The sequence below is a fragment of the Triticum urartu genome, chromosome 1A (genome assembly GCF_056163025.1).
Source record: "Triticum urartu cultivar PI428250 chromosome 1A, HENAU_Tu73, whole genome shotgun sequence".
In the NCBI taxonomy this organism is placed as follows: domain Eukaryota; kingdom Viridiplantae; phylum Streptophyta; class Magnoliopsida; order Poales; family Poaceae; genus Triticum; species Triticum urartu.
This window is the reverse complement of record NC_141873.1, coordinates 517,403,362-517,475,450: the sequence shown is the minus strand read 5'-3', so window position 1 is coordinate 517,475,450 and position 72,089 is coordinate 517,403,362. Positions and strand designations below refer to the sequence as shown.

The following is a 72,089-nucleotide window of genomic DNA, read 5'->3' as shown; positions in this document are numbered from 1 at the left end:
TGATGATGATGAACTTGCAGAAATCATCAGAGACAGGCAAGTCAGGGCCGCTAGAGCCAAAGGATCAGAGGTGCCATTGCTTTTGGATCCCAAGCTGATCCTCGACTACATTGATGATTGGCACAAGGACCCTAAAACTCCCTTGCCTGACTTCAAGCTGACTCCTGGCCAGAGTCACATGCTGACCCACTTCATTCAAGAAGAAAAGTGCAAATTTGAGAAGGCCAGGCAGATCAAGAAAGCGCGGTACAAGAAAGAGCGCTATCTGAAGAAAAACATTGTCTCTATGACAATTGAAGAACTTGACACTATTCAGACTAAGATTAAGAAACTCAGTGATGACTTTGACGCATATCGCACTGATTGGCTTGGAGCCAAGGTTCGTTTTGTGAAACTTGCGGATAACTTCACTTCCAATGTTGCAGCCCCAACGCAACAGGAAATTCCTCAGGCTGAAGCATCTGCTCAGCCTACTGAAGAAAATGCCAGCACCACTAATGACAATCAGGCTGCTGAAGAAAATGTGAGTTCCAGGGCTGATGACTGCATTCCAGCCGCTGAAGAAAGTGCCAGGGCACCCACTAGTGGTGTGCCTGAAGAAACTGAAGAACTCAGGGCAACTACATCAGTTGTGCCTGAAGAAAATCAACCAAATTCCTCAACTGCTCATGCACCAACTTCAACTCCAATCCTTCCATCTGCATTAGATGTGACGAAGACCACGGCTGCAGAGCGTGCTGTGGTGAAGAAAAGGAAAGCATCAGCTGCTTCAGATTCTTCAGCTCCGAAGAAAATGAAGCCTATGACAAGCTCATTTGCAAATCCGATCGATGTTGTTCCCATCTCAACCAGGCCATCAAAGGACCTTGTTCCTTTTGATGAAGAATATGTGATCCCCAGCTGATCTGATGAAGAAACTCCTTCTGCTGCTTCGTCTGAACCATTGGATGAAGAAATTGAAGTGGATGCGATCCCTTCAACACCTATCATCTCCTCGCTTATGCCTCAGTTAACAGCTGAAGAGGCTGGCGTTGAAGAAATGGAAGATGAAGATGTGGACATTGGCTGCTCCACACCCGTAATCAGTGATGAATTCTGGGAAAGTCAGCATCCAAACTCTCCAATGTTCACACCGCTGCAGCAAATACCTCAGTCGCTTGCACCAACTATTCAAATGGGCTCTGAAGAAACTCATCCCACTGCATCTGTCCATGAGGAAATTCCAGCCACTAGCACTGAAGAAACTTCTGCTGCTGAACAACCAACGACGCAGACTGCCACTGAGGAGGAACCAGAAATTCCTCAGCCTGAAGAACCTGCGATTGAGATTCCTGAGGTCGTGATGCAACTCACTGACACTCCTCTGCTGAAGCCAAAGGATCCATTCTCACGCACGCAAAAGTTCAAGGCTGATGATTTCTTCGGTGAGCACGTATTCTTCGAAGATTACAACCCATATGACTCTGCTCGCATTAGGAAGAGGCATTTCTGGACTGCTAGTCAAGCCAATTTCTATTCCTCAGTGTTGTTCAACAAGGAGAAGATCTTCTACCATGAGCATATTCCTCACGTGGATATGGAATCTCTGCCATGCTTCGCACCAGTCCTCAGTGTTCTTCACGACGCTGGACTGCTAAACTTTTGCTCTAACATCTGTGATTGGAATGAAGAACTGATTCTTCAATTCTATGCAACGCTGCACATCACCAGAGATGCTGAAGATGTGAATTCGCGGGTGCTGAATTGGATGTCTGAAAACACTCACTACACTGCACCAGCCTCTGAATTGCTTCATGCTCTACCACTCAGTCCTCCCCTTGAAGAAGCTCGCTGCATCTATAGTGAACCTGAGCTCACACATCATTACATGCAGGTGCTGATGAAACCTTTGAAACCAGGTCAGGCACCAAGAACCAAATTCCTCATGAAGGAATTGATGTATGTGACCAGAACTGTCTGTCGTATTCTTACGAGAACAATCAGTCCCATCAAAGGCCACGACTCATCTGATGAGGAAATTGTTGGCATCATGAAGAATCTGGTATTCAACATCGTTCATGGCATTCCTGTCAATTATCACGATTTCTTCATGAGGACTATGGCCAATGTTGCACTTTCTCCGTTTGAGCTGAAGCCTTATGCACCTTGGATCATGAGATTCCTCAGGACAAGGTCTTCACTCAACTACAAAGCGGATTTCCAGAATCACCTTAGCTACTTGCCCCCATTGAAGTCCTCAAGCAGACATATTCCTCAGTTGATGGAAAGGGCAAGGCACCAGCTGTAATAGATGAAGGCATTCATCCATTGGATGGTCAGTTTCGCAAAGCTGCATCTTATTCCACCAATGATGACTCTGCCACACATGACTCTGCCAATGCACCCAAGTCCACTCCTCAAGCCACTGCTCCGCGCGTGATGACTGACCGTGAACTTCTGCTTAGTCTTCACCAGAAGGTGGATCGAAATCACAAATGGGTTAAGCGTCAGTTTGGTTCACTTCTTCACAACATGACTACCACACACAATGCAGTGAAGAAAAACCACTACTACCTCCATCAAGTCTTCGGTCGCACCTGGGCAATCCTGTCACATCTGTATGGTGAAGAGGATCTGAAGAACATGGGTCTCAATGAAGATTTTGACTGGTCTGCACCTCCACCGAAGAAATTCAAGCAGTTCAAGGTTCCTTCTCTGGTGGCCAGCTCATATTCTTCATCGCGCGACACTGATGAACATGAAGATTTGGACGACACTGCGGCAGGCCCTACATCAACAAATGACCCCAACAACGCTGGCGCTCCTTCATCAACATGATTATCTTCAGGGGCGTTAGTCCTCATTTTCGATCCTTTTGGTCATTCGATGACAAAGGGGGAGAAATATGAGTTAGTCTTCAAGCGGGTCTACTATATGGGCGTTTTTTGCTAAGTTACAACTCTCGTTCTTCTGAAACTTTATTGGATCGAGTTGTAATCTTAAACCCGATGGTGCTGTGATACTTTTGATGCATTGTGCTCTGATACTTTTGATGCACTATTCTGCATGCTTATTCCTCGTTAATATTATTGCACGCATGCTAAATTTCATCAGGCACCATATTTCATCATGCATTTCAAATTCTTCATATTATATGTTAAATGCGTGTATGAATTACAAGATATAGGGGGAGATCTCCATGATTCAACTCTTCAAGTGTGCATTGCTTCAAAAGCAAATTCCTCACTATGCACATCTTCAGGGGGAGTTCTTCTATATCTTGCAATCAAATTCCTCAATATCGGTATTTACACTTCATATGTTTATCCCCGTTGAAAACTTAACCTATATTGTCATCAATCACCAAAAGGGGGGAGATTGTAAGTGCATCTAGTGCCCATTAGTGATTTTGGTGTATTGAAGACTTATAGGTTAAGGGACTAATGCGTTTGTGAGTGTACACAGGTCTATAAGTCTATGAGGAGTTTGATATTTATAGGAAAAGTCGACCCCTAAAAATGAATATCTTCGACTAAAGATTTTGGTATTTCTGAAGACTTTCATGAAGACTTTGAAAGTGAAGAAAATGGTGTGACCGTGAAGACTTGGTATTCATTCGAGGAATATGAAGCGTGAAGACTTTTGTTTTCGTAGTTTCATTTTCTCTTTCTTGAGTCATAGGAAACACCATATTGTTAAAGGGGGTCGAGGAAATACTAAGGAAAAATTTCGATGTGATGCTCAACTCAAAATCCTACACCTACCAATCCCTTCGAGTGAAGCCAATGGAAATCTCATACAGTTCAGTCAATTTCTTCAGCGACAGAGACGAAGTTCTTCTGGTCTCTGAGGAATTTGTCCTGACTGAGGAGTTAGGAATTCGCCAGTGCGGATTGCCTACACAGTGAGGAACATGATAGCCCTGAGGATTTTGCTACTGAAAATTCCGACTGTTGTTGTGCTATCCGCCAGCTGTCCCAAAATATCTATCCACCTAACGGTCATATAATTGAAGGGCATTTATGTCTTATCATGTCGAGCTGCTCCCTAGGCTATAAATAGCCGCCCCCTACAACCACTAGCTGATTGGCTACTCTGAGAGAAACTGACACTTGTCATTTGAGAGCAACCCATCCTCTGAGGACTTTGAGCGAAAATCATCAAGTGAGGAAAAACCAAAAACCCAAAACCCAAACACCTACAAACCCCAAGTGATTGAGCATCACTGAAGAGATTGATCATGCGTGGATCCGACACTTGTTACCTTTGAAGACTGTGCTTCTTCCAGACGGTTAGGCGTCATCATCTAGAGTATCCAAGAGGAATTGTGGATCGCCGAGCGACCGAGTTTGTGAAGGTTTGGAAGCCGCCTGAAGACTTACCACGAGTGATTGGACAAGGTCTGTGTGACCTTAGTTCAAGGAGAATACGGTGAGGACTGGGTGTCCTGAGCTGCGTGTTCAGGACTGGGTGTTCCGGACTGTGTGTCCTCGAGTTTAAATACTCAGCCGCTCCAACCAGATGTACAACTGAGACAGCAGTTGGAACTGGTCTACCAAATCATTGTCTTCGCCAAGCTTACTGGTTCTATTCCCTCAACTCTTCCATTTCCTAATAACTATGTTGTGTGTTTGTTCATATCTGTGTTTGAAGACTTTGACTGAAGACTTTCTCAATTTCCTCAGTTCAATTTCTTCAGTCTGTTTGTCTTCATCCTGTGTTATCCTGTGATTACGCTTCCTGTACTCTGTGCCTATCTTCATTTCATCATGATGACTATGCTTGTATTCTGTTATGTTTACTTTTGAGTACTTATTCCGCTGCTAGCAGTTCTTCGCTAAGGAATTTCCTCACCGGCAAATTCCTCAGTGAAGAATTTCATAAAAATCGCCTATTAACCCCCTAGTCGATATAACGCAATTTCAATTGGTATCAGAGCAAGGTACTCCCTTGTTCTGTGTGATTCTGGTTTAACCGCCTGGAGTTTTAGTTATGTCGACCACAGGTATGATCAAGGTCTCTGCTGGGTGTCCTACCTTCGATGGGACGGACTACCCCTACTGGAAGAAGAAGATGTGAATTCATCTTGAAGCAATTGATAACGATCTCTGGTATGTTGTGGAAAATGGTGTTCCCTTAGTCACACCTTCTCTGAATGCTGCTGATGTGAAGAGATTCAAGCAACTCGACTCTCAAGCGAAGAATATCATATGTGGCCATCTGAGCAAAGGACAGTATGGCAGAGTGAGTGCTTTGGAGACAGCAAAGCTTATTTGGGACAGGTTGTCCAAAGTGAATGAAGGAGTCTCAACTCAACGTGACTCTCGAGTTGATGTTCTTCGCAATCTCTTCAACCGCTTCAAAAGACTCGAGAATGAAAATGTTCAACAAACCTTCGATCACCTCACTGACATCTCAAATGAGCTTCAAGCACTTGGTGCCACTCACATCACCGACCATGAGGTGGTGAAGAAATTGCTGAGATCGCTTGATTCCTCATTTGACACTCTGGCATTGATGATACAAGAACTTGCTGATTACAAGTCACTTGATCCCGCTGATATTCTCGAGAGGCTAAATACTCATGAGTTCCAACTTGCTGAAAAGAGAGATCTCTATGGTTCAAGCTATGGCAGAACACGTGCACTGAAGGCCAAGGCAGTATCTAAGTCCGAAGATGAAGACTCTTGTAGCAGCCTTAGAGATCCTGAAGAACTCAGCCATGATCTGGCTCTGCTCGTGAAGAAGTTTCAAAAGTTCTCAAGACGTGGTCGCCTTGGAAGATCCTTAAGGAGCAATGATTCCTCACCCAGTGACTACAAGAAGAGGCTCTGTCACAAGTGCAAGAAACCTGGACATTTCATTCAAGATTGTCCTCAGTGGGAAAAGGAATCAAAGAAGAAGAAATACAAGGATTACAGTTCTGATGATGCGAAGAAAAAGAAGAAATCCACAAAATCTTCATCATCAAAATCCTCAAAGTCTTCATATCACAAGAAGAGCAGCTCCAAGAAGGCTAGGGCATTCATTGGCAAGGAAATGGACTCTAAGGCTGAATCTAAAGAAAATGAGGAAGAGGAGACATCTGAGGAGTCCGAATCTGGAGTGGCAAGCCTAGCTCTCGCTACTGCATTCGTCAGCAAGTCTATCTTCAACACTGAAGAAAATGACATCACCAACAAGGCTGATGAAAGCGATGATGACTACGCTCCCACCTATTGCTTCATGGCAAAGGGTGCCAAGGTACTCAAATATACCTCCTCTGAATCAAGTGAGAATGAATCTGATGAAAACCTTAAGCCCAGCTATTCTAAACTTGCTAAGATTGCTATAAAACAACAAAGGGCTTTAGAAAAGGTTCAAAACATGCTAAATAAAAGTGATGATATGTTGGGTCAAGAAATGGATTGCACTGAAACTTTGACTGAAAATCTTCAAAGACTTCAGTCCAAGCTTGACAAACTTCAAAGTCATCATAACACTCTCTTATCGGATCATGAGAAGCTTTCTTATGAATTTCTTCAAAGAAAGCAAGATCTTGAAAAGCTAAGAGTGAGTTATGAAGATCTTCAGAAGGAGCGCGATTCATTACTTGCTCAACAAATCAGCGATTCTCAGGAAGAATTTGTTCCTCCATGCTTGAAGTGCATTGAACGTGAATCTACTAATTCTTCACCTGAATGTTCAAATGCTGCTAATGTTTCAAATTCTTCACATGCCTCTGCTATCACTAATTCCTCATCTGAGGACATTGCTAGTATCACTGACGATGCAGGGCTGAAGGAATTGTACACGACGGACATGTACAAAAGCCTCAAAGGGCATCAGGCTCTTTGTGATGTGCTTAAAAAGCAGATCCTCAACAGGAACCCTAGGAAAGAGGGTATCGCCTTTGAGAGGAAACTCAATGCTGATGGTACATATTGGAAGCCTGAGCAGTACCCAAAAACTACATGGGTTGCTGCAAAGGGACCTCTAGTTGATCCATCTAACTTATCTGGATTTGCATGTGAATCTCCTCATTCTGATGATGAGTCAATTGACTCCAATTATAAACTATTCAAAAATCAGAATGGTGAAGTATTTTCTAGATACGTTGGCACTAACTACAGGAACGTCTCCCCTATGAAGAAAATCTGGGTTCCCAAAAGATGCCTTGAAAATCTTCAGGTGAATGTCATCATGATGCCACCTGTGAAGAATAGGAACCCCAGATCAAGTTCCTCATATGGATCAAAGTCCTCATATGAACATCATCATGCTAATCCGTCTGTTTCGCAGGGAAGATCTAAGGATTCTGGATATGTGCATTATTCTTCAAATCATTATGTCCATAAGTCCTCGAAGAATTTCTCTACTTACTCTAACCCCTCTTATGTGAAACGAAATGGACTGGCTTCTATGCCATCCTTCTCGTATCGAGCTCGCAGAATGATGAACTCTTTGCCACCCCTTCAGATGTGGGTGGTGAAGAAAAAGAACTAATCTCTTCTGCAGGGTCAGGTCTCCAGACGCACGTAATCGTCTAAAGAATTTGCTAGAGACCTTAGCAATGCCTGAAAGGACGCAGGCTAACCATGAAGAAATGAACTTTCATTTCTCACGTCCTCATATTGCGTTATTAGTTCTTTTACTTGATGAAATTGATCTGATGAATTGATGTCATATTCTTCACTGATGAAGTATATGATTTTGTAAGTTGCACTAATTCATCTGCAGGATGATCAACCCAAAGCCACTGAGTGGGTCCTCGATAGTGGATGTACAAACCACATGACTGGTGACAAGAATCTATTGATGGATGCTCCATTATCTCTGTCGCGTCTGAAGCATATCATCTTTGCTGACAAAGGCAAAAGTCAGGTATTGGGTCTAGGTAAGGTTGCGATTACAAAGGATCGACACATGGACAAAGTCATGCTTGTTGAGTCCTTAGGATACAACCTTATGTCTGTCTCAATGCTTTGTGATCTTGATATGGTTGTTGTCTTTGGCAAGTACCGTTGTGTTGTGGTTATGGAAGCTGACAATTCCAAAGTCTTCGAAGGCTTTAGGAGAGGAGACCTGTATATTGTTGATTTCTCTACGGGACCACAACCAGCCGTGTGCTTACTTGCAAAAGCTTCAGAAGGCTGGCTCTAGCATCGACGACTTGGCCATGCAGGCATGAGGAATTTGCACACGCTTGCGAAGAAGAAGCATGTCATTGGCATCGAGAATGTCAAATTCCTCAAGGATCACCTATGCGGAGCCTGTGAAGCTGGGAAGATGACGAAGGCCAAGCATCCAGAGAAGACTATCATGACCACCACTCGCCCGTTTGAATTGCTTCACATGGATCTCTTTGGTCCTAATCATTATTCTGCTATTTCAAATGAAGCATCTCAATATGGCTTTGTTATTGTTGATGATTATTCTCGCTACACATGGGTACACCTTGTTACTTACAAACATGAAGTGCAGGAAGTCTTCAAACGATTTTCCTCGAGGGCTTCAACCAACTTTGGTGTGGAGATCAAGCACATCAGAAGTGACAATGGCACTAAGTTCAAGAATTCTGGTCTCGATGACTATCTTGATGAACTTGGTATTACTCATTAGTTATCTGCTCCTTACACTCCTCAGCAGAATGGCGTCGTGGAGTGCAAGAACAGGACTCTTGCTGAGATGGCTCGCACTATGCTTGATGAACACAAAATGCCTCGTCGTTTCTGGACTGAGGCAATTGATACTGCATGCCACATCATCAACAGAGTATATCTTCACAAATTCTTCAAAAAGACTGCCTATGAACTCCTCACTAATAAGAAACCCAATGTAAGTTATTTCAAAGTCTTCGGTGCTAAATGTTGGATTAGAGATCCTCATCACAACTCAAAATTTGCACCGAAAGCACATGAAGGTTTTATGCTTGGTTACGGAAAGTACTTGCACACCTACAGAGTCTTCAACAACGTTCTTCACAAAGTTGTTGAAACTGTAGATGTGCGGTTCGATGAAACTAATGGCTCGCAAAGAGAGCACCTACCTACTGTGATAGATGAACCATCACCTGAGTGTTGGGGAACGTAGTAATTTCAAAAAAATTCCTACGCACACGCAAGATCATGGTGATGCATAGCAACAAGAGGGGAGAGTGTTGTCTACGTACCCTCGTAGACCGGCAACGGAAGTGTTGACACAACGTAGAGGAAGTAGTCGTATGTCTTCTCGATCCGACCGATCCAAGTACCGAACGTACGGCACCTCCGAGTTCTGCACACGTTCAACTCGGTGACGTCCCTCGAGTTCCGATCCAGCAAAACGTTGAGGGAGAATTTCATCAGCATGGCAGCGTGATGACGGTGATGATGTTCTACCGACGCAGGGCTTCGCCTAAGCACCGCTACGATATGACCGAGGTGGAATATGGTGGAAGGGGGCACCGCACACGGCTAAGGAACGATCACGAGGATCAACTTGTGTGTCATGGGGTGCCCCTTGCCTCAGTATATAAAGGAGGGAGAGGGGGAGGTGCGGCCGGCCCTATGGGTGCGCCTGGAGGAGTCCTACTCCAACCGGGAGTAGGACTCCCCCCTCTTGCCTTGTTGGAAAAGGAAGGAGGAAGGGAGAAAGAGGAAAGGGGGGCACCCCCCCCCTTCCTTGTTCTATTCGGACTAGGGGGGGAGGGGGAGAGCGGCCTGCCCTGGCCGGCCATCCTCTTCTCCCTTATGGCCCATGTAGGCCCAATAACCCCCGGGGGGTTCCGGTAACCCCCCGGTACTCCGGTAAAATCCCGATTTCACCCGGAACGTTTCCGATATCCAAATATAGGCTTCCAATATATCAATCTTTATGTCTCGACCATTTCGAGACTCCTCGTCATGTCTGTGATCACATCCCGGACTCCGAACAACCTTCGGTACATCAAAACACAAAAACCCTAATTATGATCGCCACCAAACTTTAAGCGTGCGGACCCTACGGGTTCGAGAACTATGTATACATGACCGAGACACGTCTCCGGTCAATAACCAATAGCGGAACCTGGATGCTCATATTGGCTCCTACATATTCTACAAAGATCTTTATCGGTCAGACCGCATAACAACGTACGTTATTCCCTTTGTCATCGGTATGTTACTTGCCCGAGATTCGATCGTCGGTATCTCAATACCTAGTTCAATCTCATTACCGGCAAGTCTCTTTACTCGTTCCGTAATACATCATCCTGCAACTAACTTATTAGTTGCAATTCTTGCAAGGCTTCAGTGATGTGCATTACCGAGAGGGCCCAGAGATACCTCTCCGACAATCGGAGTGACAAATCCTAATCTCGAAATACGCCAACCCAACAAGTACCTTCGGAGACACCTGTAGAGCACCTTTATAATCACCCAGTTACGTTGTGACGTTTGGTAGCACACAAAGTGTTCCTCCGGTAAATGGGAGTTGCATAATCTCATAGTCATAGGAACATGTATAAGTTATGAAGAAAGCAATAGCAACAAACTAAACGATCAAGTGCTAAGCTAACGGAATGGGTCAAGTCAATCACATCATTCTCCTAATGATGTGATCCCATTAATCAAATGACAACTCATGTCTATGTTTAGGAAACATAACCATCTTTGATTAACGAGCTAGTCAAGTAGAGGCATACTAGTGACTCTCTGTTTTTGTCTATGTATTCACACATGTATTATGTTTCCGGTTAATACAATTCTAGCATGAATAATAAACATTTATCATGATATAAGGAAATAAATAATAACTTTATTATTGCCTCTAGGGCATATTTCCTTCAGTCTCCCACTTGCACTAGAGTCAATAATCTAGATTACACAGTAATGATTCTAACACCCATGGAGCCTTGGTGCTGATCATGTTTTGCTCGCGGAAGAGGCTTAGTCAGCGGGTCTGCAACATTCAGATCCGTATGTATCTTGCAAATTTCTATGTCTCCCACTTGGACTAAATCCTGAATGGAATTGAAGCGTCTCTTGATGTGTTTGGTTCTCTTGTGAAATCTGGATTCCTTCGCCAAGGCAATTGCACCAGTATTGTCACAAAAGATTTTCATTGGACCCGATGCACTAGGTATGACACCTAGATCGGATATGAACTCCTTCATCCAGACTCCTTCATTTGCTGCTTCCGAAGCAGCTATGTACTCCGCTTCACATGTAGATCCCGCCACGATGCTTTGTTTAGAATTGCACCAACTGACAGCTCCACCGTTCAGTAAAAACACGTATCCGGTTTGCGATTTAGAATCGCCCGGATCAGTGTCAAAGCTTGCATCAACGTAACCATTTACGATGAGCTCTTTGTCACCTCCATATACGAGAAACATATCCTTAGTCCTTTTCAGGTATTTCAGGATGTTCTTGACCCTTATCCAGTGATCCACTCCTGGATTACTTTGGTACCTCCCTGCTAGACTTATAGCAAGGCACACATCAGGTCTGGTACACAACATTGCATACATGATAGAGCCAATGGCTGAAGCATAGGGAACATCTTCCATTTTCTCTCTATCTTCTGCGGTGGTCGGACATTGAGTCTTACTCAACTTCACACCTTGTAACACAGGCAAGAACCCTTTCTTTGCCTGATCCATTTTGAACTTCTTCAAAACCTTGTCAAGGTATGTGCTTTGTGAAAGTCCAATTAAGCGTCTTGATCTATCTCTATAGATCTTAATGCCCAATATGTAAGCAGCTTCACCGAGGTCTTTCATTGAAAAACTCTTATTCAAGTATCCCTTTATGCTATCCAGAAATTCTATATCATTTCCAATCAACAATATGTCATCCACATATAATATCAGAAATGCTACAGAGCTCCCACTCACTTTCTTGTAAATACAGGCTTCTCCAAAAGTCTGTACAAAACCAAATGCTTTATCACACTATCAAAGCGTTTATTCCAACTCTGAGAGGCTTGCACCAGTCCATAAATGGATCGCCGGAGCTTGCACACTTTGTTAGCTCCCTTTGGATCGACAAAACCTTCTGGTTGCATCATATACAACTCTTCTTCCAGAAATCCATTCAGGAATGCAGTTTTGACATCCATTTGCCAAATTTCATAATCATAAAATGCGGCAATTGCTAACATGATTCGGACAGACTTAAGCATCGCTACGGGTGAGAAGGTCTCATCGTAGTCAATCCCTTGAACTTGTCGAAAACCTTTTGCAGCAAGTCGAGCTTTGTAGACAGTAACATTACCGTCAGCGTCAGTCTTCTTCTTGAAGATCCATTTATTCTCAATTGCTTGCCAATCAATGGGAAAGTCAACCAAAGTCCACACTTTGTTCTCATAAATGGATCCCATCTCAGATTTCATGGCTTCTAGCCATTTTGCGGAATCTGGGCTCACCATCGCTTCTTCATAGTTCGTAGGTTCATCATGATCTAGTAGCATGACTTCCAGAACAGGATTACCGTACCACTCTGGTGCGGATCTTACTCTGGTTGATCTACGAGGTTCGGTAGTAACTTGATCTGAAGTTTCATGATCATTATCATTAGCTTCATCACTAATTGGTGTAGGTGTCAAAGAAACCGGTTTCTGTGATGTACTACTTTCCAATAAGGGAGCAGGTACAGTTACCTCATCAAGTTCTACTTTTCTCCCACTCACTTCTTTCGAGAGAAACTCCTTCTCTAGAAAAACTCCGAATTTAGCAACAAAAGTTTTGCCTTCGGATCTGTGATAGAAGGTGTACCCAACAGTCTCCTTTTGGTATCCTATGAAGACACATTTCTCCGATTTGGGTTCGAGCTTATCAGGTTGAAGCTTTTTCACATAAGCATCGCAGCCCCAAACTTTTAGAAATGACAACTTTCGTTTCTTGCCAAACCAAAGTTCATAAGGCGTCGTCTCAATGGATTTCGATGGTGTCCTATTTAATGTGAATGCAGCCGTCTCTAAAGCATAACCCCAAAAAGATAACGGTAAATCAGTAAGAGACATCATAGATCGCACCATATCTAATAAAGTACGATTATAACGTTCGAACACACCATTACGCTGTGGTGTTCCGGGTGGCGTGAGTTGCGAAACTATTCCGCATTGTTTCAAATGTAGACCAAACTCGTAACTCAAATATTCTCCTCCACGATCAGATCGTAGAAACTTTATTTTCTTGTTACGATGATTTTCAACTTCACTCTGAAATTCTTTGAACTTTTCAAATGTTTCAGACTTATGTTTCATTAAGTAGATATACCCATATCTGCTTAAATCATTTGTGAAGGTGAGAAAATAACGATATCCGCCACGAGCCTCAACATTCATTGGACCACATACATCTGTATGTATGATTTCCAACAAATCCGTTGCTCTCTCCATAGTACCGGAGAACGGCGTTTTAGTCATCTTACCCATGAGGCACAGTTCGCAAGTACCAAGTGATTCATAATCAAGTAGTTCCAAAAGTCCATCAGTATGGAGTTTCTTCATGCGCTTTACACCGATATAACCTAAACAGCAGTGCCACAAATAAGTTGCACTATCATTATCAACTCTGCATCTTTTGATTTCAACATTATGAATATGTGTATCACTACTATCGATATTCATCAAAAATAGACCACTCTTCAAGGGTGCATGACCATAAAAGATATTACTCATATAAATAGAACAACCATTATTCTCTGATTTAAATGAATAGCCGTCTCGCATCAAACAAGATCCAGATATAATGTTCATGCTCAACGTTGGCACCAAATAACAATTATTTAGGTCTAATACTAATCCCGAAGGTAGATGTAGAGGTAGCGTGCCGACCGCGATCACATCGACTTTGGAACCATTTCCCACGCGCATCATCACCTCGTCCTTAGCCAATCTTCGCTTAATCCGTAGCCCCTGTTTCGAGTTGCAAATGTTAGCAACAGAACCAGTATCAAATACCCAGGTGCTACTGCGAGCATTAGTAAGGTACACATCAATAACATGTATATCACATATACCTTTGTTCACTTTGCCATCCTTCTTATCCGCCAAATACTTGGGGCAGTTCCGCTTCCAGTGACCAGTCTGCTTGCAGTAGAAGCACTCAGTCTTAGGCTTAGGTCCAGACTTGGGTTTCTTCTCCTGAGCAGCAACTTGTTTGCTGTTCTTCTTGAAGTTCCCTTTATTCTTCCCTTTGCCCTTTTTCTTGAAACTGGTGGTCTTATTGACCATCAACACTTGATGCTCCTTCTTGATTTCTACCTCCGCGGCTTTTAGCATCGCGAAGAGCTCAGGAATAGTTTTATTCATCCCTTGCATATTATAGTTTATCATGAAGCTTTTGTAGCTTGGTGGCGGTGATTGAAGAACTATGTCAATGACACTATCAACAGGAAGATTAACCCCCAGTTGAGTCAAGTGATTATGATACCCAGACATTTTGAGTATATGTTCACTGACAGAACTATTCTCCTCCATCTTGCAGTTATAGAACTTATTGGAGACTTCATATCTCTCAATCTGGGCATTTGCTTGAAATATTAACTTCAACTCCTGGAACATCTCATATGCTCCATGACGTTCAAAACATCGTTGAAGACCCGGTTCTAAGCCGTAAAGCATGGCACACTAAACTATCGAGTAGTCATCAGCTTTGCTCTGCCAGACGTTCATAACATCTGGTGTCGCTCCTGCAGCAGGCTTGGAACTTAGCGGTGCTTCCAGGATGTAATTCTTCTGTGCAGCAATGAGGATAATCCTCAAGTTACGGACCTAGTCCGTGTAATTGCTACCATCATCTTTCAACTTTGCTTTCTCAAGGAGCGCATTAAAATTCATCGGAACAACAGCACGAGCCATCTATCTACAATCAAACATAGACAAGCAAGATACTATCAGGTACTAAGTTCATGATAAATTTAAGTTCAATTAATCATATTACTTAAGAACTCCCACTTAGAAAGATATCCCTCTAATCCTCTAAGTGATCACGTGATCCAAATCAACTAAACCATGTTCGATCATCACGTGAGATGTAGTATCAATGGTGAACATCAATATGTTGATCATATCTACTATATGATTCACGCTCGACCTTTCGGCCTCTATGTTCTGAGGCCATATCTGTTATATGCTAGGCTCGTCAAGTTAAACCTGAGTATTCCGCGTGTGCAACTGTTTTGCACCCGTTGTATTTGAACGTAGAGCCTATCACACCTGATCATCACGTGGTGTCTCAGCACGAAGAACTTTCGCAATGGTGCATACTCAGGGAGAACACTTATACTTTGATAATTTAGTGGGGGATCATCTTATAATGCTACCGTCAATCAAAGCAAGATAAGATGCATAAAAGATAAACATCACATGCAATCAATATAAGTGATATGATATGGCCATCATCATCTTGTGCTTGTGATCTCCATCTCCGAAGCACCTTCATGATCACCATCGTCACCGGTGCGACACCTTGATCACCATCGTAGCATCGTTGTCGTCTCGCCAATCTTATGCTTCCACGGCTATCGCTACCGCTTAGTGATAAAGTAAAGCATTACAGCGCAATTGCATTGCATACAATAAAGCGACAAGCATATGGCTCCTGCCAGTTGCCGATAACTCGATTACAAAACATGCTCATCTCATACAATAAAATTTAGCATCATGTCTTAACCATATCACATCACAACATGCCCTGCAAAAACAAGTTAGACGTCCTCTACTTTGTTGTTGCAAGTTTTACGTGGATGCTACAGGCTCAGCAAGAACCGTTCTTACCTACGCATCAAAACCACAATGATAGTTTGTCAAGTTGGTGCTGTTTTAACCTTCGCAAGGACCGGGCGTAGCCACACTTGGTTCAACTAAAGTTGGAGAAACTGACACCCGCCAGCCACCTGTGTGCAAAGCATGTCGGTAGAACCAGTCTCGCGTAAGCGTACGCGTAATGTCGGTCCGGGCCGCTTCATCCAACAATACCGCTGAACCAAAGTATGACATGCTGGTAAGCAGTATGACTTATATCGCCCACAACTCACTTGTGTTCTACTCGTGCACAACATCAACGCATAAAACCTAGGCTCGGATGCCACTGTTGGGGAACGTAGTAATTTCAAAAAAATTCCTATGCACACGCAAGATCATGGTGATGCATAGCAACAAGAGGGGAGAGTGTTGTCTACGTACCCTCGTAGACCGGCAATGGAAGTGTTGACACAACGTAGAGGAAGTAGTCGTACGTCTTCCCGATCCGACTGATCCAAGTACCGAACGTACGGCACCTCCGAGTTCTGCACACGTTCAACTCGGTGACGTCCCTCGAGTTCTGATCCAGAAAAACATTGAGGGAGAGTTTCGTCAGCACGACAGCGTGATGACGGTGATGATGTTCTACCGACGCAGGGCTTCGCCTAAGCACCGCTACGATATGACCGAGGTAGAATATGGTGGAAGGGGCACCGCACACGGCTAAGGAACGATCACGAGGATCAACTTGTGTGTCATGGGGTGCCCCTTGCCTCAGTATATAAAGGAGGGAGAGGGGGAGGTGCGGCCGGCCCTATGGGTGCGCCTGGAAGAGTCCTACTCCAACCGGGAGTAGGATTCCCCCCTCTTCCCTTGTTGGAAAAGGAAGGATGAAGGGAGAAAGAGGAAAGGGGGGCGCCGCCCCCCCCCCCTCCTTCCTTGTCCTATTCGGACTAGGGGGGAGGGGGCGTGCGGCCTGCCCTGGCCGGCCCTCCTCTTCTCCCTTATGGCCCATGTAGGCCCAATAACCCCCGGGGGGGTTCCGGTAACCCCCTGGTACTCTCGTAATATCCCGATTTCACCCGGAACGTTTCCGATATCCAAATATAGGCTTCCAATATATCAATCTTTATGTCTCGACCATTTCGAGACTCCTCGTCATGTCTGTGATCACATCCCGGACTCCGAACAACCTTCGGTACATCAAAACACAAAAACCCTAATTATGATCGCCACCAAACTTTAAGCGTGCGGACCCTACGGGTTCGAGAACTATGTATACATGACCGAGACACGTCTCCGGTCAATAACCAATAGCGGAACCTGGATGCTCATATTGGCTCCTACATATTCTACAAAGATCTTTATCGGTCAGACCGCATAACAACGTACGTTATTCCCTTTGTCATCGGTATGTTACTTGCCCGAGATTCGATCGTCGGTATCTCAATACCTAGTTCAATCTCATTACCGGCAAGTCTCTTTACTCGTTCCGTAATACATCATCCTGCAACTAACTTATTAGTTGCAATTCTTGCAAGGCTTCAGTGATGTGCATTACCGAGAGGGCCCAGAGATACCTCTCCGACAATCGGAGTGACAAATCCTAATCTCGAAATACGCCAACCCAACAAGTACCTTCGGAGACACCTGTAGAGCACCTTTATAATCACCCAGTTACGTTGTGACGTTTGGAAGCACACAAAGTGTTCCTCTGGTAAATGGGAGTTGCATAATCTCATAGTCATAGGAACATGTATAAGTTATGAAGAAAGCAATAGCAACAAACTAAACGATCAAGTGCTAAGCTAACGGAATGGGCCAAGTCAATCACATCATTCTCCTAATGATGTGATCCCGTTAATCAAATGACAACTCATGTCTATGGTTAGGAAACATAACCATCTTTGATTAACGAGCTAGTCAAGTAGAGGCATACTAGTGACTCTCTGTTTTTGTCTATGTATTCACACATGTATTATGTTTCTGGTTAATACAATTCTAGCATGAATAATAAACATTTATCATGATATAAGGAAATAAATAATAACTTTATTATTGCCTCTAGGGCATATTTCCTTCACTGAGGAAACTATCAAGCTCAAGGCTACTGAGGATTTCATTCCTACTGAAGAACCTGCTGAAGAATTCATTCCAGAACATGAAGAACGTCGAGCTAATGCACTTGAAGAAAATGCTGAAGAAAATGGAGCTGAAGAAAACGCTTATCAAACTCTTCAACGACAACCGGCTCATCCTCGCATTGCAAAAGAAGTGCAAGTTGAAAAGATCGTCAATGACATCAAAGCGCCAGGTCCTCTCACACGCTCAAAAGCTTCACATTTGTCTAACTTTTGTGGGCAGTATGATTTTGTCTCTATTACAGAGCCCACTAAGGTAGATGAAGCATTTCTAGAGCCTGAGTGGATTCAGGCCATGCAAGAGGAATTACATCAGTTCGAGCTCAACAATGTCTGGGAACTGGTCAAACGTCCAGATCCTCGCAGGCACAATATCATCGGCACAAAGTGGATCTACCGCAACAAGCAAGATGAAAATGGCCTTGTGGTGAGGAATAAGGCACGGCTTGTAGCTCAAGGCTACACACAGGTTGAAGGAATTGATTTTGATGAAAATTTTGCACTTGTTGTTAGACTTGAGGCTATTCGCATATTACTTGCTTATGCTAACCATCATGATATCACTTTATATCAAATGGATGTGAAAAGTGCATTCCTCAATGGTAAGCTTGAGGAAGAAGTATATGTTGCTCAACCCCCAGGTTTTGAAGATCCAAAGAATCCTGACAAAGTCTTCAGACTCAACAAGGCCCTCTATGGCCTCAAGCAGGCCCCACGGGCTTGGTATGATACCTTGAAGGAACTCTTCATGAAGAAAGGCTTCAAACCCGGTTCACTCGACCCTACTCTTTTTACTAAATCTTATGATGGTGAATTGTTTGTGTGCCAAGTATATGTTGATGATATTATCTTTGGCTGTACTGACCAATGTTATAGTGATGAATTTGCCTATATGATGAGTGAAGAATATCAAATGTCTAGGATGGGAGAGTTGAAATTCTTCTTAGGTCTTCAAATTTGTCAACAACACAATGGCATATTCATCTCTCAGGAGAAATACCTCAAGGATGTACTGAGGAAATTCGGCATGCAAGATTGCAAAGGCATCAAAATTCCTATGCCCACAAATGGCCATCTATGCACTGATGAAAATGGTATTGACTTCGATCATAAGGTATACCGCTCCATGATAGGCTCCTTATTGTACTTATGTGCATCTAGGCCAGATATAATGCTTAGTGTTTGCATGTGTGCCCGATTTCAAGCTACACCGAAGGAATCACACCATAAGGCTGTGAAGCATATTCTTCGATATCTAGCTCACACACCAACACTTGGATTATGGTACCCCAAGGGCTCGACTTTTGATCTTGTTGGATATTCTGACTCTGACTATGCTGGTGATCGTGTGGATCGCAAGTCAACATCTGGTACATGTCATTTCCTCGGACGATCTTTGGTCTGTTGGTCCTCGAAGAAACAGAACTGCGTACCACTATCTACTGCTGAAGCTGAGTACATTGCCGCTGGTTCTTGCTGTGCCCAATTGCTATGGATGAAGCAAACTCTCAAGGACTACGGCTTCAACATGAAGAATGTGCCTCTCTTCTGTGGTAATGAGAGTGCCATCAAGATTGGTCACAACCCAGTTCAGCACTCGAAGACAAAGCACATTCAGATTCGTCATCATTTTCTTTGTGATCATGTGTTGAAGGGCGACATTTCTATTGAGCATGTGAAGACTGAAGAACAGCTAGCCGATATCTTCACAAAGCCCTTGGATGAGAAGAGATTTAGCAAGTTGCGGTGTTAGCTAAATATCCTAGAATCTTCGAATGTTCTTTGAAAAGGACACTCATCCTAACACTTATGCAATATTGATGACTTAGATGTGCAATACATGAAGAAACATTTTTCTTCAATTAATGAATAATAACACTCTTAGTGTGAGGAAATTAACGAAGAATTTGATTCTCAGAACCCTACGATAATTGTACGTGGTGTCTGAAATCATCATTCTTATACGGTGGGTCACGCCACCACCAAAAGTTGAAATTCCTTAATTATTCATATTCTTCAACTTTGCATTGTCTTCACTTGTCCCGTCGTTTTTCTTCATTGGCTATTCGTCACCCTGGGTGAGGAATAGTTATTCTTCACCCCCCCTCTAATTTACCATCAATGCACCGTAATTTTACGTTCCGTAAGTTTTGTCTTATTTCCGACGCAAAAGGGACCGTAAGAAAATATATAATAGCCATAAAAAATATTTTATGTTATGTAAAATTACAAACGTAGAATCTTAGTCTAAAATACACATAAACTGTAAATTTTCTTGTCTTATGACCTATATTTTTATTTTCTTATGTCAAATTTTACGTAGTGAATCAATAGAAATGTAACTATTTGAATTCGAAACGTAATTTAATTATGAAATGATCGTAAGATTACCTTGGATGAAGAATAACTTATTCTGCACCCTGGGTGATGAATAGTAACACTATATATATATACATATATATGAGTTTATGTCCTCTACAGCATTCACTTATTGCTATTTCTTCAAGTTGGTTTTCTGCTAAGTGAATGTGATCGGACCCTTACCCCCTATGCTATACTCAACCCAATCTGTTCACAAATTCTTCATGTGCGTTCTATTTGAAACTCATTCAAAATCTTCATTGTGTCCTTGTCAGCTGAAGAAATTACGAACGGAACTTTAAAACCTATCTTATCGAAATTTTCGGCTTTGCTGCTCAAACCGTTCCGCATCCCACGATACACTTATCCACTCACCCACGATCTAACACGATCTCCACCTCTCACTGCGTGGGTGACACATGTCATGTGAATGAGACAGGTCAGGGGCACGTTCATCCAATTTCTTCGGGTGAGCAGTTTTTCACCGTGGCTATAAATACCCCTCCTTCCCTTCCTCACTTCTTTTACTCCGCTCGACCTCTCTCTCCAGCTCGAGCTTCTCAAACCCTAGCGCCGCCGCTACATCATCGCCGCCGGTGAGGAAGAGCTTCACCGCCTCGACCTCGTCGCCAACGTACTCGCGCCGACCGCGGACATCTTCACTCCGCCGCCGCCGTAGCCGTCTTCCTCCGCCAAGTTAGGGCGTGGAAGATCTGCACAGACAAACTTCACATCTCCTCAGTCCAGTTCGTCGTGTTCTTCGTCCAGGGTAATTAAAAGTCACTTTTACTACCCTCGTTGATTCGAATGATTATCTCCAAAATCTTCAAAGGTGTTTTTCTTCATAGAGTCACACACTAAAACACCTCACATATTATCCGTTCTTGATTCGTTTCTCTAATCCATGATTTTCTTCAAGATTCCTCAAATGTGTGGATTTTTAATCTACACATCTCTGGAACCTAAGACAAAGAAAGCTTAGCGAAATTCTTCAAGACTCATCTGGTCAAATTCCTCAAACTTGTTCTTTTTGAAAACCTTCTGAGAACACATATGACCTCTCCAAATTCCTCGCAACTATACTCTGTTCACAGGTACATATGTCAGCTGCTGAATCACTAGGTTCTCATCAACTTAACTCATTTGCAGCGTTCCTCGAAGAAAAGTTGCATACTTCTTCAGAGAATTCAATTGTTCAAATTCCTCAACTAAAGAAAATGGCTGAAGGTAAGAAGCCACAGAAGGGAGGAAAGAGGCCTGAGGTAAATACAGCGTTTGAGATCCCTGATGATATATATGTTGGGTACTGCACACCTACTGAGGAAACCAATAATGAGCGCAAAGTGCGCAAACAGAGGATAGAGAGGAGATGGGCAAGAGAATGGAGGGAGTACAGATATGTCACTCCTAAGTACATGAAGAAATTCGCACTCGATCCTCCATGCCCAAGAGCTCCATTGGCACCTGGCCAAATACCAGATCCCACCAGCCTCAAGCGCGGTGAGGACTATCCTGATGAATGGGCCAAGCGCCAAGCCAAGCTGGCTAAGCAAGCCAGGGAAGCAGTGAGGAAATTCAATGAAGACTCTGCTGCTGCTGCCTCTACTGAGGCCTCTGCATCAAGTCAAAGAAGGCTATGTCTAAGAAGCCTGCGCGCAGGCCAAGTTCCTCAGCAATGCCCTCACGGCCAGGATCATCAAAGCCCTCACAGCCAATTCCTCATGCTGCTCCTGTTCCTCCAAAGTCCTCAGCTCCTCCGCCAAAGCCTTCAGCTGTTCCGCCTAAATCCTCAGCACCTGTGCATCTCGCCTCGTGCCAAAGGACTGCCGGCATCTCCATTGCCTCAGGTGTTTCAGCTAGTTCCTCAGCTGCACCAAGTTCCTCAGCTGGCCCCTCACTGCTGAAGACAAAGGCCACTGCTGGACGAGGTCCTCGCCCAAGTCCTCAAAAGAAGCAAGTCGCTTTCCAAGTGCCGTCTGATGAAGACGAGGCTGATGATGATGAACTTGCAGAAATCATCAGAGACAGGCAAGTCAGGGCCGCTAGAGCCAAAGGATCAGAGGTGCCACTGCTTTTGGATCCCAAGCTGATCCTCGACTACATTGATGATTGGCACAAGGACCCTAACACTCCCTTTCCTGACTTCAAGCTGACTCCTGGCCAGAGTCACATGCTGACCCACTTCATTCAAAAAGAAAAGTGGAAATTTGAGAAGGCCAGGAAGATCAAGAAAGCGCAGTACAAGAAAGAGCTCTATCTATAGAAAAACGTTGTCTCTATGACAACTGAAGAACTTGACACTATTCAGACTGAGATTAAGAAACTCAGTGATGACTTTGACGCATATCGCACTGATTGGCTTGGAGCCAAGGTTCGTTTTGTGAAACTTACGGATAACTTCACTTCCAATGTTGCAGCCCCAATGCAACAGGAAATTCCTCAGGCTGAAGCATCTGCTCAGCCTACTGAAGAAAATGCCAGCACCACTAATGACAATCAGGCTGCTGAAGAAAATGTGAGTTCCAGGGCTGATGACTGCATTCCAGCCGCTGAAGAAAGTGCCAGGGCACCCACTAGTGGTGTGCCTGAAGAAACTGAAGAATTCAGGGCAACTGCATCAGTTGTGCCTGAAGAAAATCAACCAAATTCCTCAGCTGCTCATGCACCAACTTCAACTCCAATCCTTCCATCTGCATCAGATGTGAAGAAGACCAAGGCTGCAGAGCGTGCTGTGGTGAAGAAAAGGAAAGCATCAGCTGCTTCAGATTCTTCAGCTCCGAAGAAAATGAAGCCTATGACAAGCTCATTTGCAAATACGATCGATGTTGTTCCCATCTCAACCAAGCCATCAAAGGACCTTGTTCCTTTTGATGAAGAATATGTGATCCCCAGCGGATCTGATGAAGAAACTCCTTCTGCTGCTTCGTCTGAACCATTGGATGAAGAAATTGAAGTGGATGCGATCCCTTCAACACCTATCATCTCCTCTCTTATGCCTCAGTTAACAGCTGAAGAGGCTGGCGTTGAAGAAATGGAAGATGAAGATGTGGACATTGGCTGCTCCACACCCGTAATCAGTGATGAATTCTGGGAAAGTCGGCATCCAAACTCTCCAATGTTCACACCGCTGCAGCAAATACCTCAGTCGCCTGCACCAACTATTCAAATGGGCTCTGAAGAAACTCATCCCACTGCATCTGTCCATGAGGAAATTCTAGCCACTAGCACTAAAGAAACTGTTGCTGCTGAACAACCAACGACACAGACTGCCACCAAGGAGGAACCAGAAATTCCTCAGCCTGAAGAACCTGCGATTGAGATTCCTGAGGTCGTGATGCAACTCACTGACACTCCTCTGCCGAAGCAAAAGGATCCATTCTCACGCACGCAAAAGTTCAAGGCTGATGATTTCTTCGGTGAGCACGTATTCTTCGAAGATTACAACCCATATTACTCTGCTCGCATTAGGAAGAGGCGTTTCTGGACTGCTAGTCAAGCCAATTTCTATTCCTCAGTGTTGTTCAACAAGGAGAAGATCTTCTACCATGAGCATATTCCTCACATGGATATGGAATCTCTGCCATGCTTCGCACCAGTCCTCAGTGTTCTTCACGACGCTGGACTGCTAAACTTTTGCTCTGACATCTGTGATTGGAATGAAGAACTGATTCTTCAATTCTATGCAACGCTGCACATCACCGGAGATGCCGAAGATGTGAATTCACGGGTGCTGGATTGGATGTCTGAAAACACTCACTACACTGCACCAGCCTCTGAATTGCTTCATGCTCTACCACTCAGTCCTCCCCTTGAAGAAGCTCGCTGCATCTACAGTGAACCTGAGCTCACACATCATTACATGCAAGTGCTGATGAAACCTTTGAAACCAGGTCAGGCACCAAGAACCAAATTCCTCATGAAGGAATTGATGTACGTGCCCAGAACTGTCTGCGTATTCTTACGAGGACAATCCGTCCCATCAAAGGCCACGACTCATCTGATGAGGAAATTGTTGGAATCATGAAGAATCTGGTATTCAACATCGTTCATGGAATTCCTATCAATTATCATGATTTCTTCATGAGGACTATGGCCAATGTTGCACTGTCTCCGTTTGAGCTGAAGCCTTATGCACCTTGGATCATGAGATTCCTCAGGACAAGGTCTTCACTCAACTACAAAGCGGATTTCCACCTCAGCTACTTGCCCCCATTGAAGTCCTCAAGCAGACATATTCCTCAGTTGATGGAAAGGGCAAGGCACCAGCTGTAATAGATGAAGGCATTCATCCATTGGATGGTCAGTTTCGCAAAGCTGCATCTTATTCCACCAATGATGACTCTGCCACACATGACTCTGCCAATGCACCCAAGTCCACTCCTCAAGCCACTGCTCCGTGCGTGATGACTGACCGTGAACTTCTGCTTAGTCTTCACCAGAAGGTGGATCGAAATCACAAATGGGTTAAGCGTCAGTTTGGTTCACTTCTTCACAACATGACTACCACACACAATGCAGTGAAGAAAAACCACTACTACCTCCATCAAGTCTTCGGTCGCACCTGGGCAATCCTGTCACATCTGTATGGTGAAGAGGATCTGAAGAACATGGGTCTCCATGAAGATTTTGACTGGTCTGCACCTCCACCGAAGAAATTCAAGAAGGTCAAGGTTCCTTCTCTGGTGGCCAGCTCATATTCTTCATCGCGCGACACTGATGAACATGAAGATTTGGACGACACTGCGGCAGGCCCTACATCAACAAATGACCCCAACAACGCTGGCGCTCCTTCATCAACATGATTATCTTCAGGGGCGTTAGTCCTCATTTTCGATCCTTTTGGTCATTCGATGACAAAGGGGGAGAAATATGAGTTAGTCTTCAAGCGGGTCTACTATATGGGCGTTTTTTTGCTAAGTTACAACTCTCGTTCTTCTGAAACTTTATTGGATCGAGTTGTAATCTTAAACCCGATGGTGCTCTGATACTTTTGATGCACTGTGCTCTGATACTTTTGATGCACTATTCTGCATGCTTATTCCTCGTTAATATTATTGCACGCATGCTGAATTTCATCAGGCACCATATTTCATCATGCATTTCCAATTCTTCATATTATATGTTAAATGCGTGTATGAATTACAAGATATAGGGGGAGATCTCCATGATTCAACTCTTCAAGTGTGCATTGCTTCAAAAGCAAATTCCTCACTATGCACATCTTCAGGGGGAGTTCTTCTATATCTTGCAATCAAATTCCTCAATATCGGTATTTACACTTCATATGTTTATCCCCGTTGAAAACTTAACCTATATTGTCATCAATCACCAAAAGGGGGGAGATTGTAAGTGCATCTAGTGCCCATTAGTGATTTTGGTGCATTGAAGACTTATAGGTTAAGGGACTAATGCGTTTGTGAGTGTACACAGGTCTATAAGTCTATGAGGAGTTTGATATTTACAGGAAAAGTCGACCCCTAAAAATGAATATCTTTGACTAAAGATTTTGGTATTTCTGAAGACTTTCATGAAGACTTTGAAAGTGAAGAAAATTGTGTGACCGTGAAGACTTGGTATTCATTCGAGGAATATGAAGCGTGAAGACTTTTGTTTTCGTAGTTTCATTTTCTCTTTCTTGAGTCATGGAAACACCATATTGTTAAAGGGGGTCGAGGAAATACTAAGGAAAAATTTCGATGTGATGCTCAACTCAAAATCCTACACCTACCAATCCCTTCGAGTGAAGCCATTAGAAATCTCATACAGTTCAGTCAATTTCTTCAGTGACAGAGACGAAGTTCTTCTGGTCTCTGAGGAATTTGTCCTGACTGAGGAGTTAGGAATTCGCCAGTGCGGATTGCCTACACAGTGAGGAACATGATAGCCCTGAGGATTTTGCTACTCAAAATTCCGACCGTTGTTGTGCTATCGCCAGCTGTCCCAAAATATCTATCCACCTAACTGTCATATAATTGAAGGGCATTTATGTCTTATCATGTCGGGCTGCTCCCTAGGCTATAAATAGCCGCCCCCTACAACCACTAGCTGGTTGGCTGCTCTGAGAGAAACTAACACTTGTCATTTGAGAGCAACCCATCCTCTGAGGACTTTGAGCGAAAATCATCAAGTGAGGAAAAACCAAAAACCCAAAACCCAAACACCTACAAACCCCAAGTGATTGAGCATCACTGAAGAGATTGATCCTGCGTGGATCCGATGCTTGTTACCTTTGAAGAGTGTGCTTCTTCCAGACGGTTAGGCGTCATGGTCTAGAGCATCCAAGAGGAATTGTGGATCGCCGAGTGACCGAGTTTGTGAAGGTTTGGAAGTCGCCTGAAGACTTACCATGAGTGATTGGACGAGGTCTGTGTGACCTTAGTTCAAGGAGAATACGGTGAGGACTGGGTGTCCTGAGCTGCGTGTTCAGGACTGGGTGTCCAGGAGTGTGTGTCCTCGAGTTTAAATAATCAGCCGCTCCAACCAGACGTACAACTGAGACAGCAGTTGGAACTGGTCTACCAAATCTTTGTCTTCACCAAGCTTACTGGTTCTATTCCCTCAACTCTTCCATTTCCTCATAACTGTGTTGTGTGTTTGTTCATATCTGTTTTTGAAGACTTTGACTGAAGACTTTCTCAATTTCCTCAGTTCAATTTCTTTAGTCTGTTTGTCTTCGTCATGTGTTATCCTGTGATTACGCTTCCTGTACTCTGTGTCTGTCTTCATTTCATCATGATGACTATGCTTGTATTCTGTTATGTTTACTTTTGAGTACTTATTCCGCTGCTAGCAGTTCTTCGCTAAGGAATTTCCTCACCGGCAAATTCCTCAGTGAAGAATTTCATAAAAATTGCCTATTCACCCCCCCCCTCTAGTCGATATAACGCACTTTCATAGGCATTTCTTGACGTCTACTAATATTACCAATTCTTTGACATTCATCACAAGATAAGACAAACTTACGGGCATCCTTGAAGAGAGTAGGCCAATAAAAACCAGATTGCAATACCTTATGTGCAGTTCTATCTCCAGCATGGTGTCCTCCATAAGCTTCGGAGTGACACTTGCGTAGGATCTCTTCCTGTTCATGCTCAGGTACACAACGTCTAATAACACCATCTACTCCTTCTTTATAAAGATGTGGGTCATCCCAAAAGTAATGCCTCAAATCATAGAAGAACTTTTTCTTTTGCTGGTATGTGAAACTAGGTGGTATGAATTTGGCAACAATGTAATTAGCATAATCAGCATACCATGGAACAGTATGAGAAGCATTTATGACATTTAATTGCTCATCAGGAAAGCTATCATCAATAGGTAGTGGGTCATCAAGCACATTTTCTAACCTAGACAAGTTGTCTGCAACGGGGTTCTCAGCTCCCTTTCTATCAACAATATGTAAATCAAATTCTTGTAACAAGAGAACCCATCTAATAAGTCTAGGTTTAGCATCTTTCTTCTCCATAAGATATTTAATAGCAGCATGATCAGTGTGAATAGTTACTTTAGAATCAACAATATAAGTTCTGAACTTATCACAAGCAAATACAACTGCTAAGAATTATTTTTCAGTAGTAGCATAATTTCTTTGAGCATTGTCTAGGGTTTTACTAGCATATTGAATAACGTTTAATTTCTTATCAACTCTTTGCCCTAGAACAGCACCTACAGCATAATCACTAGCATCACACATAATTTCAAAGGGTAAATTCCAATTAGGTGGCTGAACAATAGGTGCAGAGATCAATGCTTTCTTAAGTATTTCAAATGCTTCTACACAATCATCATCAAAGACAAATGGTATATCTTTTTGTAATAAATTAGTCAGAGTCCGAGAAAGTTTTGAGAAGTCCTTAATGAACCTCCTATAAAATCCGGTGTGACCAAGGAAACTTCTTATACCTTTGATGTCCTTGGGGCATGGCATCTTTTCAATAGCATCAACCTTGGCTTTATCGACTTCAATACCTCTTTCAGAAACTTTATGCCCCAAGACAATACCTTCATTAACCATAAAGTGGCACTTTTCCCAATTCAAGACAAGATTAGTTTCTTCACATCTCTGCAAAACTCGATCAAGGTTGCTTAAGCAATCATCAAAAGAGGATCCATAGACGGAGAAATCGTTCATGAAAACCTCACAAATCTTTTCACAAAAGTCAGAGAATATAGCCATCATGCATCTTTGAAAGGTAGCAGGTGCATTACATAAACCAAAAGGCATACGTCTATAAGCAAAAGTACCAAAAGGGCAAGTAAAAGTAATCTTTGATTGATGCTTGGCCAACACAGGTATTTGAGAGAAACCAGAATAACCATCTAGAAAGCAAAAATGTGTATGTTTGGATAATCTTTGTAGCATTTGATCGATAAAAGTTAAGGGGTGATGATCCTTTTTAGTGGCCTTATTTAATTTGCGGAAATCAATTACCATCCTATAACCTATAATAATTCTTTGAGGAATCAATTCATCTTTATCATTAGGAACAACAGTAATACCTCCCTTCTTAGGGACACAATGGACATGACTTACCCACTGACTATCAGCAACGGGATAGATTATACCTGCCTCAAGGAGCTTCAGTATTTCCTTTCTCACCACTTCTTTCATTTTAGGATTCAGCCGTCGTTGATGATCACGAACTGGTTTAGCATCTTCTTCCAAATTTATTTTATGTTGACATAGAGTGGGACTAATGCCCTTAAGATCATCAAGAGTATACCCAATAGCAGCACGGTGCTTCTTTAGAGTTTTCAATAATCTCTCTTCCTCATGCTCTGAAAGGTTAGCACTAATAATAACAGGATATATCTTTTTCTCATCAAGATATGCATATTTAAGAGTATCAGGAAACGGTTTAAGCTCAAACACGGGATCACCCTTGGGTGGAGGAGGATCCCCTAGGATTTCAACAGGCAAATTATGTTTCAGAATAGGTTCCTGTTTAAAGAATACTTCATCTATTTCCCTTCTTTCATTCATAAACATATCATTTCCACGGTCTAGCAAATATTGTTCTAAAGGATCACTAGGAGGTACGGCAATAGAAGCAAGACCAATAATTTCATCCTTACTAGGCAATTCTTCTTCACTGTGTTGTCTACTAAATTTAGAGAAATTAAATTCATGAGACATATCATCTAAACCGATAGTAACAACATCCTTTTTGCAATCTATCTTAGCATTAACAGTGTTTAAGAAGGGTCTACCAAATATAATGGGGCAAAAGCTATCTTGTGGGGAACCAAGAACAAGAAAATCAGCAGGATATTTAGTTTTCCCACACAAGACTTCAACATCTCTAACAATTCCCATTGGTGAAATAGTATCTCTATTGGCAAGTTTAATTGTGACATCAATATCTTCTATCTCAGCAGGTGCAATATCATGCATAATTTCTTTGTATAAGTCGTAAGGTATTGCACTAGCACTAGCACCCATATCACATAAGCCATGATAACAATGATCTCCTATTTTAATAGAAATAACAGGCATGCCTACCACAGGTCTGTTTTTATCTTTAGCACAAGGTTTAGCAATTCTAGCAGTCTCATCAAGGAAATGAATAACATGCCCATCAATATTATCATACAAGAGATCTTTAACAATAGCAATATCAGGTTCAACTTTAATTTGCTCAAGAGGTGTATAAGTTTTAATATTGCTTTTATGAACCACAGTTGAAGCTTTAGCATGATCTTTTATCCTAACAGGAAAAGGTGGTTTCTCAACATAAGTAGTAGGAACGATAGGATCATTATAAGTGATAGTCTTTTCTTCAACTTTAATAGGTGCAGCTACTTTTACTTCTATGGGAGGATGATATTTGAACCACTTCTCCTTGGGGAGATCAACATAAGTAGCAAAAGATTCACAGAAAGAAGCTACTATCTCAGAGTCAAGTCCATATTTAGTGCTAAATTTACGGAAAACATCGGTATCCATAAAAGATTTAACACAATCAAACTTAGGTGACATACCTGACTCCTTACCTTCGTCGAGGTCCCAATCTTCATAGTTGCGTTTAATTCTTTCCAATAAATCCCATTTGAATTCAATAGTCTTCGTCATAAAAGAGCCCGCACAAGAAGTATCGAGCATGGTGCGATTGTTATCAGAAAGTCGAGCATATAAATTTTGAATAATCATCTCTCTTGAGAGCTCATGATTGGGGCATGAATATAACATTGATTTAAGCCTCCCCAAGCTTGAGCGATGCTTTCTCCTTTGCGAGGCCAAAAATTATATATATAATTGCGATCACGATGAACAAGATGCATAGGATAAAACTTCTGATGAAATTCCAATTTCAATTGTTTGTAGTTCCATGACCCCGTATCATCACATAGCCTATACCATGTCAATGCATCTTCCTTCAAAGATAAAGGGAAGACCTTATTCTTAACAACATCTCCGGGTACACCTGCAAGCTTAAATAATCCACAAACTTCATCAACATATATTAGGTGCTCATCAGGATGCATTGTTCCATCTCCTGCAAAAGGATTATCTAGCAGTTTTTCTAACATACCCGAAGGAATTTCAAAGCAGACATTTTCATTTTCATTTTCATTTTCAGTAGGTTCAGTAGGTTGAGGAGCAACTCTTTACTCTACTGGTCGGGGTGAAGATACCCCAAACAAGCCCCTCAGAGGATTACTTTCCATAGTAACAAGTGACAGTAAATTTCAGCACACTATATAAATTTTTCCTTACCAAATTCCACCTACCAAAGGCGCTTCACTCCTCGGCAATGGCGCTAGAAAAGAGTCTTGATGACCCACAAGTATAGGGGATCTATCGTAGTCCTTTCGATAAGTAAGAGTGTCGAACCCAACGAGGAGCAGAAGGAAATGATAAGCGGTTTCCAGCAAGGTATTCTCTACAAGTACTAAAATAAGTGGTAACAGATAGTTTTGTGATAGGATAATTTGTAACAAGCAACAAGTAACAAAAGTAAATAAAGTGCAGCAAGGTGTCCCAATCCTTTTTGTAGCAAAGGACAAGCCTAGACGAACTCTTATATAGAGAAAAGCGCTCCCGAGGACACATGGGAATATCGTCAAGCTAGTTTTCATCACGTTCATATGATTTGCGTTCGGTACTTTGATAATTTGGTATGTGGGTGGATCGGTGCTTGGGTACTGTCCTTACTTGGACAAGCATCCCACTTATGATTAGCCTCTATTGCAAGCATCCGCAACTACAACAAAAGTATTAAGGTAAACCTAACCATAGCATGAAACATATGGATCCAAATCAGCCCCTTACGAAGCAACGCATAAACTAGGGTTTAAGCTTCTGTCACTCTAGCAACCCATCATCTACTTATTACTTCCCAATGCCTTCCTCTAGGCCCAAATAATGGTGAAGTGTTATGTAGTCGATGTTCACATAACACCACTAGAGGAGAGACAACATACATCTCATCAAAATATCGAACGAATACCAAATTCACATGACTACTAATAGCAAGACTTCTCCCATGTCCTCAGGAACAAACGTAACTACTCACAAAGCATATTCATGTTCATAATCAGAGGGGTATTAATATGCATATAGGATCTGAACATATGATCTTCCACCAAATAAACCAACTAGCATCAACTACAAGGAATAATTAACACTACTAGCAACCAACAGGTACCAATCCCAGACTTGGAGACAAGAATTGGATACAAGAGATGGACTAGGGTTTTGAGAGGAGATGGTGCTGGTGAAGATGTTGATGGAGATTGCCCTCTCCCGATGAGAAGAGGGTTGGTGATGACGATGGCGATGATTTCCCCCTCCTGGAGGGAAGTTTCCCTGGTAGAACAGCTCCGCTAGAGCCCTAGATTGGTTCCGCCAAGGTTCCGCCTCGTGGCGGCGGAGTTTCGTCCGAGAAGATGGCCTATGATTTTTTTCCTCATCGAAAGACTTCATATAGCAGAAGATGGTCATCGGAGGGCCACCAGGGGGCCCACAAGGTAGGGGGCGCGCCCAGGGGGGTAGGGCGCGCCCCCCACCCTCGTGGGCAGGGTGTGGCCCCCCTGGTGAACTTCTTGTGCTCGGTATTTTTTATATATTCTGAAAACGTCTTCCGTGAAGTTTCAGGACTTTTGGAGCTGTGCGGAATAGGTCTCTAATATTTGCTCCTTTTCCAGCCCAGAATCCCAGCTGCCGGCATTCTCCCTCTTCATGTAAACCTTGTAAAATAAGAGAGAATAGGCATAAGTATTGTGACATAATGTGTAATAACAGCCCATAATGTAATAAATATCGATATAAAAGCATGATGCAAAATGAACGTATCACCCATCATCTAATAATTACTCCATAATGCGTTCCTTTAGGCCCAAAGATGGTGAAGTGTCATGTAGTCGACGTTCACATAACACCACTAAGGGAATCACAACATACATATCATTAAAATATCAAACGAATACCAAATTCACATGATTACTTATGACAAGACTTCTTCCACGTCCTCAAGAACAAAAGTAACTACTCACAAGACATATTCATGCTCAAGATCAGGGGGGGATTGAATAGTGTAATAGATCTAAACATATAATCTTCCACCAAATAAACCAACTAGCATCAACTACAAGATGTAATCAACACTACTAGTCACCCACAGGTACCAGAGGATTTGATACAAAGATTGAACACAAGAGATGAACTAGGGTTTTGAGATGAGATGGTTATGTTGAAGATGTTGATGAAGATTGGCCCTCCCATGATGAGAGGGTTGTTGGTGATGACGATGGCTTCGATTTCCCCCTCCAAAAAGGAAGTATCCCTGGTGGAATCGCTCCGCCGAAGAGAAAAAGTGCTCCTGCCAAAGTTACGCTTCGAGATGGTAGCGCTCCGTCTCGAAAGTCCTCTCTTGATTTTTTTTCTTCTATAGGGCAAATGGGCTTATATACCAGAAGATGGGCACCAGATGCTGGCCAGGGGGCCCACTACCCACCAGGCGCACCAGGGGTAGGCGCGCCCTGGTGCCTAGTGGGCACCTGGGTGGCCCCCTCTGATATTTCTTTTCTCCAATATTTTTTATACATTTCAAAATAAATCTCCGTAAAATTCAACTCATTTGGAGATGTGAAGAATAGGTATCTCTAACATAGCTTTTTGTGTTGGGGAACGTAGTAATTTCAAAAAAAATCCTACGCACACGCAAGATCATGGTGATGCATAGCAATGAGAGGGGAGAGTGTCGTCTACGTACCCTCGTAGACCGTAAGCGGAAGCGTTATGACAACGTTGTTGATGTAGTCGTATGTCTTCACGATCGACCGATCCTCAGTACCAAACGTACGGCACCTCCGCGTTCAGCACACGTTCAGCTCGGTGACGTCCCGCGAACTCACGATCCAGTTGAGCTTCCGGGAAGAGCTTCGTCAGCACGACGGCATGGTGACGGTGTTGATGAAGCTACCGACGCAGGGCTTCGCCTAAGCACCGCTACGATATGACCGAGGTGGATTATGGTCGAGGGGGGCACCGCAAAGGGCTAAAAGATCAATGATCAATTGTTGTGTCTCCAAGGGGTGCCCCCCTCCCCGTATATAAAGGAGTGGAGGAGGGGGAGGGGCCTGGCCTCCTATGGCGCGCCCCATGAGGAGTCCTACTCCCATCGGGAAAGGAAGGGAGAGAAGGAAAGGGGGCGCCGCCCCCCTGTCCAATTCGGACTAGAGGGGGAGGGGCACGCGGCTGCCCTTGGCCGCCCCTCCTCTTCTCCCACTAGGGCCCATTAGGCCCAATATACTCCCCGGGGGGTTCCGGTAACCCCCGGTACTCCGGTATATGTCCGAAACCTCCCGAAACACTTCCGGTGTCCGAACATAGTCATCCAATATATCGATCTTTATGTCTCGACCATTTCGAGACTCCTCGTTATGTCCGTGATCATATCCGGGACTCCGAACTACCTTCGGTGCATCAAAACACAAAAGCTCATAATACCGGTCGTCATAGAACTTTAAGCGTGCGGACCCTACGGGTTCGAGAACTATGTAGACATGACAGAGACACGTATCCGGTCAATAACCAATAGCGGAACCTGTATGCTCATATTGGTTCCTACATATTCTATGAAGATCTTTATCGGTCAAACCGCATAACAACATACGTTGTTCCCTTTGTCATCGGTATGTTACTTGCCCGAGATTCAATCGTCGGTATCTCAATACCTAGTTCAATCTCGTTACCGGTAAGTCTCTTTACTCGTTCCGTAATGCATCATCCCGTAACTAACTCATTAGTCACATCGCTTGCAAGGCTTATAGTGTTGTGCATTACCGAGAGGGCCCAGAGATACCTCTCCGCAATCGGAGTGAAAAATCCTATTCTCGATCTATGCCAACTCAACGAACACCATCGGAGACACCTGTAGAGCACCTTTATAATCACCCAGTTACGTTGTGACATTTGGTAGCACACAAAGTGTTCTTCCGGTAATCGGGAGTTGCATAATCTCAGTCATATGAACATGTATAAGTCATGAAGAAAGCAATAGCAGTAAACTAAACGATCAAGTGCTAAGCTAACGGAATGGGTCATGTCAATCACATCATTCTCCTAATGATGTGATCATGTTGATCAAATGACAACTCATGTCTATGGTTAGGAAACTCAACCATCTTTGATCAACAAGCTAGTCAAGTAGAGGCATACTAGTGACACTATGTTTGTCTATGTATTCACACATGTATTATGTTTCCCGTTAATACAATTCTAGCATGAATAATAAACATGTATCATGATATGAGGAAATAAATAATAACTTTATTATTGCCTCTAGGGCATATTTCCTTCATTTTCAGCTCTAGAATTCCAGCTGACTGGAATCTTCCTCTTTGTGTAAAGCTTGCATATTATGAGAGAAAAGGTATTAGAATTACTCCACGAAGTGTTATATTGAATGAAAACACTATAAATGACAGTAGGAAAACATGATGCAAAATGGACGTATCAACTCCCCCAAACTTAGACCTCGCTTGCCCTCAAGCGAAAGCTGATATCGATAATCATGTCCACATGTTTAGAGAGAGAGGTGTCGATAAAAACCAAAATACGGACATAGTAGTATCATGATCGTTATTATAACAACAACAAAACTTTATCATAAAACTTCTCATGAGCAAGTAACAATTCATCCCAGTCACCAAAGTATAAGGAATAAACTTTTTTGAAAACTAACAAATTATGTTCTCAGTCAACAATGCAATTGCCATTCATCATATTTTCAGGAAGGGTCTCATGTCGGAGTTTTTTAGCAAGTCGACATACTCAACCATCATTTAGTCTTTAATGACCCACTAGTATAGGGGATCAATCGTAGTCTTTTCGATACGTAAGAATGTCGAACCCAGCGAGGAGCAGAAGGAAATGACAAGTGGTTTGCAGCAAGGTAATTTTCTGCAAGCACTAAAATTGTTGGTAACAGATAGTTTGATAGCAAGATATTTTGTAACGAGCAAGTAACGGTAACGGCAAATAAAATGCAGCAAGGTAGCTCAATCCTTTTGTGGAAAAGGACAGGCCAAAACGGTCTTTTATAATAAGCAAAGCATTCTTGAGGGTATACGGGAATTTCATCTAGTCATTTTTATCATATTGATTCGATTTGTGTTCGCTCTTTGATATACGGGAACCTCATGAGCATTTTATTCTCATTCACTCTTACTTGAATATGCTCATGGGGAGGGCATAAGGTCTCTCGACCTTTTTTATAGCCAAGACTTCTAGAGTCGAGTTCAAGGACTCGTGGATGACTCAAACCGACTAAAGGCTAGTGATTAGGAGAGAAGAGAGTGAAGAAAAAATAGAAATGAAAAAACAAGGCTCAACAATTGCAGGCTTGAGAGTAGGACCAAGAATTACCAAATTCAAAATAAAACTAACAGAAATCCATGCACGATACATTTGACTGTTATTTACTTGACTAAATTTTTTTCTGAGAAAACTTCCGATCTATTTATCATGTCATAGCAATACAAAAGAACTCAGAAATAACAAAAAAATTAGTCGACGGACATTCAACTAAGAATTAGCAAATCTCATCCGACTAAGAATTAGTTAAAATAGGTTTTACGTGTTCTCCGTTCCAAAGAACAATATGAAAAAATGGAATAAATATAAAAAAACTTGAAAATAGAAGGAAAATAAAATAAACAAAAGATAACATCATAGGATATACTTAAATGTGGATATCTTTTGAAAAAATGAACATTTTTGGAATTTTAGAAAAAGCTTGAACATTTTTATTAATTCAGAAAAAATAAAAAATTCCCGAACATTTTTAGGAAACTCCAACATTTTTAAATTTGTGAAAAAAATGTGAAAACGCTGCCATTTTCTGATATTCTGAACAATTTTAAAAATGCATGTGTCTTTTTATAAAATTTCTAAACATTTTCGTGAATTTGTGAAAAAAAGTTTTGAACATGAACAATTTGAAAATTCCTGAACATATTATTTTACCCCAACATTTTTAAATTCCAAATGAGTATTGAAAAATTCTTCACATTTTATAAAACGGATCTTTCTGGGAAAAGGTAAAAAAGGAAAAATAGACAAAAGAGTAAAAATAACAAAAACCTATAAAAGAAACAACAAGTAAAGGAAAAATCAATGTGTTGCTGGGAACTCCTATCCAACGGTTTGAGTGCCCGTTAGCGCTGCTGGCGCTTGCAGGCGCCGCGTAGCAGGCCGTTCCAACAATCTGCTGAAAAATCAAACGCGACGATGCCAATGTCAACCGCACCGCGCGCTAACCACTAGACTACAGTGAGGAAACAGATCTAGTTAACCTTCGTTCAGTATAGCTTTAGCATATAGTAGTACTATATACCCACTATGTAAATTGAATAAAGAAAACATAAATTTGTACAAGAATTCACAAAAACAATGGATTGAAAAAAAATAAAAACGTTCGTACCAATTGGGAAAAGTTTGCGGTAAAGGAAAACGTTCGTGAATTCAAAAAAACTTCAAGATTTTGAAAAAAATCATGAATTTAAAAAAAGCATAAAATTGTAAAAAGTTCGCGAGTTCTAAGAAAGTTCTACAAACTTAATTGATTTGAAAAGACGTTCAACGATTTTGAATTAAAAATAACGAATTTGAAAATAGTTTCTGGGGTTTTGAAAAAAGTACAAACATTTTGAATTGAAAAATCACGATTTCGAAAATTGTTCACTGGGTTTTCAAAAAAAGTTCACGGATTTAAAATTATTTCACCGACTTCCATAAAAAAAGTTCAAAATTTTGAAAAAAAGTTTATCAAATTTGAAAAAGGTTCATAGAATTTTATAGAAAAAGCCCATCAACTTTGAATTTTTTTCTCAAATTTGAAAAATGTTCATTAAAATTGAAAAAAGTCATCCATTTTGAAAAAATTCAAAAATTGGAAAAAGATTTTATCCAGTTTTTTTAAAACAAATAGCAAAAATTGAGAAACGTTTGCTCATTTGCAGAAGAAAAGGAAAACAAAAGAGAAACAGTGAAATGATAAGAAAAAGAATTAGAAAAAAAACCGCAGGCATCTCGATCTGTAGAAAGAATAAAAGGCAAAAAAAGAAGTAAATTATCACATGTGGTTTGTTGTCCGAGTGGTTGTTGTGTTGCGCTACGAAGCTTCAGGTCTCAGGTTTGAATCCGTCACCGGATGCCTGAATTGCCAAATAGGGATTTTAAAAACTAATACCTCGCATTGAAAATCATCATGTAATGTAAAATATTGTTCACGCAATTTTAAAAATTCTTCGTGCCATTCATATAATTGTTTGACATTCAAAATTATGTCCATGTGTTAGAAAAATATGTTTGTGAATTTTTAAATAAAATAGTTATAGACTGTAAAACATATTCCTGTAATTTTAGAAAATTGATTTGTGACACTGAAATAAAATTCCTGCTTTCAAAAATATGTCGTGAAAATTTAAAGAAACCTTTATAAAATATATTTATAAAACAATGATGGTAGCTGGTGTTGGCTCAAACCCAACTTAAATGGGCCAGTCCACCTATCGCTCGCACGATAGTTCTACCTAGCTGTTAGGTATGTCCTTTCCGTTTGTTTTTCCTTTTTTACTTTTAGTTATATTTATAGAACTTTTATAAATATGTATTTCGAAAAACATAACTTACATTTTAAAAACTAATACCTCGCATTGAAAATCATCATGTAATGTAAAATATTGTTCACGCAATTTTGAAAATTCTTCGTGTCATTCATATAATTGTTTGACATTCAAAATTATGTCCATGTGTTAGAAAAATATGTTTGTGAATTTTTAAATAAAATAGTTATAGACTGTAAAACATATTAATGTAATTTTAGAAAATTGATTTGTGACACTGAAATAAAATTCCTGCTTTCAAAAATATGTCTTAAAAATTTAAAGAAACCTTTATAAAATATATTTATAAAACACCTAATAGTTTTAAATGTGTTGCTTACCATTATGAAAATATTAGTGAAAATTTAGTAAAATTTTCATGAATTTATAATATGTTCTTTCTCCCAAATGTTCACCTAACATATGGTAAGTATTCCATACCATTCAAAAACACACTCAATGTCTATTTTGTTTTTTAACATTTATTGAAAGAAATGTCCAAAGATGTATTTGAAAAATGATCATCATGTACTCTAAAAATTGAATGTGCATAAAAAGTCTGTTATATGTGTATACTAAAAATGTACAACGTGTATTGAAAAGTTCAACATGTTTTTGGATAAAAAAACATTGATGAAATCTAATTTTTTTGAGACAAATTGATGAAATCTAATGATAAAAACACATAAACACTAAGAGCATCTCCAGCCGTTGGCCCCCCAGGAGGCATAAAAATCGCTCCCTGGGGGCGAGCCGACGATAGAATCAGCGCTGGGGGCGATTGGGCGTCCAGTCGTCGGTCCCAAGTCGCCTCCGGGCGCCGAGATTGGCCCACTTTCGGAGAATAAAAGGCCTCATATGGGCGACAATCGGCCTATATTCGGCGTGGTTCGTCATGGCTCGGCGTTCAATTATGAACATAAATATTTTTTTATTACATAGTTCATCATAGAAAATCAAATAGTTCAACAAAATAGTGCAACAATAAATAGTTCAATACAAATTATATCACAAGCCCGGCGTCGCCCTTGAGCCTTCAAAGGTGCTCCACCAGATCCTGCTGCAGTTGATGATGCACCTGTGGGTCTCGAATCTCCTGACGCATACTGAGGTAGGCAGTCCAAGTTGCCGGTAGCTGGTGATCAACTTCGACTAGAGGACCCTGACTGTAGTATAGTTCAGTGTCAAACACTGGCTCTTCCTGCTCGCTCTTGATGATCATGTTGTGGAGCCTCCTGCATCTTGGCAAAGTGGGACTTCTTACCTCCTGGCACAGTGTTTGAGATAGTCTTCACAAATGTAGACCATCTCGGATAGATGCCATCAGCTAGGTAGTACCCCTTGTTATAGTGCCTCCCACTGACCTTGAAGTTCACCGGAGGAGAATGACCTTCAACAAGCTTGGCAAAGACAGGGGAGCACTGCAGCACGTTGATGTCATTGTGAGTTCCTGACCTTTTCATTGCTCGCCAGCAGCTGGGCGAGGGCGGCGAGCACCATGAGATGCTCTTCCTCCTGGACGTTGGCCTCGGCTTCCTCCTCCAGCAGCGCGGCGAGCATTTCCTCGTCATCCGAGTCCATCTCGTCGAGAGAGGCAAATCGCCGAACACTTTGCGTGCCGGTGGGCGTGTAGCCGCCGCTAAACTGCCCCTCCGCGGCCGGAAACGGCGGTTGGAAACACCCAGCTGCTGGTGGAGGGGCTGCCTTGGCGAACCTCTGCTATTTTTCCGGCAGGGATTGGTTGTCTAGCGGTGAAGGGCGGTAATCGGCGCCGGGATACAGCTAGTGGCGGCCGAGGGCGCGGGGGTGGGAGGCGAGACAGGGAAGAAAGACTTGACTTTTCACTTGACGGGATAGGTCAACCGCGATTTTCTCTTGCGCCGGAGCCCCCGATCGCCTTCAGTGTGCCAGGTTCAGCCTGCGAGCGCCGGGTCCCACAACGGGCCGAACCGGTGCTTTTCGACATCCCGTGAATGCGACGGAGGCTTTTTTTTATGCCGGCGCTGAAAAAATAGTCTGGAAAGATCTGTTGGCGGCGCGGCTGGAGATGCTCTAAGGGTAAGGAACCGATGAACTGCTAAAGGTTGGCAGAGAGCTCAGGCCGGCCCGCCGTGTGGCCCGGTTGGAATGGAGCACTAAGCCAAAGTTGAAGTCGGATTTCTCAAAAAGGAAAAAAGGAAGCCGGAGACTTCGCAGCGAAGGGCACAGTTCTGCAGGCTGCAGCCACAGCGCACAGCGGCGGCGCCGGCCATGGAGATGGAGCCGACCGGCCCTAGTAACAAGATGATGAGGCTCGCGCCACCCGACATCCACCAATCGACGCCAGGTCCAGCGGAAACGACCGCCCCGGAAGCCACGGCCGCGGGGAGAACCCAACACCGGCTGCCGGGGGTTGGGAGAGATGGCGGCGAGGGGTCGCCGGACCGCATCAGCGATCTTCCCGACGCGGTCCTCGGCGAGATAATCTTCCTCCTCCCCACCAAGGAGGGCGCCCGCACCCAGTGGCGCCACCTCTGGCGCGCCGCCCCCCTCAACCTCGACTGTCGTGGCTTCTCCGGCAACCTCCCCGGCGCCATACTCTCCGCCCACGGGGTTCCCGTCCACCGCCTCTGCCTCCCGTCGCTCCTCCTCCAGTACAGAGCCGATGTCGCAGGCACTTGGCTCCGGTCCCCCTCCCTGGACAGGCTCCAGGAGCTCGAGTTCTACCTGGAGCTACCAATAACGTACAAATTTTCGTTCTCAAGGTTACAGTTGCTGCAACCACCACCGGCGTCCATCTTCCGGTTCTCCTCCACTCTCCGCGTCGCCACCATCAGCCAGTGCCATCTCCCTGACAATACCGTGGAGACGCTTCAGTTTCCCCTGCTCAAGAAGCTTGCGCTCGTGGAGGTTAAAATCTCTCAGGGCTCGCTGCAGAGCATCATCACCTCCGGCTGCCCTGCCCTGGAAAGCTTGTTGCTCAGGACTAGTTTTGACATCCGTGGTCTCAGGATCAACTCCCCTATCCTTAAAAATATAGGTGTTCATTCTAGGTTTGTAGAACTCATCATTCAAGATGCTTCTTCACTTGAAAGATTGCTCTGTCTGAGAATGGATATGAGAATGCGAGTGTCAGTAATCTCCGCACCTAGACTAGCGACCTTGAGTTACATTTCTCAGGATTCACCGGACTCCAAAATCATGTTTCGCTCCACAGTTATTCAGGTAGCTATGCCATGTCCTTTATACTTCTTGCTACATTTTTTTTTTGAAAAAGAAAGATGGCACCAGGCCAACTTTATATTTCAAAACAGGCCAAAGCCTGAGGCTGGAACAGGGTACAACCATAGAGGAAAGAAAGAAGGAAAGAGGGGGGGGGGGGGGGGGGCAATTGTAGCTACATGTATGCTACGTTATGTTCCGAACATCATGGCCCATGTGTGCAGATCCTCCTTGTCACACTGTTTGGAAGTTCTATTGGCCCACAGTCGTATCAAGTTGGCAGCATAAGATCGGGTTTGAGGCTCACTCCAGGTGTTTTCATTGAAGGTGCGATCGTTTCTAGCGTGCCACAAAGCAACAGCAGACGCGGCAAAGGCAATATTCCACTTCCTGTTAAAATGAAGCTGATTGGCTGCATTGGTGACAAAGGACTGAACATCCGGAGAGGTGCAAGCGAGGGGGGCCAGCATCAAGTTGCCCCAAATTGCATTCACATACCGGCATCGTAGCACAAGGTGGTGAACTGTTTCCAAAGCCGGGCAGAGGTCACAGCACGCGGAAGGAGCCACCGCAACCCAGCCTTTCTTGGCCATGAGATCCCTAGTGTTGAGGCGGCCCCAAAAAAGTAGCCAGAGGAAGATCCTGTACTTCAGCGGTATGATTGGATCCCAAACCCAGTGCTCATATTCCCAAAGCACCCCTCTGAAGTTAAGCAGACTGTAAAAGTGACCCGTGCTCAACTGTCTCCCGAGGAAGAGAGGCATGCGAGAGTCAGGCATGGAGCTGTCGGGAGTTAGATTCGCAATCAACTGCCTGAGCTGTAAAAGTTGTTGGGCCGCGGTGTGCGACAGGTTTGGATGCAGGGACAGGTGCCATCCCTCGACCTCATATTGTGACTTCACGGAGCAGAAGGGGTGGCGGGCGAACGAGAACAAAACTGGGAACAAGAGCCGCAGGACCTTCGTCTGGAAGCCACTGGTCGTGCCAGAAAGAAACAAGAGCTCCATTTCCGACAGCGCAGCGCGAGGAAGAGATGACTAGAGGGATGCAAGCCTTGAAGCCTTTCCAAATAACAGTGTCACGTGAACTGGCATTCTAAGGTATAGAAACACTGCAGTACTAGGAGGCGAACCAACGGTAGCATGGAATGTCGGATGACTGAAGAATTTTAGCCACAAACTTGCAAACCATAGCCTGATTATGCGCCTGCAGATTCTTGACCCCCAGCCCACCGTTACTCCGAGGCAAAATAACTTTATTCCAGGCCACATTGCACTGACCCCCTTTCACCTTGTTCTTACCCTGCCAGAAGAAAGCACGAAGCAAGCCCTCCAACTTGTCCAAAGATTCCTTGGGCCAAAGGAAACATTGCATGAAGTATGTAGGGATGCCAGCTAACACGGAGTTAATAAGTGTGAGCCTACCACCCCAGGAGAGAAAAGAGGCCAGCCAGCCAGATAGCCTACGATCAACTTTGTGGATGACCGGCAGCAGCATGCCATGCTTGATCTTGTGAACGGACAGAGGCAGCCCCAGGTAGTTGCATGGGAAAGAGGATACCGGGCACCCTAGCAGAGAGGCAATCGTAGCAGTGGTATCTTCTTGCTACATTTTTCTGTGCTGAAATCTTACATGTCATCTGTACTTACTTATCTCTTAATATTGTGTTCCATGCATGATGAAGAGATTACGCGTTGTTAGCCTGATAACGGTGGTGCCGACTATCAAGATCTTAGCTGTGCATATGAATTTTAATCTGGATATGGTTATTGAGTTGATGAAATGCTTTGTATGCTTGGAGAAGTTGTATATGAAGGTAATGGTTTGCATTGATACTCTGTGAAGTGGTAGTGTTTGCTGTCCAGATGCTCTTTTGATCTACTTGGGAATTCTGAAGTTTGTGGTTTCTCCTGTATGTTCAGATTCAGACAGATTCACCAGCAGGAACAAATTTCTGGCGTCATAAACACCGGAATTTTCTCACAGAACATTCGTTTGAAGACCTTAGTGCTGGTACATTACCGAGGCATCCAGGCACAAGTTAACTTTGTCACATTCTTTATACTGAATGCAAAACTGCTAGAGTCCATCCGACTTGAGGTTGATTCCAGGGGTTACAATGACGGATTTTTCGCAGAACAGTGTAGGATGCTTCAGATGGAGAAAAGGGTTTCTAGAGGTGCCCAGCTCTCTGTTACAACTGGTTCTCACAATGATGTTTCGAGCACCGTTGACCTCAGTCATTTGGGTTTGGCTGATCCGTTCGCATATAGATGTTGAGAGTGGGCCTGGCTCCTGGTTGAGTTATTCTTGCGTATCTCATTCTGTGTTTTTGCCCAAGCTTGGTTAGTTTTCTCATACCTGTAGTCTTTCTAACCTTGTGTTATCCCTTAACTTTATGTTATTTAAATACTAAAAGAAAACAGGACCAAACGACGATGGCCAGAGTCAGCTGTATTATGAAGATATCATCTGGGGGTGCTCATTTTGATTGTCCACTGGTACACCTCCCAAACTGTTTCATTTGCAGTGAAGATTGTACAGTGTCTTCTCAATGTCTATTGGGAAGCACCGAGGTGTTACTGAATTTACCCAGATTGTATCCATCTGAGTTTGCATAGAGGAAAACCTCTTGCTCTTTCCACCATCTGGGTTCCACTGCTAAAGCTGGGAGTGTTGTGGTAATTAATTATCAAATCACTCACATCTCCAGATTCGATAACTAGATAGTTGTTCTTAACTATCTCGTTTCATGTCTTGCCCAAAGTAATTTGATTAGGTCTTGTGTCTGTACTGTTACTAAGTTTGTACTATCACGAAACAGTAGTGTGATGTTTAAAACATGGTACTTGTGAAGCCGTCAACCATTCCTGGTGATGTCAGTTATATTCAGATTGCGGCGCTCATTTTTATTTTCCAGTTTGAGCATCGTTCAAGTTACTTTAGCAGCTAAACTCCATGGTTTGACTCTATCAAATCGTACACTACATACTTCTCATTTCCAGTTCTGACTGCAGAAAGTTTACACAAGGAATACCAGTTTATCCTTTTTTTTTTCGAGTAGAGACATGCTACTGAGATTTTGTTATGAAACTAATAACCTGAGCGGCAAAGGGGAAATATTGTCTACTATCCCTGAACACTTTAAGGCTTTGTTTGGCAGCCAGGAGGAGAAAGCCTAGGGCGCTATATCCCAGTAGGGGAATTTCAAGAGCACTTCAGATCCCATCTTCCTTCCCGGGGGAGATCTTCTCGATCATTTGGTTGTACAAGGAGAGGAAGAGGAGCGGAACAGAAGGCACTAGGCGAAGGGAGGGAGAGCTTCGTGAGGAGGCGGCAGAACGCTGTCGCGGGAGGGAGACGACGTGTGGAATATTTCCACGAGTGCGGAGGCGTGGGACCTTTACCCAGGGAAATAGCAGGGTTCGGGCTGGCATGGCCCGTGGATTGGGTCGGCCAAATGTCTTTTTTGATTTCCCTGGCGAGAGTTCTCACGTGGGTTTCGGGACCTGGAAAGTGGAGGGGATCCCGGGGGGAGCCCAGGTAACCAAATGAGCCCTAAATTGGTTTGTTTGGGAGAACACAACTTTGTGGCTTCCGTTGTCGAATCTGTTGGAAATGTTCAGGCATCCAACTCCCAATCTATCGACAGTTTCAACTGCTTTTTGCAAGGCTTCCGTTTCTGCATGCAGAGCATCGCTAAGCTGACGACATGGCCCAGCAGAGGCAAATAAAGTACTCCTATGAATCACGGCAAACCACAGGCCAGCGGCCGGCTGTCATGAAGAAAGCACCAACGTTGATAGTCACGGCGTTTTCCGGTGTGCATTCCCGGTGTTTTGGCGGAGCAGGCTGGGCAGCACGCTTCCACCCATCACAATGTCTCCGGAAGGTAAACTGAAACTCATCTACGACGGAGAGACGTCGTTCCAAACGGGGCTTAACTTACGCGTGTTGCGACACATGGGCCGTTAAAACTGGCAAGGAACAACCGGGGTGGACTGTTAAAATGTCGGCGAAGAACTCAGCCCGGCCCGTCGTGTGGTCTCGTAGTAGCAGATGAAGTCCCGGCCCTGCACTACAAAAAGTGAAGTTGAAGCCGGAGACTACGCAGCGAACGGCACGTCCCTCCCTCTCTGCGGCGGCGCTGACCATGAAGATGGAGCCGGCCGCCGGAAAAAGGCCAAGAACCACCGCTCGGACCTGTGCAAGACCAACAAGTATTGCTGACCGCATCAGCGATCTACCTGATGCCATCCTCGGTGAGATCATCTCCCTTCTTTCCACCAAGGACGCCGCTCGCACCCAAGCCCTCGCGTCTCGGTGGCGCCATCTATGGCGCACCGCCTCTCTTAACCTCGACTTCCGTGGCCTCCCTGCCAATCACACTGATGTCCTCCCCGGCATCATCCTCGCCGCCCACGAGGGACTGGTTCACCGTCTCTGCCTCCCGGCGCGTTACCTCTCAGACAAAGCCGCTGCCATGGAAGCCTGGATCCAATCCCCTGCTCTGGATAAGCTCCAGGAGCTCGATTTCTACCTACTAGAGCTGCCAAATACATGTGTAGATCTGCAATCGCCACCGGCGTCCATCTTCCGATTCTCGTCCACTCTCCGCGTGGCCACCATCAGCATGTGCTCTCTCATGGACTATTCTGTTGAAACACTCCGCTTTCCTCAGCTCAGGAAGTTTGCACTGGTGGCAGTCGACATCTCGGAGGACTCGTTGTGCCACGTTATCAACACATGCTGCCCTGCCCTAGAGTGCTTGCTGCTGAGAACCAATTTTAACGTTCATGGTGTCAGGATCAACTCCCCTACCCTTCAAAGTGTAGGTATTCATGCGAGCGTTGTAGAACTCACCGTTGAGAATGCCCAGTCACTTGAAAGGTTGCTCTGCTTGAAAATGCATATGAAAATGATAGTGTCAGTAGTCTCCGCGCCCAAACTGGAGACCTTGGGTTGCATTTCTCACCATGAATGGGGCTCCAAAATCATGTTTGGCACCACAGTTATCGAGGTAGCTATGCCCATTGTACTTCTTGCTAGATTTCGGTGTCCACAAAGGTTATGTATGTTTTCTATACTGATTTATGTCTTAATATTGTGTTCCATGATTCATAAAGGGTTTGCGCGTTGATAGCCTGACAACTATGGTGCGTACTGTCAAGATCTTAGCTATCCATATGAATTCAAATCTGGACATGGTTATTGACTTGATGAGATGTTTTCCGTGCTTGGAGAAGTTGTATATGAAGGTGATGGTTTACATTGGTAGTCTATTAGTGTGTTAGTGTTTGCTTTCCAGCCGTTCTTTTGATCTACTTGGAGCTCTAAAGCGGTTTATTCTTCCTGTCTATTCAGATTCACAAAAAAACACCAACAGGGACAAATTGCTGGCGTCGCAAACACCGGAATTTTCTCACATCTCATGATATTTGTTTGAAGACCGTAGTGTTGGGATATTATAAAGGCTTCCAGGCACAAGTTGACTTTGTTACATTCTTTGTACTGAATGCAAGATCACTAGAGTCCATTCAACTTGTGGTTGATTCCAGGAATTACAGCCGCGAATTTGTCTCAGGACAACGTGAGAAGCTTCAGATAGAGAAGAGAGCTTCTAGAGGTGCCCGGCTTAGTTTTACGACAGATCGTTGCCATGATGTTTTGAGTATCGTCCACCTCAATGATTTGGATTTGGCCGATCCCTTTGCTTCTAGATGTTGAAAGTGGGCCTGGCCCCTGGTGGAGTTATTCTTGCATATCTCATTCTGTGTTTTTGTCCAAACTTGTCTAGTTTTCTCACATATGTACACTTTCTAACATTGCGTTATCTCTAAACTTTATGTTAATTGTAAACACAAACAAATCAAGACCAAACAACAAACTTGGGGTGCAGATTGTACAGTGTCTTCTCAGTGTCTATATTGGGAAGCACCGAGCTTTTACTGAATTTTCATCATACATCCACACTGCCTGACATTGGGTCTGTAGACTATAAATCCGAAGAGGCCCTATACTTCTTGACGGTATCCTGCACCTTCTGGCTTTCTGCTGCTGAATATGGAGGAAAAGTTCATCTATATAACAATTGACGGTGAAGACTCTGCTCTTGTCACGTCTCCACAAAGAAAGGGACGGCGTGTTCTGGCCACGATGAGGCCACACAAAGTTCTCTTGGGTGCCAACCGTGGTGGCGCCATCGATATCTCTTTTGCACTTGTTCATAATGCAGTCGCGGCCAATGTAAAAGTTGTCATATCAGAGGTGCGGACTGGTTTCGGTTTATCTCTCAGTTCCATTGTTTCTGTTTTGAGGGCACACGAAAATTTTCAGCTTTTCTGTGGCGCTATCGGCAAGTCGTGTGGCTTATGGAGGTCTTTGATCGCTGTCACACGGGATACCGTCAATCATTTGAAGTTTTTCCTTCATCTGATATAGAGACATGCTGCTGAGGTCTGATATTGTATTCTGAAACTGATCACAGTGAAAAAATTGTTTAAAGATACATTAGTTGGTTTGGGAGTACAAGAGATGTATCATCATACATCCACACTGCCTGACATTGGACTGTAGACTATAAATCCGAAGAGGCCATATACTTCTTGACGGTATCATGCTGTCATCAGTTTCTGCTGCCCATGCACCTTCTGGCTTTTCTGCTGCTGAATACTCCGTATGTAGGAAATGTTCATCTATATAACAACTGAAGCTGAAGACTCTGCTCTTGTAACGTGTCTCCACAAAGAGAAGGACGGCGCGTTCTGGCCACGATGAGGCGACACAAAGTTCGCTTGGGTGTCGACCGTGGTGGCGCGGTCGATATCTCTTTTGCACCTGTGCATAATGCAGTCACCGCCACTGTACAAGTTGTCATATCAGAGATGCAGAATGGTTTGGGTTTATCTCTCAGTTCCATTGTTTCTGTTTTGAAGGGACAAGGAAATTTTCAGCTTTTCTGTGGCGCTATCAGCAAGTCGTGTGGCTTACGGAGGTTTTTGATCACTGTCACACGGGATATCATCAGTCATTTGAAGTTTTGAAGTTCAAGGCTGGCCCCGACAGTAGTATCGAACGCAACTGTTCAAAGCTAAGCTCAATGGATACAACAACCATCAGATAAATCTTGAGCTTGAGTCCTTCTCAGTGAAGGTGACTTGGGCGGTGTTGGCAAAACCCTGATGGATAATTCTCATCGTTTAGCTTTTATAATGGTGTTATATATGATCTTTCACTGGATGGATATTTCCACTTGACTAGACAACTAGACATTGCTTAATTTTATGCTGGAACCGAGTATTGTTAAGCTCGATATATCTCTGTTTCAGTCCACCTGGTAGAAGACGACTGTTTTTACGTGCGTCAAACGGTCAAAAGCACCAGTAATTGGTTCCAAACAAAAGTGTCAAATTTATCAGCTGCTAAGACGTAGTCCTAACACACAGCGAAAAATCTAAAAGATCAACAGCAAAAGAACACTTGTTAAATCAAAATGGATATGCAAATTGTCCATGCTAAGAATGGCCCCGGAAACTCACCTGCAGCATCACACATGCCAACTGCAACACCATGTAATTATTGTTGAGGCAGGCACCAATTGAGCATATGCAAATGCAGGCTTGGAGAGTCTCCCCACGGACCATAGCCATGCATGATTTGCACAATTGCCAATGTATGCGGTAACTAAATTAACTCATAATATAGTGTGAGATAACATATCCTAAGCATCACCTAGAAACATAGAAAGTTTTGTATGACAGTTCTGAATGACAGTTCAGAGGACGATCAAGCCATATCCTTTTGCAGTATGGGATATGTATTATACTCTAATTATTTTACAGAACATAACTTTGCATTGATTGTTTCAATTTCCATACATATGCTAGTCTGCACACTTGGGGTTGACCTTTTCAGCCTGGTACTTCCAGTAAGTTGACATGTTGACGATGAACTCTTTTCAGCTAACTGACATCATTGTACAGGACAAGTAGTAAGTCGTCAGAATCCATAAGGGCGCGATTGAAACGTCGTTGCATCGATGATTACAGGCGTAAAATATCCACGTGGAAAATTTATACGCGCTTCTCGGAGTCAGCCGCTTGGTTGGTTGCTTAGATCCTAAAAAGGGGGCCTTTTTTGCCTTACACCTGGAAAAAGAATACACACCTCCCGCGCTCCATTTCCTTTCCACCCGGATTTTGCGGGTAGCCAGTTTAAGAGTTAATTACACTTTTCATACATGAACTTGTACGGTGCGTACAAATTCATACATAAACTTAAAAACTGACACAAGTTAGTCCTATAACTTGTGTTTTAGGTACATCAAGATACAGTTCCGTTACTTACTGTCAACTCTCTGTTAACTGCCCACGTGGCTCACCAGCATGACAGGGCCCGCGCTCTCTGGTGTGTGGGTCCCACATGTAATGTAAAACGGGACGGAGGGAGTAATAATCATTTATTTATGGACTGTGCTAATACAATGATTTTTCATCCCTAGCGATTCTCCCCGTATCGCAGCTTTTTTACGTTTTTACGCAAAAAAATTAAAAGAACACGCACCAGAGTCGCACACAAGACCTCAGGCGCCCATCCCCAACTCAACAACCACCTGAGCTAACCCCTCATTGCAATTAAGTCATGCGTTAGTATATATTTCACTACCATCTTTAACGTCAAACAAGCTTCAAAAATATCCGACTCCTTATAGAATTTGAGTACATATTTGAAAGAGAAATTCGCCTCACAACTAAATTGAACGGTCGGACCAAATCAAATAATAAACTAACCAATTTTTGGACATTTGTTTATTATATATAATAGTACAGGAAACATGCTTTTCCAGTGTTTTCCTTGGATTTCTGTACTGGACAATTTTCGCGAATGGATATATGGTGTCTCCATGACCCTCATGTTATACTAGTTACCTAGAACTTATCGGGGGGATGTTTCTACACTTATTTTAACTGAAACAAAAGTTATCGGGGTGTTTATATGTAAGTTATCAGATATGCGAGGAGTAAATTATTCTGCTATTTACACAAGAGTTATCGGGGTACATTTTTAATTAAAAAAAAATCCCCGATTCAAAATTATCAGGGGGCTTGTGCATAAGTTATCAGGTCTGTAATGCGTTATAGGTCAAACCATTTGTTTACTATTGACCCCCCCCCCCCCCCCCCTCAAAAAAATATGATATCATCTTAGATTATCCTTATTTCAAAAGTTCAAAATGTTTTATAGGTCAAACCATTTGTCTGAATGAAAATTCGCTTTCCAATAAAAACGTCCTGACAACACCTTCGAAACTAGATTCCATGTTGGATGACTTTTTTTGAGAGGGGGGGAGGGGGGAGGGGGTCAATAGTAACCACGACTGGGCTAAGTAAGTTATCGGCTGTGATGTGCACAAGTTACCATTCTAATTAGGCAGAAGTTACCAGGTATATGTTTTTCAACACATTTTTTGTCCGGGTCAAAAAAGTTACTGTGATGTTGGTACGTGAATTATCAGCTCTGTTGTGCATATATTACCATGCTATTTATACAAAAAATTATCGAGGTATGCTTATTTTTTTAAGGTCAAAAGTTACCGTGGTGTTTGTACATGAGTTATCGACTGTGTTGTCATATATTATCATGCTACTTACAGACAAGTTATCTGGATATGTTTTTCAGCAACATTTTTCCCGTTTAAAAAGTAATCATGTGTGTTATATGTGAGTTATCAGCTCTACTGTGTGTATATTATCATGCTAATTACACACAAGTTATCGGGGTATGTTTTTCAAAACTTTAATCCCGTTCAAAATGTTACAGTGGTGTTTGTATATGAGTTATCAGCTATTATGTCTATATTACCATGATATTTACATAAAAATCACCGAGTATGTTTCAACAATTTTCATCTAGAGGTGAAAAGCTGTCGTGCTATTTGCACATGAGTTATCAGATCGGATATGCGTATATTACCATGTTATTTACATCAAAGTTATCGGGGTATATTTTTAAACAACTTTTATCACGAGGATGAAAAGTTAACGTGATGTTTGTACTTGAGTTATCAGTTTTGATGTGCGTATATTATCATGTTATTTATAATGAAGTTACCGCGGTGTTTATACGTGAGTTATCAACTTTTATCCTGGTCATTTTTCACGCCCGCATGCTTGGCACGTAATAGGCACGGCCCGACACACGACTAAACGGGTCGTGCCTGCCTGTTGCACGCCGTGCGCCGTGCTCTTCCTTCAAGGTGAGGACCAACGTCTGTAGATAAGATCATGAAGGTAAAAAATGTCATATGTTACCGTATATTGCAACGACAAGGTCAAGGGCGAATTACCATGCTTAAAGTTTAGGTGATTTACGTAACAGATGGAGGTTTACCTCAAGTTGCGTTGGCTTAGTTGGTTATTGGCTTTCCTATCATCGTAGGGGACGTGGGTTCGAATCTCATTCCAGATTATTTTTTCTTCCGCCTAAACAACAATAGCTCAATTTGTGGGCGGGTCCACCTTAAATGCAGCAGTGATTGACGTGCGGTCGGGCGGGAGAGAAAAATCGGATCTTAACTGCAGTATAGGTCAACGTGCGAGCAGGAGAGAAAATCGGGATCCAATCTGCGGGCGACCAGATTCGGCGGAAAAAAAGGAAGGGACGACGCGCGCAAGATGAGGATCTGACGGCGCGCGAGTCGTTCGGATCTGATGCAAAAGTCGGAACGACTGGATTTTAGCTTTTCCGTTTATTTATTGCTCATGATATTATATTTGGCCAACTTAGGCGTTTCGAGCCATGTTGTTTGGTTGAAAGATATTTTTTATAAAGTCAAAGGACAATGTTGAAGGTGTCGAGCACATTAGAACATCTACAACCAGACTTCGCAAATCCGGTCTCTTAAACGCCCACAGACGGGCGCGTCCGCGGACACTGACCGGTCACATCTTAAATTTCCCTTCTCACAACCAGACATCTCATCTACCATACCTCAAACCCATACAAAGTCATGCAACTACGTAAACGATGCATTACACATATCGTCCGGCTACCACATTCAGACATGTCATCGGACTACCAAAACTTGGCATGTTCTACCTACATACTAGCTATGTAGAAGATCATCCATGGCTAGTTGCCCTTCCCGGCACCCTTGCCGCCCTTCTCACAGAAGTAGTGGTCGAAAGCATGGTATGGATCTAGCAGGATTTGCTCATCACCGGAGCTGTCCGACCCATCGCTGTCATCTTTCTCTACTTGGGTGTGGCACAGACTACCCGATTCTACTCTCGGGCGAGGGTGTGCGTGTTCCTCGGCAGCCGCTAGGGATGGCAATTTCGGCCATGGGTATGGGTATCCGCGGGTACCCTATCCGAAAATAGTGGGCATGGGCAAGACTTGGCAAGATTTTGTATCCATGGGTAATGGATATGCATACCCGCAAAATATATGGGTAGGGCATGGGTATGAGATTGCGCCCATGGATAACCCAATGGGTACCCAGAAAATATTAATAAATAAAAATAACTCCTATGATATGTGGGGTCTACATCCAACTCATATTGTCCAACTCTTAATTCCTTATTCCCTAAACCAACCAGCTAATAGGCTCCCAACAACCAGCTCACACTCCTCCTATGTCCTATGTGACTCCTCGAAATGATGAAATCTTGACTCATCACCAACACACTCTCTTTCAACTCTCGAGCTAGCAAACCCCAGTTCCCGTCGTCGCCTTCCACTATGTCGGCTTCCACCAACCCCTTATCGTAATCTCTTGCCGGCTGGAATTGGCCACACACTACAGGACGTCGTGTCGGTACTAGATTGATTGCCCGTCATCACTTGAATATTACACTCATATATGTACTTCTTTAAAATTTAAATGCTATATATGTTGTACCCATTGAATACCCATTGGGTATAGGATACCCGATGGGTATGGGCATGGATGTCAATTTGTGCCCATGGGTATTGAAATGGGCGGGTATAGAAAATTTCTATGAGCATGAGTTTGGGCAAGAGGAGGTTGTACCCACCCATACCCTACCCATTGCCATTCCTGGCCGCCGCTTCTTTACAATGTGGGCGTAGATGCCTTCCTCCTACGCGGCGGCGTGCGCCGCCGCATCAGCCACCTCCGCCGCCACTATGTCAGCAACAAGGCAGGCCTCGGCTACTCTCATCCTCTCCTTCCCATGGCCCAGACGTTTAAGGCCGGTTTGATGCGCCGTTCTGGGTTGAGTTTTTTTTTACCGATCACTGACCGAGCCATCCGTCGCCCTAGCATATAAAAGGAGAGGGTTGAGGCGCCCGGGTATCGATTTACTCTTGCCTATCTCATTTCTCGTCATGCCCAAACTAACTTGACTTGACGTCGTGCTTGTACTGGCAATACACACTTTCGCTGTATGCCCATCAGCACCATCACGCAAGTAGTTTGCATTATTGGGCGTATCTGTCGATATATCTTGCTTTTCACCACAAAGCAGGAAAAAACAAAACCATTCACATGCATACGTACGTTACGTACATACTCCTACAATAATACTACCTGCAGTATAAAGCACATCACAACTAAAGCAAACCAGATAATGTATATAGGGTGGTATAGCGGCGCACATATTCTCACCACAAATGAAATGCTCTTGCAAGTTAACTATTGGCCTGTTGCTCGCCGACGAATATACCCGCACAACTCGTAAAGGAGCAGGAAGAAAGTGTGCGTAAAGGTGCGCGCGTTATTGCTCATCCGCTCGTCAGGTTAGCTAGCATGTACAATCAATCCTTGCTAATTTCACTTGCACAATAGGAACCACACATAAAGAGGGGTCAATGTATTACTTTGCAATCAAGATGTGTTTACTTGAGGCGTTTATAGGATCTACAATGCGAAATGAGCGGCCACAAGAATATTTTCTGTACTCGAGGCATCTAAGTAGAGATGGCTGGTGCAGCTTGACATCAAGTATTGCGTAATAAGGTGGTCAATCGACATAAAATGTGTCACACCTAACCAGCGGGTTAGTGTGTCCTAGAGCTGGCTGGTGGGCCCAGCCAGCTGGCCAGCCAAGTGGCTGCGTGTGTATGCGTTAAAGGGTGGCCGCCTGTGGCCGTGAGGGGATATGCGTGCGTTGACACTTCTTGTACCTGAATCCTTCGTCTGCAACCCATCCCTCCTTCCTCTCCAAGTCACTCTCTCCTCTCGTCCCCGAACTGGATCCCCTTCTCCTTTCTTCCTTTCTGGGGTGTTACAACTGGTAATCAGAGCCATCCTCCGCCGAAATTTTTTCTTCCTTGCGTGATTGGGAGTCGGTAACATCCACCGCGCCGGTATGGTTTGTTTCGGCGAGCCGCACGAAATCCGTCGTGGGGTTCGACACCCTTTCCGAGCAGGACCACGGCTCCTTCCAAGGCCTCGGCGGCAACGCGGCAAATTCTCGCCGCCATGGACGAGGGGAACACCAACATCACCAAGATGCTAGAGACGCTGCTCGCCAAAATCGACGACCAGAAGGTAGCGCACGAGAAACAGATCGAGCTCCAGGCCGCCTTCAACGCGCAGATCTCGCAGGAGATGCGCGGCCTCTCGCGGCAGCTTGATCTGACCCAGGCGGACCTCGACCTCACGCGCAAGACGGTGGAGGGATCGGCCTCTCCGTCCGGCTCGGTCACCACGCATCCTCACCAGCACGCGCAGCAACAGCAGCAACCTCCACCGCCCCCTCCTCCTCCGCCCCCGTCGTCGCGCCCCGTACTAGATCCGGCACGCCCGTCGTCTTCGCACGCGCGTCTGGGCGACCACCGCCCACCCCTCCTTCCCGTGCCACCACAGGGCGGATTTGTCGCCGCGCCGACCGCGTCTCTGACGGGCTACAACAACAACGACTACCACAAGCCCCCGAAGCACAATTTTCCCAAGTTCGACGGCATGGCGCCATACTTGTGGCTGGACCGCTGCCTCGCCTACTTCGAGCTCTACAAAGCGACTGCCCACCAGTGGGTCGCCACCACGGCGCTCTACATCGACGGCCAGGCCACGCACTGGCTTCAAGCGTTCCGCCAGACGCATCGCAACATCACATGTGACGTCTTCACGTCGGCAATTTTGGAGGAGTTCGGCGCCGACGAATTTGAGGTGGTGATGCACAAGCTGCTCCAGCTCCGCCAAACAGGCACAGTCGCCGAGTACCACGCCGCGTTCGACGAGCAGATGTACCACTTGCTCGCGCTCGATCCGTCGATCAATACCAAGTTCTTCGTGACGCAGTTTCTCCTTGGCCTGAAAGACGAGCTGCGTGCATCGGTGCGCCTCCAGGCACCCTCAAGCATCACGCGCGCCTCGGTGCTCGCGCGCATCCAAGAGGAAGAGCTGGGCACGACCCGCGCGCGACCCCGTATCACACCCGCGGGCCGACCACCACCAACAATAGCCGCAGCGGCACTGCCACAGCGCGCCGTGGCCGCGCCCGTTCGCGCCCAAGGAGACGAGTACGCGCGGGAGCGGCAACTACGCGATTTCCGCCGCGCGAACAATCTCTGTTTCAAGTGCGGCGACCGCTACTCCAGGGAGCATGGTTGCGCCCAGCCCGCGCAACTGCTCACGATCAACGTGGGAGACCACGGGGAGGTGCTCTCGGACGACACCATCCATGCCCTGCAACTGTTCGACGAACCGGGCCCGGTGGTGCAACCCCCTGCCTTGGCCGCGGACGCACCAGAGTGTTGTCTGCTCTCGTTGCAGGCGCTCGACGGCACGGATTCGGCGACGACGATTAGGTTGCGTGCACTGGATGGGAACCAGGTCATGCTCCTGCTGCTCGACTCGGGTAGCACCCACAGTTTCGTCAACAAGGCATTCGTGGATCGCCTCGGTCTCGCCACGGAGGAAATGCCGCCGACCGAGGTGCGTGTGGCCAACGGTGACAAACTCACCTGCAACCGCATCGTGCCCGGCCTCAAATGGTGGCTGCAGGGCCACACCTTCGAGACGCCCATGCGCGAGCTGGAGATCGGCGCGTACGGCGGCATATTGGGCATGGACTGGCTCGCCCAGCACAGCCCCATGACATGTCATTGGCAAGACAAGTGGGTGAAGTTTCTGCACGACGGCGAAGAGGTCACGCTCCGCGGGGTTCCAACCAAACCGGCTACTACGCTCAAGGCAGTCAGTCCCGAGGAGCTGCGCAAGATGATCGCCGGCAACGATGTCTGGGCCATGGCCATGGTGGACACCTGTGGCCCTCCAGCGCGCCAGGTTCGCAAAGGCCCAAGTCAAACACCACTGGCAGACTTGCTCGAGGAATTCACCGACGTGTTTGCGGCACCGCAAGGGCTCCCTCCCCATCGCCAGTACGACCACGCCGTCACATTGGTGGAGGGCGCGGTCCCCGCGAACACGCGCCCGTACCGCTACTCGCCACTCCAGAAGGACGAGATTGAGCGGCAGGTAAAGGAGATGCTGGATTCCGGCGTGATCACGCACAACGTCAGTCCCTACGCAGCACCAGTGTTGCTCATGAAGAAGAAGGACGGCACCTGGCGATTCTGCGTCGACTACCGTCGCCTCAACGACGCCACGGTCAAGAACAAATTTCCCCTCCCCATCATCGACGAGCTGCTGGACGAGCTGGCCGGCGCAGCGGTGTTTTCCAAACTGGACTTGCGGGTGGGCTACCATCAGATCAGGATGCGGGAGGAAGACGAGTCCAAGACGGCGTTCAAGACACATCATGGGCACTTCCAGTTCAGGGTCATGCCGTTCGGCCTCACGAACGCACCTGACACTTTTCAGTGTCTGATGAACGCCATCTTCGGTAAGTATGTCCGCAAGTTCGTCATCATATTCTTGGATGACATCTTGGTCTTCAGCGAGACGATGGAGGAACACTTGGAGCACCTGCGCCTCGTCTTCGAGCTGCTCCGAGCACACCAGCTGTACGTCAAAGAATCCAAGTGCACGTTCGCCTGCGACCACATCGACTACCTCGGCCATGTGATCTCCAAAGAGGGCGTGGCCACGGACAAGGAGAAGACGCAGGCCATGGAGCAGTGGCCAACACCGACGAACGCCACGGAGCTGCGCGGGTTTCTGGGCCTCACCGGCTACTACAGGAAATTCGTGCCGCACTACGGCATCTAAGTAGAGATGGCTGGTGCAGCTTGACATCAAGTATTGCGTAATAAGGTGGTCAATCGACATAGAATGTTGTGAACGTTTGCCTTATGATGTTGTGGCACTTAGTAATGCAACCTGCGTGGTACACCGGTACTTGCACATGTTTCAGACCACAAGGTTACGAGAGTCTGTTCCTCAAAGCCGACAGACATGCAGAACAAAAATTAGAGAAAAAAATCATCAATCAGTGATAAGATGAAGATTTCACCACCTCTATTATGTTCCCTAATATTAGCTAGTAATCAATTCTTTGTTGCTCAGAATTTCATATTTGGCCGATTAGGGCGTTTCGAGCCATGTTATTTGGTTGAAGGGTAGTCTTTATAAAGTCAAAGTACAATGTTGAAAGGGTCAAGCATGTTAGAGCATCTCTAGTACACCCCTTAAACCGCGGAATTGAAAATACGGTTTTCAGTTAGCGGAAAACACATTTTAAGGATCAGTTTGAGCTGCAGCCGAACACGCCCCTTAAACTCGGACCGTAAAACCGAATATCCTTCCCCACGTCTTTTTCTTCTTCTCGCCCATGTTCATAGTCACCTCCCGCCTGTGTTCATAGGCAGCTCCCGCCGTCTGCCGTAGTTGCCGAATCGATCCAGGAGCCAACTCCACCGTTGCCGGATGGATCCAGGAGCTAGCTAGCTCGACCGTGGCGGGATGGATCCGGGAGCTAGCTAGCTCGTCCATGGCCGGCTGGATCCAGGTAGCTAGCTAGCTCGTTCGTGGCCGGATGGATCTAGGAGCTTGCTAGCTAGCTAGCTAGCTCGTTCGTGTTCGGGTCGATCCAGGCTTGCTAGCTAGCTAGCTCATCCTTGGCCGGACCGATCAGGAGCTCCTTCGTCGCCGTAGCTGCTCGAGTCTCTAGCCGTTGTTCCTGCGATCTACTCCGCAGGCCGACGCCGCATAGTTGTAATAAACGGCGAGTTTCTGGCGAGTTCCGTGGCGGAAGGTCACCGGAGCCCGTGTGCGCATGGCGGAATTTTCTTGTTGCGTAGCATTGACGGTTTTCAGTCCTTTTTATATTTTTCCGCCAAATCTGTAAATAAAAAAATCGTGGGGATGGATTCTCAGGGGCCTGCAAAGTTTTTACGGGTTTGGCCACTTTTACAGGCTTTATTCCAGACTTTTTTGACACCGCGAAATTGAAAACGCAGATTTTTACGAGTTTGATTACTTTTAAGGGTCTGCTAGAGATGTTCTTAGCTGTTTGGATCCGTGGATATTGAAAAACTGGGTTTGGTAACTGTGGGAACAAAAGTGAGTGGGGCATCAGTTTACTCTTGCCTATCTCATTTCGCGCCATACCCAAACTAACTTGATTTGACTGAAAGATCGTAGCCGCTGAAACCACAATACACACTTTCGCTATATGCGCATAAGCGCCATCACGCAAGCTGTTTGCGTTATTGGCCGGAGTGGGAAGATAAGGAGCTTTGGTAGCTTCTATCTGTCGATATCTTGCTTTTCTTTTTCTTTTTTTCATGGGGGATATCTCGCTTTTCACCACAAAGCAGGAAAAAACAAAACCACTCACATGCATACACACAATAATACTCCTACTACCTGCAGTATAAAGCACACCAACAACTAAAGCAAATCAGATAATGTATATAGGCTGGTATAGCGGCGCACATATTCTCACCACAAATGAAATGCTCATGCAAGTTAACTATTGGCCTGTTGCTCGCCGACGAATATACCCGCACAACTCGTAAAGGAGCAGGAAGAAAGTGCGCGCGTTATTGCTCACCCACTCATCAGGTTTGCTAGCATGTACAATCAATCCTTATTAATTTCACTTTCACAATAGGAACCACACATGTCAAATTCCAGCATCCATCTTTCGCTTATCGGGTAAGCTACCTCCGTGGGGTTCTAGGCAAGCTGAAATACTACATCAAGAGGAGCTTTTTTTTCGACAAAAGGTGTTTTTATTAACTTAAAATGTACTCCCTCCGTTCGGTATTACTTGTCGCAGAAATGGATATATCTAGACGTATTTTAGTACTACATACATCCATTTCCGAGACAAGTAATTCCGAACGGAGGGAGTAGCATCAAGAGATACAACTATAGCGAGTACACCCGGTCTCTGCATAAATAGAATGCGCACAGTCAACTCTAACACACACATACAAAATATCACGCCGACAACTAGCAAAATCATTGAAGACCGAAGCTATGCCTAGGCGGAAGGAAAAAGAAAAAAGAAAGGAAATGATAAAAACAACGATGGACGACATACAACATTGACCATCGGCACCAACCATGTTATGACAACACAAGGACTACAAAGATGGTTCTCTAAAAGCAATGTCTCTAGAAAGAAAACGATGTGCAAAAACATCGTTGTCACCCGATCCAAACCCTTGAAGATCAGATCGTAAGTCTTCACCCTAAAGATCAAGTATGAGTGAACTCCGAACAATGCCATCATCATGGTAACAACACAGAGAACACATCCATTACCATGTATAACCAAACGTCCCGGAGCAATATGACATGTTAATCATTGTTGTATAGGCTTTCAATGGTCACTGTTTCATGTCGTCAATCGTGCTTTCTTTTTATATGGTAAGTACATGGCCTATCACCCCGGAGCAATAGGCCATGTTTTTAACCCCGGGGCAACATGCCATGTTTTTCACCCCGGAGCTCGAGATGAGGTAATCAAAATGTACCACCCAATCAAAGTCATATTATGTTGTCTCCTTCACTTGCGTCTGATCACTACAGTTGCATAGGCGCAAGGTCCTGATGATGGGTTGACGAGCCATGGCGAGAGCCGCTCCCTACAGCACGACGGGGTCATTGACAGGGAGGAAGGAAATCGGCAGCGCTAAAATCCCAATTCCAGGATGATTTAGAGGCCCTACAACATCCTCGCAAGTACCAGCCCATGGTTGATTTGCATCAAACGACAACATCACACGCTGCCACTAGCTCTCCGTCCTCGACGCAGACCGTGAACCATGTGACGCGGGAAATTGCCGTTCTCGCCAGATCAGAAGGTCAAAACCCCTCAAGCGATGTCATTCGACTGTTGCCGCTACCACTAGGGTCGTGCGCAATGTCAGCTAGCAGCATACTGCCGGATCCATGATGCCACCTGCCTTGCATCATAGTGGAGGAACACACAGACCGCCACCTCCTAGTGGGCAGCAAGGGTGACGGTCGCGACATCTATAGCTTGATCACCGGTCCACTGCCTTAGCCCGATGCACCCTTGCACCATAGGGGCACCCGTTGCTCGAGGCTGCACCACGATCCAACGCAGTCGTTGCAATCTCCACCTTGGTGTCTAGTTGCTGCTCGTATGTCGTAAGATCACTTCATAAACGGCATAGGAGCGGTGCCCCGCTGCCGCCATCAGCCACACGGGAAAGCCGACAGCGCCGCTCGGCGGCGGCGAGGAGAGGATCAGATAGCCGCCCGAATTGCCCAGTGGACGACGCGGGGGCAGTTCAACCACACCAAGAGGAGCTTAGATTAGTATAGAGACGTCAATGGAGGAATTTAAGACCCTTAATTTATTTCATCCGAGAGGCCATTTGGACAATCTTGTGGCCCGAAACAACCTAGTCACCACGCATAGTGTACCGTAAAGAGAACACACTAAATTTTAGAAAAGAATTCTATGAGACCAGGTCTCACGCAATAATGCTAAACATACAAAAAGTTATACGCAATTACACGCTAATTAGGATTTTTTTCATCTATTGACCAATCATAAACTTGCCCCCCCCCCCCCCCCTGAATTTCAGGGGGGTGTGCCGCCTCGCCACCTATTGACCAATCAAATTAACCCTCTTTGTAAAAACTTGTAACTCGTTTGTACGGGTTAGCAGGTGAGACCTATCCTGATGGATGACACGTGACATTTGCAAATCACAAAGCATCTACCCCACCCCCACTTGAAATCAGGGGCGAGGGAGAGATTAGATGCTTTGTGATTTGTGAATGACACGTGTCATCCATCAGGGTGGGTCTCACCTTCTAAACATGAGACCTGGTCTCATATAATTTTTCCCCCAAATTTTGAGCATAACTTTGGTCACGGAATTGTCTACAAAATATAACTTATATACACACCTGGTGTATTTATTTAGGCATAATGCATAATTTGTTAATAAAAGTAATGGTGAAAGTTATGCTGAAAAATTGAGGGAGTTCAAGGAAATACCATATATAGCACCTAGCACCCTGATATTCCTCGCCCCCATGGTTGGCGTCTTCTAGGGTTCCCAAGAAGGTAGCAATTATTTTTTTTGAAAATGAGATAAACTCTTGACCGGTTAGCCAGTTAGAAAAGCCTATAGGGACTCGACGGTTTTCTGATGTTTGTTGAGGGATGAGTAGCACACAAGACGTCATTGATTGTCGCACAATTTGTTCTATGAACTAACTTAATGTAGAAATTGTTGCCATAAAAACACGACTATGAATGCCAACACGCAAAGAAGCATTAGTGACTAATGTGATGGAAAATGACGTGGGAAGAGGAAGAAGCTCCTCCTCTTATATTAGGAAGTGGGCTTTTCATCAGAAACCGCTACGGGATGCTCAAATTCCGCTAGATGAGATTGCTTGTTTATTGAGGGATGGTGCGCCCTATGAAAAGGAGAAGGCATGGCATGCCAGTGCCATCAAACAATGATCGGTGACGAGGATGCCCATGTCCGGATCCTGACAAAGTTGCAATCCCGGTCCTCTAGTGACCTCGTGGTGGAGGAAACCCTGACTGTCCACTCCCTCGTTGTCCTCCCCGTCCTCAAAGAGGAGGTTTTGAATTTATCATGTGCCACGTCTAACACATCCAGCTCCGGCGCCAAGAAGATCCGCCTCGATCCATTGTGTTTGCGTAGGAAAAGCACATGCTCCCTGCGTTTTCGCGTGCCCTCCCGCCCCTTTGACTTCTCAGCAAGATTCCATGTGCATACATTTAGTTTGCGTTTTGAAATATTTAAAAAGCTATAACTTTTGATTTGATCATCAAAATCGAGATCTGTTTTCACCAGTAGGTTCCCCGCGATGAACTCTTCAAAACTAGATCACATATGAGTATGTTTCGACAAAATTTTTTTCATGAGCAACTTTGGGTTCTGTGGAAGCAACTTTAGTGCTATATGAAAGCAACTTATTCTTAGAGTATGACTGCCTATCATCGAAGACCCCTTCGAAGTTGGCTACCATGACTACCAAGTTAACTAGCTTCACCACTAAGTTTCATACCATAACTAGCTTTGCCTCCAAGTTTATAGTATTGTTGGCAACTTAGTTTTCCAAGGTAGGCTTACATTATGATAAGCTTGTTGCTATGACTAGCGAGTAGCTTAACATCCTTAGTTGCTTACAATACTTTTAGGTATGGTAAGCAACTTAGTTTCATAGATATGCAACTTAGCAACACTAATGTGCAACTTTGCAATGTATTGTAGGCAACTGAAACAGTAATTGCAAGCAACTAATATAAGCATCACCGGTAGGCAACTTCAGAGTGTTGTAGGCAACTTAGAAAACCAATGATAAGCAAATTCACATTATATGTAGGCAACTAATTTGTAAGGTTAGGCAACTGAGCAACAATGGGAGGCAACTAAGCATCACCGGTAGGCAACTTTATAGTGTTGTAGGCAACTTAGAAAAGCAATGATAAACAACTTCACCATATATGTAGGCAACTAATCAACAATGAGAGGCAACTAATTACCAATAGAAGGCAACTAGGCATCAATGATAGGCAATTCCATAATATTTATAGACAACTGAGCAACCACGATGGGCAAGTTGAGATAATGTTAGCAAATTAACAGATGCACATGGTGCAGTGAAGTTGCTTGCATGTTTCGTGTGATTTTTCTTACCTTTTACACGAACCAACCTAATAGGTAGTTCTACTAGGAAAAAAAAGGAGTTGCTTCTCTATAATGCTACTTAGAGGTGAAAACTAATCATTGGGGTCATGGTAACTAATTTATAAGGATTCCCGACTCATAGGTAATCATATTACTCCCTCCGTCCGGGTTTATTAGGCCCCTTTCATTTTGTACTAAAGTTTGACCAACAAATTTAACTAATGAAATCTAAACTATATGCCACAAAAATTATACTGTCGAAAAGCTCTTTCGAATACAAATCTAACAGTGTACTTTTGTAGCATATATTTTTACATTTTATTAGTCATATGTGAAGGAAATATGCCCTAGAGGCAATAATAAAGTTATTATTTATATTTCCTTGTATCATGATAAATGTTTATTATTCATGCTAGAATTGTATTAACCAGAAATTTAGTACATGTGTGAATACATAGAAAAATAGAGTGTCCCTAGTATGCCTCTACTTGACTAGCTCGTTAATCAAAGATGGTTATGTTTCCTGACCATAGACATGTGTTGTCATTTGATAAACGGGATCACATCATTAGAGAATGATGTGATGGACAAGACCCATCCGTCAGCTTAGCATTACGATCGTTTAGTTTTATTGCTATTGCTTTCTTCCTGACTTATACATATTCCTCTGACTATGAGATTATGCAACTCCTAAATACCGGAGGAACACCTTGTGTGCTATCAAACGTCACAACATAACTGTGTGATTATAAAGATGCTCTACAAGTGTCTCCGAAGGTGTTTGTTGAGTTGGCATAGATTAAGATTGGGATTTGTCACTCCGTGTATCGGAGAGGTATCTCTAGGCCCTCTCGGTAATGCACATCACTATAAGCCTTGCAAGCAATGTGACTAATGAGTTAGTTGCGGGATGATGCATTACAGAACAAGTAAATTGACTTGCCGGTAACGAGATTGAACTAGGTATGATGATACCGACGATCGAATCTCGGGCAAGTAACATACCGATGACAAAGGGAATAACGTATGTTTTTATGCGGTTTGACCGATAAAGATATTCATAGAATATGTAGGAGCCAATATGAGCATCCAGGTTCCGCTATTGGTTATTGACCGGAGATATGTTTCGGTCATGCCTACATAGTTCTCGAACCCGTAGGGTCCGCACGCTTAACGTTCGATGACGATTTGTATTATGAGTTATGTGTTTTGGTGACCGAAGTTTGTTCGAAGTCCCGGATGAGATCACAGACATGACGAGGAGTCTCGAAATGGTCGAGAGGTGAAGATTGATATATTGGAAGGTTATATACGGACACCGGAATGGTTCCGATAAGGTTCGTGGATTTTTTGGAGTACCGGGAGGCTACCGGAACCCCCCGGGAAAGTTAATGTGCCTAATGGGTGTCGGTGTCAAATCCGACTGATCTCAGGTAGGGGGTCCCGAACTGTCCGTCTGAGGATCAAAGGTAACAAGAGACAAAGGGGACACGATGTTTACCCAGGTTCGGGCCCTCTCGATGGAGGTAAAACCCTACTTCCTGCTTGATTGACTTTGATGGGTATAGGGGTTACAAGAGTTGATCTACCTCGAGATCGTAATGGCTAAACCCTAACTATCTAGCCTATATGGATTCTGATTGTCTCTATGGACTAAACCCCTCGGTTTATATAGACACCAGAGGGACTTAGGGGTGCTCCAAGTCGGCTTATAGAAGAAGGAAATTGTACATCCAGACGCCAATCTTGCCATCCATGCAATGGAGAGTCCCATCCGAACACGGGGGAAGGCCTTCTACTTTGTATCTTCACGGCCCATCAGTCCAACCCATACTACATGCCGGACTCTCGAGGACCCCTTAATCCAGGATTCCCTCAGTAGCCCCCGAACTGGCCTTCAATGACGACGTAGCATCCGGAATATGTCTTCGGCTTTGCAAGTCGGGTTCGTCATTATACTTCGGACCAATGACAGTCTAGTCGTGACCTTGATGTATTTGCCTCTTATGCTCCCTCCCTATTGTCGCTTCGACTTCCACGCGCTGAGTGAATACGAACGGTCCATACTTTTTTTGCAAATAAGCCCCTCACCACGCTTGGATGGCATCTATATAAGGAGATGTAGATCTCCAAATGCCATATCACATCGCGCAAAAGGAAAACTGCCAAGTTTAGCCACGAGCAAAGCCTTCCATCATGGCAGTGGCCATGCTCCTCTTCGTGCCCTCATGGCCCTCAAGAGGATTATTGGCAGAGTTGCTATGTGCCTCATCTCCAGCTAAGCCAACTCCAGACACAGGGCTATCTTCCCCTCGCGGATCTAGTCTCCGTTCGAGCGGGTTTGGCCTCAATAGGCAACGATGTGATGGCTGAGAACTTCCTCAACCCCAATAAGGAGGAGAGGGTGTGCTTTGTCCCATTCCTATTGCGGGGTCTAGGATTTCCAATCCATCCCTTTCTCAGGGGGGTTAATGGAGTCTTACGACATCCAACTACACAACCTCACCCCAGGTTCGATTCTCCACATCTCAGGTTTCGTTGCCCTCTGCGAGCTATTCTTAGGCATCGAGGCCCATTTTGAATTATGGAGGAAATTATTTTGCCTCGTTCCCCGCCATCGAGAAGGTTCCTTATTTGAAGTGGGCGGTGCCGAAGTATGGCGTATAGCCGGATCCAGATACCTCATAGGAACACCTAAAGAGGTATACCCACAGTAGTCTTCGGAATGGTTCAATATGGACGACGTCCCGCTGCCGGACCCAGTTCGGCGCGGCCTCCCTGAATTTTCCAGTGCTCCTTTAAATAAGTGCCTCAACTGGCGTCCCCGAAGTCCCGAGGAAGAGGACAGTGCGGAGATAAAGAGGTTGGTCAGCAAGGTCAGGTTGCTAGCCCATACCGAACTCTCGATAATTGAGGTCATGGCGATTGCAATAAAGAGGTGCGTTCAGCATCTCCAATCCAGAGTAACTCCCTTATGGTGTTACAACGGAGAAGACGACGCGTGTTTTTCTTTCAGCTAATTGTTTTATTACTTTGTGTAAAGAATAAAATGTCTTAGATTGCAGATTTTTAGCAGGCTTTGGTTCTACATCAATCTAGAATGGTTGTGTGTTTGTGACTTCATGATAACCCACAAGTATAGGGGATCACAACAGTTTTCGAGTGTAGAGTATTCAACCCAAATTTATTGATACGACACAAGGGGAGCCAAAGAATATTCTCAAGTATTAGCAACTGAGTTGTCAATTCAACCACACCTGGAAACTTAATATCTGCAGCAAAGTGTTTAGTAGCAAATTAATATGATAGTAGTGGTAATGGTAGCAAAAGTAATATTTTTGGTTTTATAGTGATTGTAACAGTAGCAACGGAAAATTAAATAAGCGAAGAACAATATATGAAAAGCTCGTAGGCAATGGATCAATGATGGATAATTATGTCGGATGCGATCAATCATGCAACAGTTATAACATAGGGTGACACAGAACTAGCTCCAGTTCATCAATGTAATGTAGGCATGTATTCCGAATATAGTCAGACGTGCTTATGGAAATGAACTTGCATGACATCTTTTGTCCTACCCTCCCGTGGCAGCGGGGTCCTATTGGAAACTAAGGGATATTAAGGCCTCCTTTTAATAGAGTACCGGACCAAAGCATTAACACATAGTGAATACATGAACTCCTCAAACTACGGTCATCACCGGCAAGTATCCCGATTATTGTCACTTCGGGGTTAACAGATCATAACACATAATAGGTGACTATAGACTTGCAAGATAGGATCAAGAACTCACATATATTCATGAAAAAATAATAGGTTCAGATCTGAAATCATGGCACTCGGGCCCTAGTGACAAGCATTAAGCATAGCAAAGTCATAGCAACATCAATCTCAGAACATAGTGGATACTAGGGATCAAACCCTAACAAAACTAACTCGATTACATGATAAATCTCATCCAACCCATCACCGTCCAGCAAGTCTACGATGGAATTACTCACGCATGGCGGTGAACATTGAAATTGGTGATGGAGGAAGGTTGATGATGACGATGGCGGCGGATTCCCCTCTCCGGAGCCCCGAACGGACTCCCGATCAGCCCTCCCGAGAGAGATTAGGGCTTGGCAGCGGCTCCGTATCGTAAAACATGATGAATCCTTCTCTCTTATTTTTTTTCTCCCTGAACACGAATATATAGAGTTGGAGTTGAGGTCGGAGGAGCACCAGGGGGCCCACGAGGCAGGGGGCGCGCCTACCCCCTGGGCGCGCCCCCACCCTCGTGGACAAGGTGTGGGCCCCCTGGCCTTGATTCTTTCGCCAGTATTTTTTATATATTCCAAATATAATCTTTGTTGATTTTCAGGTCATTCCAAGAACTTTTATTTTTGCACAAAAATAACACCATGGCAATTCTGCTGAAAACAGTGTCAGTCCAGGTTAGTTCCTGTAGGGTAACGCAGCAGAAAACGAAAATTTTCTGACCTACGCACCAGCCCAGGACCACTATGGAGACTGCATACAAGGTTTGATCTATTTCGTTACCGACTCGTAGCGCAGCGGGAAGTAGAGTCGATGACGATCGGCGGTGCAGATCCCCGCAGCTAGGATTTACAACCTCCCAACCGCGAGGATGTATACCCTCGTCTGCTCCTCAGACAGCCCTCCGGGAGGCGGTCGAATAGTCCCCCGGACGGTGTTGCGGACAGCCCTTCGGGAGGACCTTCAAAACTCGGACGGTCATTCGGACAGCCCTTCGGGAGGACTCACAGAACTCGGACCGTCACTTGGACAGCCCTTCGGGAGGCATTCTCGAACAGCCCCTCGGGCACTAAGATTGAAACTACGACCTCTCTACAGAGTTGCACACATACGGTGTCATCTATCCGGCAGGGCTTCGCCGTCCAGAACTAGTTCCTGCCGGAACCCAGACAGCCTTTCGGCTCTACGAAACTGTTTCGCTGGGAGGGAGAGAGAAGCCAGATCATGCATGCCACTTGTATGTGAGAAAGAGTGAGTGTGGAGGGCTGCCCCTCCACCTCTATTTATAGGAAATCCCAAGGGGTAGGGTAGTTTCACACAAAAACCCAAAATGCACATGAATGAAGTCCTTCCACAAGGACCTAGGAGTGAAACCAAGGAACAAGAGGGTCCCCAAGGGGGGATACCCCATGTGGCCGGCCACACCCCCATGAGGGGCCCAAAAATGGCTCCTATCCATCCATGTCATCCCCAAGATCTTTTGGAGCAAATCCCCAAAAGGTGGCTTTCCATAAAGCTGATTTTCACTATTCACGACGACATTTTTCAGCATCCGCTCGAACTAAAAATATTTATGTGGTCTTAGAACATTTCCAGTACCCACCAAAATGATTTTCAACGCGTTATGAAACAATTCCGGTTTAGTGATTTTCATCTGCGAAAAGCATCTGAAGTGGTTCCGGCAGCTCCGGAGCATATCCGGTTATTATCCCAGAAAATTCCAGAAAGCTTCCAGAATGATTCTGGCACCCTCCAAGAATTATCAGGCATGTGCCGAAACCAATTTGACTTAATGGTATCCCCTGAAACAACTTTTCAGTTTCATCGAAACTCATCCGATGACCTCTCTCTGCGGAACCTTTTCCGCTGTCCGAAAATTTTTCCGGTGTCCGAAACTTTTTCGGTGATTTTCTCTCAGACTCCTTGTCTAGTATTCAGAAGATAGATGACCCTTAAGCGTGTGACCCTATAGGTTCGGTGAAGTATAGACATGACCCGGAACCCCTTCTGATCAATGATCAACATCGGAGCCGTGGACACCCATATTGACCCCTATACCCACACGAATAAATATTCGAGTGAACCTCCAGTTGCAGTGAGCTATTCCTGTTGCTTCGCGATATGTCACAAACACCCGAGGTGAGATTGGTTGCATCCCATGGGACGAACCATTTGTCCACCATGCAAGTTACCTCGTTACCGGTTTTGTTCTCTTTTCTCGTTTCCGTGTTCCGGCATCCCAGTGATCAAATCACCCTGTGTCTGGCCAGACGATGGTGGATACCGTAATACCGAGAGGGCCCGAGAATATCTCTCCATCGTCGGAGGAGCAAATCCCAATCTTGAGCTATCAAGTTACTTGACACACTTTTCCATGAACCCGTAAGCCGCCGTAATAGCCACCCATTTACGGATGACGTTTAACAAACCCCAAAGTTCATGAAGCAAGCATGAAGAAACTCGATACTCTCATGGTCCAAGGAACCATGCAAACGTTAACCATCTCTGTGATATGCACCATTAACTTGTGACGAATGAATCTCTTAGCATAACATCAATCCGGGTCGATTCAACACAAATGTTCTCTTAACATTGTGCCCTCAAAATTGCTAGCATAGACATGCCCATGATCAGGAAAACAGAACCATCATGCAACACTTGAGCTAGTCTTAGAGGCAGACTAGGAATACTTCTTACCATTTATTATTCCACACGTGCATATGAGTCTTCCTCCGAGCCTCATGGATATTGCAGACTCGAGAATCATTATAGTTATAGCATGGAACATAAACATAATTATGAACTCGAAGATAAATAATATCATTTATTATTGCCTCTAGGGCATATCTCCTACAGACTCCCACTTGCACTAGAGTCAATAATCTAGTTAATGCTAATGCACTTTACACCTGTGGCACACTGGTGTAAATATGCTTCGCTTGTGGTATAGCCTGATGTCCAACGGATCTGACGACTTGAGCTCCGTGTGTATCTTTGCATATCCCAGCGTTTTCACGCTTTCACAAAATTCATATTTTGTGTGGACTTGGCTTTGTATGTATGTGAATCACAGGTCGAACCTGGATTCCTCAGACTAAGTTATGGAGCAACTACCTACAGTAGTGTCCCATTGACAAAAGCCATCTTGGAACCATACTAAGTTCATGAATGAACTATATGATTCAACATCTTGTTTGTCACTTCTAAAGCGTCAACATACTTAGCCCTTGTTATAGAAATCGCCACAGTATATTGTTTGGAACAATTTCAAACTACCGTGCCACCATATTGTGTATCACACAAAAACCCTTAATTTAAATTGAAAATCGCATGGAGCATTGATGAAGACTGTATCGATGTAATTACTTACAACGAGCACTTTCATAATCTCTGCTTGCGAGAAAACATGTCATCAGTACTACTCTGGTACTAAATGACATCTTTCACTGTTGTCCTATGATCAGTACTTTTGACCATTTTGGTATCTATACTCACAACACCTTTGGAGTATCGGACATATCTGGTTGTTTTACATACCATGGAATACATGATTAATCCAAAACACAAAGGTGTGTGGAATCTCCATCATGTATTTTACTCATCAGTGTTTTGGGACACCGAGTTTTGTAAAAACTCTTTCCATGTGACTTCGGCAAGAATCACTCCTTGGCGTTTTAAATGCTAAAAGGTTTTAGCATCTTATCAATATGTATTCATTGCTTAGCCCCATTAGGTAAATCTATCTCCATAGATCATCATGCCTAATATTGAGGCTCTTTAGCCTAAGCACTTCATCGAAAACTATTTTCAAATGAAGTCCTAACTCGTGTCAAGGAATTTATTTCCAATTACCAATGTGTCAAGCACACAAGATTTTTAGAAAAATTATTGCGCTCCCACTTACTTTCTTGAATTACAAGAATCTTCATTACCCATTGATGAAGTCAAAATCCCTTTTGACCATTTCATCAAAACACGAAGATTCCAACTCCATTTTGCTCTCTTCTGTCCATCGTTGGAACTCTGAAGTTTGCATACCTACTAGCATCCTCTGGATCGACAAATTACTTTGGACTGTATCACATACAAGTCCTAGGTTTCATTTCCATCAGATGGAAATCCTTTTGTTATCCATGTATCATATCTCAAATTGAAATATGTATTAATTGCTAGTTCAACCCGAACCGACTTTAAGCATCGCTACGGTGAAAACAACCTCATCGTAGTCAACTCTTGAACTTGTTATTTCAACAAGTCGAGCTTTATGGATAAAACATCTTTATCCGTATCAGTTTTAAGTTCCATAAATATTCGTTAGACTCTAAGTCTTCCGAAAGGTGTATCAAGGTTTTAATCTTGAATCACTTATATGGAAACTAACTCAGGTTGTATTGGCATTTAGCCAATTCCGGAGTCAGGGCCCATCAACGCTTCCTTGTGTATTGTAGGTATAATGTTGTCTAACAACAATATCTCGTTTGTGCACCTGAGAGGTTTGCACAAGCCTTGCCTACGTGGTTCAGCTGCAAGTTCGACCGAAGTTCATACATTTTATTGTAGAGACTTCCGTATCAGTCGCAGTAGAAAACTCTGGAATTACTTCCAAGGTCTCTTTCCTTTGATCTGATGACGAAGATACTGTTTATCTCGTCGAGTTGCACTATTCTCCCACTCACCTTTCTGAAAGAACCATTCTCTTTAAAAGCACACCGTTTCGCGGCAAAACTATTTGCCTCGGTATAGTGAGGGAGGAATATCCAACATTTTGGTATAACCTACAAAGTAGCACTTGTCTGATTTGGAATAGGTTTG

At 44.2% G+C, this 72,089-nt stretch overlaps 2 protein-coding genes, 1 long non-coding RNA gene and 1 pseudogene across 3 annotated transcripts; all 4 read left to right on the top strand.

Annotated features, from left to right (window-relative positions):
• The first annotated feature begins 40,401 nt into the window (after positions 1–40,401).
• On the top strand, positions 40,402–43,931 carry LOC147992136 (FBD-associated F-box protein At5g22730-like; annotated as a pseudogene).
• Positions 43,932–45,592: 1,661 nt separating this feature from the next.
• Positions 45,593–47,211, top strand: LOC147992135 (F-box/FBD/LRR-repeat protein At1g51370-like). The gene is made up of 3 exons (XM_087539797.1): positions 45,593–46,503; positions 46,610–46,741; positions 46,848–47,211. Exons 1-3 carry the CDS (start codon positions 45,637–45,639, stop codon positions 47,208–47,210), a joined length of 1,362 nt encoding a protein of 453 aa, XP_087395923.1. The 5' UTR covers positions 45,593–45,636; the 3' UTR covers position 47,211.
• Positions 47,212–55,626: 8,415 nt separating this feature from the next.
• On the top strand, positions 55,627–57,624 carry LOC147992134 (uncharacterized). The gene has a single exon (XM_087538942.1). It carries the CDS (start codon positions 55,627–55,629, stop codon positions 57,622–57,624), a length of 1,998 nt encoding a protein of 665 aa, XP_087395068.1.
• Positions 57,625–57,952: 328 nt separating this feature from the next.
• Positions 57,953–58,819, top strand: LOC147992133 (uncharacterized). Its single transcript, XR_015615064.1, has 2 exons — positions 57,953–58,363; positions 58,412–58,819. It is a non-coding gene; the product is annotated as an uncharacterized LOC147992133 (long non-coding RNA).
• The last annotated feature ends 13,270 nt before the right edge of the window (positions 58,820–72,089 follow it).

Excerpts from the sequence above, each read along its gene's own strand:
- LOC147992135 (XM_087539797.1), top strand. The coding sequence starts at position 45,637 with ATGAAGATGGAGCCGGCCGCCGGAAAAAGGCCAAGAACCACCGCTCGG. Across the intron at positions 46,504-46,609 it reads TTGGCACCACAGTTATCGAG|GGTTTGCGCGTTGATAGCCT; the intron begins GTAGCTATGCCC and ends TGATTCATAAAG. Across the intron at positions 46,742-46,847 it reads TGGAGAAGTTGTATATGAAG|ATTCACAAAAAAACACCAAC; the intron begins GTGATGGTTTAC and ends CTGTCTATTCAG.
- LOC147992134 (XM_087538942.1), top strand. The coding sequence starts at position 55,627 with ATGCACAAGCTGCTCCAGCTCCGCCAAACAGGCACAGTCGCCGAGTAC.